Below are 72,089 nucleotides of genomic sequence, written 5' to 3'. Positions count from 1 at the left end.
AACTGGCATGCTCACAGGGGTTAACACAGGAACTTCCCTAGTAAATTCTTTGGATATCCAGGGGTTAAGCGAGAAGGTGGAACAGCTAAAATTGGTCATGAGGATCTCCTAAAACCATCATAGAAAACACAGGAGATGCAAGCAATTGAAGGGGAGGCAGTTATGGATATCCAATTGTATGCAATAACAGTGCTGGAACTCCACGCTCGCACGATTAACCACTGATAGACAGAAAAAGTGAGGATACTGCGTGGCTACGACAGGGGCAACTTTGTCATGCATACAGCTTGTGTACAACAGCAGAGACAATGCCCACAGATACTGGTAACTGGTACCAGCATACGGTCCAAGATCTCAGACGGAAATCAGACAAGATTAGGAAGGGAATACAGCTGGCCTCTATCCCACACCTAGCAGACACTCAGAGCTAGGATTTAAAGTCGATCACTCGGTTAAACTATACCATCAGCTACAGACAAAAATTCAGACTTTGGAAAAGGACATCGAAACAGTATTTATTACAAGGAGAAAGCTGGTAGCAGAGAGTGTGGGATTGGCCTACCAGACAAGGGATATTGTAAACTTAAGACTCCAGATGGGAGAAAAGATAATATTGAGATACTATGAGTCATAACCATGAGGCCATTAGCTGATCATGCACAAGTTCACCTTACGTAATGCCTTTTTCATTGGTTATTTGATGAATGTAAATAATCTATAATCAATATTATTAGATAAGGTCCAGCTGTGATAGGCTGTGTAGATGTTTGGAAAATGTATAAGAATGGAAGTTTTTTCTTTGTTCATCAGAGAATGAGGTACTGGGCTTTATAGGATGGTGCCAAACAAGCTGGTAGAGACTGGTACAATTACAACACTTAAAACACGTTTGGACAGGTAAAGGATGGAAAAGTTTAGCGGGATATAGGCCAAACACAGTAATTCAGTTTAGGAAATTTGGTTAATGTGGGTGAGTTAGGCTGAAGAGCCTGTTTTTCATGCTGTATATCTTTGACTGTCAAGTAAAAGTAAGTGCTATAGAAAGTGAGTCTGGGGCATTCATAATGGAAAACAAAGAGATGGCAGATGAATTGAATAGATATTTTTCACTATGAGAGGCTACAAGTAACATCCCAGAAATAACTGGTAATCAGGAAATAGAAGGGAGAGAGGAGCTCTGGAAAATTACAATCACCAGGGAAATGATACTGAGTAAATTATTGGTGCTGAGTAAATTAAGGTGGTTGACAAGAGCCTGGGTCCTGATAGTTTTCATCCTAGGGCCTTATTAGTATTTGTTTTAATTTTCCAAAACTTCCCTTGATTTGAGAAGGTTCCATTAGATTAGAAAAAGGCGAATGTAGCTCCATTATTCAAAAAAGGAGGGTGTGATGATTCTATGCATTTAAGAAATATATTTTAACCATGTTTCTCTACAGAATGTTATAGCAGTCCATGGACATTGTCGGAGCCAAGCTGACTGCAGCCAGTACCCTTCATTGTTACTGAAGCAGGATAACTGACATGATGGTTTTAATCTAACTAATGCAATGTTCTACTGTTTCAGTGGTTCCCTGGGATGGCAAAGAACTTGATTGGGTTAAGATTGACAAGTCAGGTTATATGCCTAGGGACATGTTTTCAGACAGATGTTCAGTTTTAGTTTCATTTTTCACAAGCTGCTTGGAGCTGAGAGACACAGCAGGAATACCAAGAAATCAGGACACGTTAACCAGGGAATAGGAACTGCATGGTGCAACAGAGATAAGATGAATTAGACAGCGAGGATGAATACATAGTATCACTGACCATTTCACCAAACCAACAGAACTCCAACAATCCATTACATTAAAACAAACAAAGGAGAAAAAAAGAGGAGACAGGGGAGCACAGAACCTACCTGACATACAACCCAGGAGTGCAGCCACAACCTTACACCCCCGAAAAAAGACCCCCAAAAGGGCAAAGGAACAGGCAAGAATGCAACCAAATTATAAGCCAAAGGTGCAGGGACCCACCCGAGAAACAACAAGATATTGATGAAACCCTGAACTCTACAAGGAGAAAGAGGCGAGACACAATAAGAAAGGAAAGTTGCAAACCTCACTGGGGGTGGACTGTTTAAAATTATGGTAAAAAATATCAAGAAACAGATAGATGAAAATACAGGATGAAACAGGGACACCCCCACCAAGATGCACAACACCAGAACTGAACCCAGCCAGACTGAAACCAAATGCCAACACACCAATCCCCTCGGGAGGGAACAGACACACCCAACACCATAAACTGGACCAATAACGCAGCACCCAAAACAACAGAGGAGATAGAAATATAGCACACAGCAGGGTACCCGCTGCTCCTAATTTACAGAGAGGCATTAAAGTCTCTAAACACATGGAAAGGCACAACCTGAAAGGGAAGGTTGCAATTAAACACTCTCCTACAGTGACTCTGAGGAAAGACCGTCGGAGAAACTGTACTAGCCCATCCCAACTAGGGAAGGACAAAGAGAGAACATATAACATGTTAAGAGGGACAACACACAGGACTCCCTCACCCCATGCAAACAACCCAAAGAGGGATCATAAACAAAGTGGAATCAGACAATCCTGGGCACCACTAAAAGAGATCCACACATAGGATGGGACAAGGCTGACAAACACAAATTTACTGCAGAGCCAAGGACACACACGGACAGGAAAAAACAGATAGCAGAAACTAGGCACCATGGACAGAGAGGCACAACAGAGGGGAACGGGATGACCATGTAGAACCACCAACTCAGCAAACAAACTACCTCCAAAGAGACTAAGAGCACAACTGAACAAGAACACTCAGAACACACAACACTGAAGTAACAAGACACCCAAACACCAATCAAAAGAACAAGGACTGGACCCTCACCAACAAAATCCATCATGGGGCAGCTGAGCAGGATCAACTACTGTCCCAATGGGACAACACAAGTAGAGAGCTTCCTGGGAGCAAAACTTAGCCAATCCTAGCCAAACCACAGAAACAAAAATTATAGGGAACATCCTGAACCAACTATTAGCAGACAAATACATCAACAAAAGACAAAGAAAATATCTAGCAGGCCATCACCGACACTCCAGGGTCTTCTATATGCTCCCAAAAATACACAAACAACCAGTCACTTGGACAGCACCTGGGCCAGTGCCCAGGACAGACTCATAGCATCGGAAAGCGGCAGTGAGTCATATAATATAGCCAAGTACATTGACCACTTCCTGAACCCCATATCACGAATACACCCAAGCTTTAAAAATATGTACAATTTTATAGAAATAGTGAACTCCGTTGTCATCCAACCAAACAGCCTCCTTCCTGTTCACTGTGGACATCAAGAGCTTATAAACAAGCACAGAAACATATAAGGGAATTGAAACAGCAGGAAAGGCTTTCAGAAAATTTCTGCAGAAAGCCAGACCAGACTTGAGGAAATAATTCAATTACTACACCCAGGACTGACTGAATTCTATGGCAAGTACTACCTACAGGTCAAGGGACAGCCATGGGTAAAACATTTCCATGATGTGGAGATCTGGGGTAAGCACAGTAAGAAGCCTCACAACACCAGGTTAAAGTCCAACAGGTTTATTTGGTAGCACTAGCCACTTGGGCTACCAAGTAAACCTTTTGGACTTTAACCTGGTGTTGTGAGACTTCTTTATAACATATCCACCAGCATATTCAAACATCTATATGGCAAAATGGGAAACACAGGTTTAAGAAATGACCCAAAATGCCACTGAATTACTACAAATACTTGTGTTGTTCATCCATCATCATCGATGAGAACCTCGACACCATTAGTCATTTTGAGGCTGGTTGCGGTGTGTCGGAAGATGACTGATCGGGCCAATTCGGGCACAGAATGTCCTGGCACATATTGGACAGACTTGTGTAGACACTGTAGTTGTTGCAGTGGTGGCTCTGGGCTTGCACAGCTCACGCTTAAGTTGTGCTTCAGCAATACACCTTGCTTCGTGAGCTTGACAGACTTTGTGGATGAGGCAGTGCCAGGTAGGGCGGTTTTGTGCCAGCATTTCCCAGGTGGTCGTGTCCATGTCAAGCGACTTCAGGGAGGCCTTGAGTGTGTCTTTGTAATGTTTCTTTTGCCCTCCGTGCGAGCATCTTCCAACAGAGAGTTTCCCAAAAAGGAGCTGCTTGGGTATGCGCTTGTCTGACATACGGATGACATGACCTGCCCACCGGGTCTGCGCTCTCATCAGCAGTGTGTGGACTGATGGTAGACTTGCTCTAGACAGAACTTCAGTGTCTGGTGCTTAGTCTTGCCATCTGATGTGTAATATTCTGGGAAGACAAGTCATGTGGAAATGATTGAGCTGCCTTGCATGCCTTCGATACACAGTCCACGTTTCACAGGCATACAGGAGGGTAGTGAGTACCACGGCGCTGTAGACCTTCAGTTTTGTTACTGGGCTGATTCCTTGACGTTCCCATACAGTGGAGCACAGTCTACTGAAAGCAGAACTTGCCTTTGCTATTTTGCAGTTAATTTCTGTATCAATAGTCACTGCTTGGGAGGGGGTGCTGCCAAGTTAAGTGAACTGGTCCACTGCCTGTAGTTACTGCCCTTTAATTGTGATTATGGGTCAGATGTACGGTGCATGAGAAGCAGGCTGGTACATGACTTTGGTCTTTTTAATGTTGATGGTGAGTCCAAAGTTGTCACAAGCTGTGGAAAATTTATCCATACTGACTTGCATCTCTGGCTCTGAGCCAGTAAACAGGGCGCAGTCGTCGGCAAAGAGGAAATCTCTCAGAACAGTCTCCTTCACTTTGGTAATAGCTTGAAGTTTCCTCAGGATGAAGAGCTTCCCATCCACTCTGTACTTGAGGCTGATTCCAGCAACACTGTCCTGGAAGGCATCATTCAGCATGGCAGTAAACATCATGCTGAACAGTGTGGGTGGGAGCACACAGCCCTGTTTGACGCCACTGGTGACTGGGAACGCCTCAGAGGATTCTCCGCCATCCAGTACTCTGGCCATCATTCCATCATGGAACTGGCGCACCATCTGAATGAATTTGGGGGGGCAGCCGAACTTTGACGTGATCCTCCACAGGCCTTGTCGGCTTAGTGTTGAAGGCTTTCGTGAGGTCAAAGGTTGTGTAGAGCTCATGATTCTGCTCCTGACACTTCTCCTGAAGTTGGCGCACAGCAAAAATCATGTCAATAGTCCCACAACCTTTGCGGAAGCCACACTGTGACTCTGGAAACAGGCCCAGCTCCAGATGAGTGACCAGACAATTTAGCAGGACTCTTGTGAGGGTTTTTCCTGTGATGGAGAGCAGCGAGATTCCTCGGTGGTTGTCGCATATTTACTGATTGCCCTTCCTCTTGTAGAGGTGTACGATGGAAACATCTTTAAGTTCCTGAGGAATGGATCCTTGTTTCCAAAGGGACTGGAACAACTCGGTGAGCTTCTTGATAAGTACAGGACCAGCAGCTTTGTAGATCTCTGCGGGTATGGCATCTGCCCCTGGGGCTTTGCCACTGGATAACTGGCTGACAGCTTTTGTGACTTTGGCTACTACCGGTGGGCCATCCATGGCGCTGTTGATATCGACCTGGGGAACCCTGTCTATTGCCTCACCATTAATAGATGACGGTTGGTTGAGGATGGCTTCAAAGCGGTCAGCCCATCTCTGCAGGATCTGAGCCCTCTCTGTAATGAGAGTTGTACCATCTGTACTCAGGAAGGGAGAACTCCCAAGAGATTGAGGTCCATAGAGAGTGTTGAGGGCTTCATAGAACCGTTTCAAGTCGTTTCTGTCAGTGTATCCCTGTATTTCATCTGCCTTGGCACTCAGCCAGGCATCCTGCATTTTACGCAGTTTATTCTGGACTGTCCTGTGAGCACTGGTAAAAGCATTTTTCTTGGCAGCTGAAGATGGGTTGTTCTGACAGACCCGATGAAGATGGTGCTTTTCAACAAGTACAGCCTGTATTTCCTCATCATTCTCATCAAACCAATCATGCTGCTTGCGGGTGGACGGCCCGAGCATCTTCAGTGCAAATGTATAGATACCATCCCTGAAGCATTCCCAGTCATCCTCAGTGAGGTGTAGGTCAGCAAGCTTGATTTCTAAGTCTTCAGCCAATGCTGAAGCTATGTTGGGGTTCTTTAGCTTGGCCACTTTGATTCTTTTCATAACCTTGTTTCCCTGTGCTTGCCTCTTGTGTCTGATATGGAGCCTCATTTTGGAGACAATGAGCCTGTGATCTGTCCAGCAGTCAGCACCACACATGGCCTTGGTTACTCTGACATCCTGCCTGTCTTTTCTCCTGACAATGACATCGTCGATAAGATGCCAATGTTTAGAGCAGGGGGTGCATCCAGGAGGTCTTGTTGTGGGTAGGCAGACGGAAGGTTGTGTTGGTGATGAGGAGGTCGTGTGCTGCACAGGTCTTCATTAAGAGTAGGCCGTTACTGTTATACTTGCCCACTCCATGCCTCCCAATGACTCCCTGCCAGATTCCAGAGTCACACCCTACTCTTGCATTGAAATCACCAAGCAAGATCAGCTTGTCGGTACTGCTCACTGCTGATAGTAGGGCGTCTAGTTCTTCGTAAAACTTGTCTTTCATCTCGTCCGGGTTGTTCATTGTGGGGGCATAGGTGCTGATCAGGGTGGCTTGACTTCTGTTCTGTAGCGGAAGCGGTAATGTTATAAGCCGGTTGTTCACACCCTTGGATAGACTATCAAGTTTCAGAACAAGGTGACTCCTGATGGCGAATCCAACTCCAGCATCACGATGCTCATCGCTGCTGCGACCGCTCCAGAAAAAAGTGTATCCACCTCCAGTTTCAGTCAACTGAGACTGGAAAGATGAGTTTCACTCAGGGCTGCAATGTCAATGTTGTATTTTGCAAGCTCTCTGGCAACTAAAGCTGTTCCTCTCTCTGGTCTGCCTGCTGTAGGGTTGTCCAAAAGCGTGCACACGTTCCAAGTGCCAATGGTGAGTGGTGTCACCTTGTGTTTTATTTTGTTTGTTCAACCTCATGATGGGATCCCCGCCAGCCGTGGTAAACTGGCCAGGGTGTAGTGAAGCAGGCAATGTTTAGGGCGCCTTTTCTAGCCCCTTCCTCATTCCATGGAGGTGAGCAACACGTTCCTGAAGAGGACTGCTCAGTCGCCCAGGTAGACACTGAGTTTCACTGCTGCTTCGGTCAGCGGAAAACGACCATTAGACCTGAGCCGCCTGTGTGCAGGTCCGTGACTACAGCTCCCAGTGTATCCACACCTGCTGCTTCATCGCTCACCCATCGCCACAGGACTTCAAGGGTTGAACAGGACCCTGATGATGATGATGATGTTGAGACTAGCGCTTGATTTGGATTAAAGTGAGGGAGAGTTGCGCAGTGTCAGCCTCACTCTCTCTTCCCAATTCCCATCTAGATCCAGTGGCAAGACAAGAGTCAAGACGGCTGGAGATGGGACTAGGCACAGTGGATGACCAAGACGTCTTCTATGTCTTGTCTTACTCTCCGCGTTCCACGATGCTCGCAGAGACCGCCTTCTTAACCGTTGGACCTTCCATTGGTCTCGTCTGCTGAATCCGCCGGACAAGAAGAAAGAAAAAAAGGACAGCTTGCTGCCACGGTCCTCCAGGCGGAGCTCCCCGGGCTGGGCGAGAGCGGGGCCCCAGTGGTCCCGTTCCACCCGGTGGATTACAGCTCAACCAAGGAATTTTTCCTTGAATTGCTGGGGGTCTGCGGTGGCATCCAGTTGTTTGGGTCCCTGGGCAACGGTGGCGAGGAAGGCCCCCGGTTCTCCGTCCTGACCTCTGATGCTGGGCACCCCTGACCTCAGCCTGGGGCCTCTCTGGACCTGTACGGTGCCCAGGTGTCTGGGGCAGAGCAGGAGACTGAGCCACCGTCAACCACGGACCCACAAACGCAGAGTAAAGAGCCGAGGAAGGGGGGGGAGCCCTCCTGCATCGATCCTGGGGGTGGGATCGGGGAGGAGCCAGGCTCTGTGTTGCTTGCCGTACGCCATGCAGTGCCTGAAAGGTGGGAGGGGGGACTTGATTGAATCTTTGGTCCTTTAGGGCCAAACAGAGTCCCCCACTTACTGCTGCTGCCCCCAACACCAGCATCCCCCCCCCCCTTACTGAGAGGGGTACTGGTCGACCTTAGTGCTCTGTCTCTTGTCCTCCCTCCAGCTCCTCTAACCCCCTCTCCTCACTCTGAAACCAGAGAGAGTGCACTTGGACTTCCACCCCCCCTACTTAAGAACCCCCCCCCGCCAACACAAGGGCTGAGAACTCACACCCGCACCCCCCATCCCACCCCATGCCCACACTCTCTTCCCTCTCTGTGCCTATTCATAAACACCAGAGAGACCCTGCACCCCCCCATGGAACAAAAAAGCAGCAATAGGCCCTGCTGTGCACCAGGAGGGGTGGGGGGGGGGTGACCCTGAGCCGGCAAGAACACCTCCCAGAGAGGGGAAGGGAAAGCCCAAGGGGTGGGGCAGGAAGGAGAGGGGCAGAGTGTGAGGGGAGTCCCCTGCTAGTGGGATGCCCCTCAAGGAAAGGGGAGGGGGAAATCCAGTGCCTTCCCAGAGCATAGATGTGGGAGTCCCACACCCCTCTCCCCTTTTACACCATCCCCTGCCCCCACCTGTTTTCATGCCTTACCCCCAGAGCAGGGGTAAGAAAGAGAAAGAGATAAAAGCCAAACACGTGCTGCTGCAGTCCCCCAAGTGGGACTCCCAGGGCTGGGTGCAAGTGGGACTTCCGCAGTCCTGTTCCACCTGGTACAATTTAGCATCCCAGAGGAGTTGACTTTCAGGATGCAAGAGGACTACAGAATCACCCTGCTGTTTGGGTCCTTGAGTGGCAGTAGTGGGAAAGGCCCCTTCCCCCTCCACTGACCTTTGATGCTGGGCACCCCCACTCTCCTACTGGAGGGTTCTCTGGATTTGTTGGGTGACCAAGTGTCTGGGGCAGAGCGGGGGACTAAGCCTCTGCCATCCTTGGGCCCAGAAGCCAGTGAGAAGCCCAGGGGGAACCCTTCCTCTGCTAATCCTGAGGTTGGGAGACAAGCTAGGGCTAATTGGTGGCTCTGTCATATGCACTGCAGCAGGAGACATAAGAACGAGGAGCAGGAGTGGGCCATCTGGCTCCTCAAGCCTGCTCCACCATTCAATAAGATCATGGCTGATCTCTTTGTGGACTCAGCTCCACCTATCTACCTGCTCACCATAATCCTTAATTCCTTTACTGTTCAAAAATGTATCTATCCTTGCCTTCAAAACATTCAGAGGTAGCCTCAACTGCTTCACTGGGTAGGTAATTCCACAGATTCATAACCTTTAGTGTGAAGAAGTTCCTCCTCAACTCAGTCCTAAATCTGGTTTTCCTTATTTTGAGGCAATGCCCCCTAATTCTAGTTTCACTCACCAGTGGAAACAACTTCCCTGCTTCTTGGAGGATCTTTAAGGAGATCTTTCTTGGTGCTCAGCAGAAATTTATTCTGATGGTCAAAAAGGACCGTAGGAGGAGAGGTAATAAGCCGTGGATAACGAAGGAGATGAAGGAAAGTGTTTAAATTAAAAGCGGAGGAATTTAGAGTAGCTAAGAGTAGTGGGCGAGAAGAGGATTGGGAGAGGTTTAAATGTCAACAAAGATTGACAAAGAAGTTGATAAAGGAGGGTAGGAGAAACTATGAAGCTGGGCTAGCGCTTAATATAAAAAAGATAGCAAGAGTTTTTATAAATATATAAAAAGGAAGAGGCTGGCTAGGGTGAATGTTGGTCCTTTAGAGGATGAGAAAGGGGACCTAGTGGTAGGGGATGGGGATATGGCTAAGATATTGAATTACTTTTTTGTTTCTGTCTTCACGGAGGAGGACGTGAATAATTTGCCGGGTGTTAGCGATGGAAAGGTGGTAGGACTGGAGGGTCTTAATGACATTACTGTTACTAGAGAGGTGGTGCTCGACAGACTGGAGGGGCTGATTGTGGACAAGTCCCCAGGACCGGATGGAATGCATCCGAGGGTTCTGAAAGAAATGGCGGAGGTGATAGTGGATGCCTTGGTGGTTATTTTCCAGACGTCGCTGGATTCCGGGGAAGTGCCGGAAGATTGGAAAACGGCTAATGTTACGCCGTTGTTTAAGAAGGGTGCCAGGCAAAAGGCGGGGAATTATAGGCCGGTTAGTTTAACATCTGTGGTAGGTAAAATGTTAGAATCCGTCATTAAGGAGGAAATTGCGAGGCATCTTGAAGGGAATTGCTTGATAGAGCAGACGCAGCACGGTTTCATTAAAGGGAAGTCGTGTCTGACAAATTTACTGGAGTTCTATGAGGATGTGTCTAGGGCGGTGGATAGAGGAGAGCCGGTGGATGTGGTCTTTCTGGATTTTCAGAAGGCGTTTGACAAAGTACCTCACAAGAGGTTATTGCAGAAGGTCAGGGGACATGGAGTTGGGGGTAGGGTGTTAGCGTGGATAGAGGATTGGTTGTCAAATAGGAGGCAGAGAGTGGGGGTCAACGGGTGCTATTCGGATTGGCGGTTGGTGACTAGTGGAGTGCCCCAGGGGTCGGTGCTGGGACCTCAGCTTTTTACCATTTATATAGATGATCTGGAGGAGGGAACCGAGTGTAGGGTGTCGAAATTTGCTGATGACACCAAGATTGGGGGAACGGCAAATTGTGCGGAGGGTGTGGAGAGTCTGCAGAAGGATCTAGATAGGCTGGGCGAATGGGCCAGGAACTGGCAAATGGAATTTAATGTTGGCAAGTGCGAGGTGGTCCACTTTGGTAGGAATAATGGTAGGAAGGATTATTACTTACGTGGCGAAAAACTGCAGCAGGCGACGGTGCAGAGGGACCTCGGGGTCCTTGTGCATGAGTCGCAAAAACCCAGCTTGCAGGTGCAGCAGGTGGTCAGGAAGGCTAATGGGATGCTGGCCTTCATAGCGAGGGGGATTGAATATAAAAGTAGGGAGGTCTTGCTGCAGCTGTATAGGGCATTAGTGAGGCCGCAGCTGGAGTACTGTGTGCAGTTTTGGGCACCGCACCTGCGCAAGGATATTTTGGCCTTGGAGGGAGTGCAGAGGAGGTTTACTAGGCTGATACCGGAGTTGAGGGAGTTGAGCTATGAGGAGAGGCTGAATAGACTGGGCTTGTACTCGTTAGAGTTTAGAAGAATGAGGGGAGATCTCATTGAGACGTATAAGATGATGAATGGGATGGATAGGATAGAGGTGGAGAGACTCTTCCTGCTCAGAAAGGACAGTAGGACTGGGGGCACAGCCTCAAGATAAAGGGGGGCGGTTTAGAACGGAGTTGAGGAGGAACTTCTTCACTCAAAGGGTGGTGAATCTCTGGAATTCTCTGCCCGTTGAAGTGGTGGAGGCTGCCTCGCTAAATATTTTTAAGACGCGGGTTGATGAGTTTTTGATAAGAGAGGGGATTAAGGGTCATGGGGAGAGGGCGGGAATGTGGAACTGAGCCACGACAGATCAGCCATGATCTTATTGAATGGCGGGGCAGGCTCGAAGGGCCAGATGGCCTACTCCTGCTCCTATTTCTTATGTTCTTATGTTCTATGTTATCTATGCCCTTCCTAATCTTATTTCTATAAGATCTCCCCTCATTCTTCTGAATTCCAATGAGTATAGCCCCAGTCTACTCAGTCTCTCCTCATAAGCCAACCCTCTTAACTCCGGAATCAACCTAGTAAATCTCCTCTGCACCCTCTCCAATGCCAGTACATCCTTTTTCAAGTAAGGAGACCAAAACTGTACACAGTACTCCAGGTGTGGCCTCACCAGCACCTTATACAGCTGCAACATAACTTCACTGTTTTTAATCTCCATCCCTCTAGCAATGAAGGACAAAATTCCATTTGCCTTCTTAATTACCTGCTGCGCCTGCAAACCAACTCCTTGTGATTCCTGCACAAGGACACCCAGGTCCCTCTGCACAGCAGCATGCTGCAATTTTATACCATTTAAATAATAATCTATTTTGTTGTTATTCCTGCCAAAATGGATGACCTCACATTTACCAACATTGTACTCCATCTGTCAGACCCTCGCCCACTCACTTAGACTATCTATACCCCTTTGCAGACTTTCAGCGTCCTCTACACACTTTGCTCTTCCACCCATCTTAGTGTCATCTGTGAATTTTGACACACTACACTTTGTCCCCAACTCCAAATCATCTATGTAAATCGTAAACAATTGTGGTCCCAACACTATCCCTGAGGCACACCACTAGTCACTGATCACCAACCAGAAAAACACATTTACCAAGAGACCCAGAGTCCTGCCTTAATGAGGAGAGCTGCTTGGTGGTGGGCACAGGAATGGTTTTTGGGTCCACCTGGAGCAAGACAGGACACTCCCTCATGCTCCCCACAGAGTCATCCCTTTTTCCCCTGGTGAACTCAGGGCCTACAAAACCATTCTGGTCACCCTGACAGTGTCCGACTGGCCCTTGACTGTTGGTTGGACCTGGCGCTGCTTGTCTGGTCTGCAGGGGCCTGCTCACAGGTGGTGCTGGGCCCAAGCAAAAAACCACAGTGCCAGTTGCAAGAATTCCTCACTGGGCCCATGGGGAGTGGACTGGCACGTCTTGCACTGCCATTCCCACAGACGCTTATATAAGCAGTGACAGGTGACGGGAGCACTAAGCTACTGATATGAAGGTGACCATAGCTAGCCTCAATGGCAGCAGTGAGCCTCTCCGCAGGTTCCAGAACTTCTCAGTCCCCCAGGACTCTTGACGTGGAGTTATTGTGCCAAGTAGTAACTGTCTAGAGGATGGGTTGTATTACAGCTATAGACTAAGGAGTTCTGCTTATCTGGACATTTTGTAGATTCACTTACTTTGGTTTTGAACTCTATGGGTTTTTCATTACAGGAATTTAGAAGGTTAACAACAGAACAACAAGAACACTTACATAATTCATTGTTGCTTTAAAGTGGGTGCTAAGTTTCTCTGCTTTCATGTTTTCTGCATGGTTTTGTAGTTATAGTTTGATTTAAGTCAAGTAGATTAAAAAAGAGCGAGTGTAATTGATGAAGTTACTTTTCATAGGTTATGGACCTGAATTCTTGTTTTAATGGCCAGGAGCATGATTCCAGGATATTTTAAGAAATGTGGGAATTTTAAACCAGATTGCACACGAGATTGACATAATTTTAATCGTAATGATTGATTAAAATTTGGGATGTTTGAAATGATTATTGTTGCCAAGTTGGTGTTTGTAAAATTATAAAAATTCTTAAAATAGTAGGGGGAAAACATTGTACAGCACTGTTGAAAGGTGGTGATTTGTCTGGGCTTAAAGATTTTTTAAAAACTGCAAGTACATAGAGAACTCAAACTGAGACATTCATATTGAAACGCCAAGCAGCAGTGTTACCAAAGCAACAGGCTTTTGAATTTAGCCAATTTTAATCAGGCACTAAGATACCACCAACCCATTAAATTTAAACCTGATGCTTTTGTCAACCTTAGAGCAATTCTGTTGTGGGAAATATTGACTTGTCATCAGGTGTACAAAGGGAGCAGTGAAACAGGAGGGAGAGCTACTGCCACCTTCCAGTGGAATAGCTCAACTCAGAGCTGCTGACTCTCAGCTTCATTTGTCACAAGAAAGCATCATCTCAATACTGAAGGTACCAAAGAACAGAAGTTCCACAGAGGAATCAGAGAAGGCGCCAAACCTGATAATTGAGAGAGTTATTAAATTATATTTTGTTAGAGTGGGAATTATATTTATCTGAACGGCATTTCATAAGAATCTTCTTTATTCGGATTGTTAATAGTTTAGCTAATCTTTTTCACTGTTAGATAAAGCGTGTGTCAGGGATTAATTTTGATTTAAACATTAGAAGTGGCTGAAGAGGCAGTTTACCATTTCCTTTTTTAGAAACAGATTATAGGGCGAGGTATTCCTCTGGATGTTTTGGTCTCAGTTCTCGGGCGGGGGGTGGGGGGCAGCAGAAATTAGTCTCTGCTTTATAACATTATGACAAAACCTGTGTTGGATTGATCTTGTGCTAAAACTTCTTGTTAGGCCAAAGGCTTTACTCCTGACAATTAGAATGAAAAGGATGATTTTGAAATGAGGTATTGGGAACGTCCATTTGAGAACTTTACTCCACCTTTTTTTGCAACTAGCAGAGAATTAATCGTTGTCTGTTAACAACTGAAGATTGTTTTCATGCAGGAACTAGAACTTGTGAAATTTTAGTTTTGAACTGTCAGATGTGCTCTGACTAATTAACACGCTGGCTGGAATTTTAAAGTATCCAGCTAGCATGAAAACAGCAGAGTTTTCAAGTGGATTTTCATATGCACTTAATCTTTGAAAAATAGGGCTAGATTGCCTCTAGTGGCCAGAAACAATGGGTAGGACCTAATTCACCAGACAGCCTGCAGCTCAGATTAGAGCCACAAACTTGCACGCGCAGAAAAACTGGAAAAAACAGCTCTGCTGACAGATCCCACCCCCCACCCTGCCCTGGGGCCAGATATAGCCTCCCCACCCTGACATTATTGACTCCCTTGCACAAGGCCCCTCATCACCACCCCCCAACTTCCCAATTTACATCCCACCCCATGCAGACATGAAGACTATGCTGGATGACATATACACCGTTGCAAATAGCCTTGAGATGAAACATCCCAAAGCTTTGTTCATGTCAACTTCAATCAGGCCAAGGTCAAGAGCATCCTAGCAGATACTACCACCATGTCTCCTGTTCCACTAGAGGCCCAACCATCCTCAGCCACTGCTACATAAATATCAAATATTCCTATCACTCTTATCGCCCATCCACACTTTGGCAAATTAGACCATAAGGCTGTGCTTCTGCTCCTAACTTACAAAAACTGAAACGGGAGAACTGTCAAAGAAAGCTGTGCAATGTTGGTCTGAGGAATCAAACGGTCTCCTACGGGACTGCTTCGTCAATATTTAAAAACTCTGCAACCAGCCTGAACAAGTACACACTTCAGTAACTGATTTCATTTCTAAGAAACAAATCTGTGTGTTTCCTAACCAGAAACCATGGATGAACAGGGATATGCACTGCTGGCTGAAGTCCAGGTCTGAGGCATTCTCCTGATCTGGAGAAGAAAGCTAGATATGATTCGAGATCCAAAGATGCCAAAAGACATGGCTGGATCAACCTAGAGTTCCAGGCTAGCCACACAGACCCCTGCCAACTATGGAGAGGTCTGCAAGACATAACAGACTACAAGATGAAGGCATGAAAAATCATCAGCACCAGTGCATGCCTCCCTTAAAATCTCAATGCATTCTATGCCCCTTTTGAGCAAGAGGTAAGAAAGAGTGCATCCTCCACCCTGGAAGCCTTGGATGAGGCTGTATCCAAGGGCACCATTGCAGATGTCATACAGCCTTTGAAAGTCAACCCACGGAAAGTGATTGGCCTGGATACAGTACCTGGACAGGCACTCTAGTGCTGCACAGACCTGCTGGCTGGGGTATTTGTAAACCTCTTTAACCTCTATTTACAACAATCTGAGGTCCCTATCTGCTTCAAGACAACCATCATCCCAGTACCAAAGAAAAGCCAAGCAGTGTGACCTTCTGACTATTGGATGTCAGAGCCACCAGACATTATGAAGTGTGTTGAAAGATTAGTTATGGCACGAATCAATTCCATTATTTCCACCAAACACATCTCAAATGCGTGGCCTGGGCTAGGTGCCTCCCTCTGTGACTGGTTCCTACACTTCCTAACCCACAAACCACAATCAATGAGGATAGGCAACACCTTCTCCACGACCATCCTCTACACCAGTGCCCTACAAGGGCTGTCCTCAGCCCCCTACTATACTGCTTATACAGTATAACTGTGTGGCCAAATTCCCCTTCAATTCAATTTTCACGTTTGCTGATGACACCACTGTGGGTTAGATCTTAAATGACAAGATGGAGTACAGCAAAGATTCAGAATCTGGTGAACTGGTGTGATGACAATCTCTCCCTCAATGTCAACAAAATAAAGGACTTAGTCAGACTTCAGGAAATGTAGTGGAGGACACATCAACAGGGACAAAGCAGAAATGGTCGAGAGCTTCCGGTTTCTAGGTGTCCAGATTACCAAGAACCTGTCCTGATTTCCGCTCCCTGCCCGCTACCCCCCCCCCCCCCCCCCCCCCCACCCATGCCTACACTATAGTTAAGAAAGCCCACCAATGCCTCTACTTTCTCAGAAGACTAATAAATTTTGGCATGTCCACTACAACTCTCTCCAACTTTTACAAATGCACTATAGAAAGCATTCTTTCTAGTTGTATCACAGCTTGATATGGCTCCTGCTCTGCCCAAGACTGCAAGAAACTACAAAGGATCATGAATGGACCCCAGTTCATTCAAACCAGCCTCCCATCCATTGACACTGTCTATACTTCCTGCTGCCTCAAAAGCGGCTAGCACAATTTAAGGACCCACACAGCTGGGATACACTCTAACATCATTTTGTGTCAGGAAAAAAATACAAGAGTCGGTTGGTACATGTCCTCAGACGAAAGAACAGCTTCTTCCCTGCTACCATCAGACTTCTGAATCGACCTACCTTGCATTAAATTGATCTTTCTCTACTTGCTAGTTATGACTAACACTACATTCTGCACTCTTTCATTCTCTATGTACAGTATGCCTTGTCTTTATAGTATACAAGAACAGTACTCTTCACTGTATAGTAATGTGTGACAATAAATCAAATTAGCCCTGGTGGCTGACTAACCTGACCCTCTCTCTCTTCTGCCCCTGAATCTGCCTACAGGAGAGAAACTCCTGATTTTTTTTTTCAGAACTGATCTGGCCAGGTTACTGGAGGCAGTGGAGATGAGATGGGACACACTTCTCTGCAGAAGGTCACTTCCAGGGGAATGGATGGTAACTCTGCCTGGGAGGCAGTGGCATCTTGCATTAGTGCCAGGACACTAGCCAGGAAAACTGGGAAGCAGTGCTGCAAAAAAAAACTGAATGACCTACTCCAGGCAGTAAAGGTGAGTTTTTAATCTTATCTAGCATCTTCCTCCTAAAATACCCCCAGATGCCCCCACCCCAGTACCCTGCATACTTTCAGCCCCTGACTTCCAACACCTCCCTCCTTCCCCCCCAAGAGCATCATAACCCTTGCTCTGAAACGCTGCAGGACTTGTGCCATCACATTTTACATGGCTGCATCTGTCTCCACAGGATAATCACCAATACAGGGCGAAGACAGGTGGTGTGTCTGAGCTCTGGATCCTCACCCCTTTTGAGTGGGCACTGGAACTTGCAAGTGAGGGGGTTGCAGACCATAAGTTACAGCATGGTTGGGCTGGAGCATAGAAAATGAGCACCTGCCAATCCTCTACTTGTTGGAGATATCTCAAGTTGCATGAAGCCCAGCTTTCTCTCCCTTCCTTGCACTTAACCTTATGACCTGTGTTGCAGGAAGGGAACCTGACGCACCTGGGCCACTTGGCATTGTGGCCCCACTGCTGCTCCCACCCATCTTGCCCAATAGCTCAGAAGACTCCCCGGAGGAAGCCATGAAAGGGCCTCCGAGGTCAGCATCAGTTTTGCATCCACTTCTACCTTGCAATTCACCATCCCAGAGACTCTCCCATTGGTAGGTCAATTTAGTGGCGAGGCATCTGGGTCACTCTGGTGTGCATGACACATCTGCTATACATTGGGTGAAGGACAGTCTGCTAGAGGCAAGGACTCAGCTGGTCTCAGGCTACATGCTGGGCCTCTGTGATCACTTCTGCCTCAGCTGCTGCAGATTCAGCAACAGAGCCAGGGATGGCAGGGGGTTGGGCTGACAACAACACTGGACCAACTGCAAGGCTGTTGGGAGGAGTCCCAAAGCTATTGCTGGTCTTTTTTATGTGGTTGACATTACATGGGTGGCATCTGCCATGGAAAGCCTGGGGCAGGAAATCCTTACATGAGTAGCAGGGTCCAAGCAATGGCAGAGTCACAGCAGGCCACAGTTGAGAGCCTCAAAGATATGAGATTTTGTGGCCTCCACCCCCACCCCCACCCCCTCCCCCTGATAATTCTACAAATCTCAGGTATTTATGGTGGCAAATATATGTCAAAGATATAATTCTTACTCAGAAGGGATTGTCAAATTTTAAAACCTTTGCTTTTCTATTGAAAACATGTTGCAGATTTGTTTGGAAATGCCCTGAGCAAGTGGATCAGTGAATATTAAATAATTCAGTAAAACTGAATTGAAATTGATTAATGTTTTATGATCACTCTCTAGGCACCTCCCATGAGATCAAGAAGTTTTGTTCGAGAATCAGGGTTCTGAAGATTTTTGGCACCAGCACTGAGGAAGATTGCAGTAACATGGACAATGTTCACTGTACAAAAGTACAGCAAGTGTAGAGGCTGCTAGAGCATACAAATATGTCCAGGGTATGTGTTCTTTTGACTTGTTTGATAGCTGAAACAAAACTGTCTAAAGGCTGTGACTTTACATTTTTAAAATTCCTATTTCTCTGCTCTGTATGAACAAGGCTGCCTTTGTGAAGGAGGGAACCAAAAGCGTCAGCCTCAAAGTCATCCTGAATGAGGGCTCCTCACAAAAGGTCATGGGCAATTGAGACTGAGAAGTTGATGCTCCCTCCCAACTACAGGAACTGCCTGAGAGTCCCTCCATTCTACTCAATCACTGTGGCATTGAGGGAGAAGATCTCAAAGCTGTAGTAGACAGAAGAATAAGCAGCCCTTCATCAGAGAGTGGAGGTGCTGAAGACAGATTGTAAAGCTTCAAACCCTAGGGACTTTTACTGTCATATGCCTTCCCTTCTGTGGCTCAAACAGCATGAAGCGGGAGCTGATGTGTAAATTCCCATTGAGTCTCTCAGAACAGCACTAATGATTTCCTACCATTTTTGAGTGGCAGCTTGGGCTGCAGGAGCTCCAAGAACAGCGAGGTTTAGTCACCTCTGGACAGGTACACCTAAATTGGCAGGTCATGAATTCCAAATAATTCTGAGTATCAGCTGAACGCTGCATCATTTGTGACTTTGAAGAACAATTAAATGCAGAAGTAAATCAAAATGACTGCAGTGTTGTAACTAGAGCTAGAAACTGGAACCTCAATGAAGGGTGAATCTCCGAGTTCTATACTTGTGAAACATTGATCTCTCATTGATTTCACTCAGGTTCAATTGCTGGGTGGGATTGAGATCTCAGAACGACTGTCCAATTCTGTCCACAGCCAGAGGACAAGTTCCTTACTTAGTGTCTGGCTTTTGGAATATCGGGCTCTGAGATGCTCCAGGATACCTGTCTGGTCAGTGAAGGTACTGCAAGATCAGCACCGTCATCCATAGAATTGTGAAAGATATCCAGTCGGACCCATATTTTGACATCAATTATTGTACATTTCCTGGGGGTGTTGCTGAATTTACATTTTTAAGTGTTTAAGCAGTTTAATTTGTGCATTTAAGTATTGTGAAGAAAATGTTTTATTTATATAGTTTAATTTATGTATTTCTAATAATTTGAAACTCAGTTGGCATTTCTTTCAGCTTCGGTGATTTTTCACAAAGCCTTACTTAGTGATGGGTCTGCATTTCCCAATTCAATTGGGGGAATTCAAATTCAGTAGTTATAACAGAGGGTTCTGGTTGTAAATCAAAGGTACTCCTACCACACCTTGCACATTTTCATCCATTCAAAATAAAACACCTGGAACATCTTGCAACAAATCTTACATTTTTTCAATGATTATTACATTTTGCCTTTAAAATAAAGAGACAGTGGGCCCTCTGTTTGGTCAGTATCCTGATAATACTCTAATGTCTCTACCAAAATCTTTATTTTTGGCAACTGGAAGAATATCCACCACCATCACAATATCTGACTGAAACTGTCAAGTTTGTTAGGGATGTCTGCTTTTTGTGTGGATGTTGGCACTTGTCCAAGGCTGTTAATTACACTGGATTGGGAGTTTGTAAATCTCCCACCCAAATAAAATTAAACAATGTATCACTTTGGTCCAAAAAGCAAAATACTGCAGGTGCTGGAATCAGAGATTAAAAACAGAAAATGTAAATGTTCAGATCAGGAGCAGAGAATTAACAGCCGTGATTCTCTGGGGAAAATGTGATGCTGCCGGTGCCACCCTCTCTACAGAACTGATGCCCCTGCTGACAAGGGGAACACTCCCAACCCCCTCAGAAAAGGACCATCCTCTGTAAAATAGGATTTTCCCCCCCCATAGCATGCTGCATGAGGGTGAGCCACGACCTCCAGTTCCAAAGCAGTGCCAATGGTGCACTGAGCCTCGTAATGACTCTGGTTCACTGGATTCTTAGGGAGAAGTCAAGGAGGTAAGTGAAGTGCCTGCTGCCATTTCCAGGCTGCAGGTTTCTTGGCTGGACTTCCCCTGTAGCCCTAGGAAACCTAAAGATCATTCCTGATAATGTGATTTCAAATAGCTCATTAATCAAATCTTCATTCCTATCTGTCAACTGTAGAAAACTTTGAAATGGCCTGGTCACTTTAATCTGGACACCTGGCAGGCTTCCATTCTGCAGAAGCCTTTTTTCTCTAAGAAGCTGCAGGTGTGAGAAGATCCCTTTCAAGTTCTCTGACTAACAGAATTCAGTCACTTTCACAAGGGGGGAAATTTTGTGTTTCCATTCTTGGGAGTGAAAAATCTCATTTTTATCATTTTGCAGCCAAAAAATTGTTTTTACATTTTGCAATCAAAGCATGGGGACACGGCAGCATTTCACATCCCTCCACAATCACATACATTGGTCAACACAGTGTCAGGTGAGCTTCCATTTCAATCCATTGGTCATTTTCTCTACAGCTTTTCTGATATTTTGGTTATTTCATTTCTTTTTAAGGCAATTCTATGGCAAATAAAAGCAGTATTTTTTTTTACACCATTAACAGTGTAGCCTAAGAGAGCTAAAAGTATTCTTGAACTGAACTTAAACTTTAAACAGGCACTCTTTAATATGTAATTATGCAAGGCAGGAAATCTGGTCCAGATAATCTGAAAAACCTGCAAAACTTAACAATGGCTCTTTTTACTAAAACATACATTTAGAATAAGAGTATATTACATGTATTAGGTACATATAAAGCACTAGTAGATTTGATACAGAACAGTTCCCACTCAGGCAAAAAGCAGAAAACTGGCTCCTGTTTCACTCCTATTTTCAGTTGTGGCATCAAGTATTTTTCATTTGGACCTGTACACAGTCACAAATGGAGTTCTGAACGCTCAGGTTCTCCCAGCAGGAACAGGACTGTAAGATGAGTCAGGTGTAGGATAGCAGGTTGACATTATAGGAACCATCCACCTGTGGACAGGATAAAGTAAAGATGATCCCTTCAAATTCGGTCTGCATATCAATTCCTTGTCCTTTTTCTAATCTTTCAATAATTTTTTTCCCCTTCCTTGCAGCTCTTTGCCTGACTTCATATCTCACACTCTAACATTCAGGGTAAGTATGAGATAATGTGAATTTACAGAAATTGGTTGAACACATACTATAAATTATTCTAGAAATGGATTTCTCAAGAACCCACTCAGATGTTAGTATTCACTGAATTACACAACCTCTTTAAACACTCCTGAACAAGGGATTCCAATTCTATACTTCCAAAGATTTTATCTTGGAACTTTCTAAAGCCCCTGAGAATCAGGCTGTCTTAATGACTATTCAGGATCTGTTCCTCAGTTGTTTTCCTCAGCCTTGACTGCTTGGAGACTGTGCACCACCATACTTGAGGCTGGAGCCTCTTGCCCCTGCTTCTAAACACCCAGTCACATAGCATTTTGTGAGCCCCAATTCTTGGCTGCACTGAGCTATCAATGGCTCCCAAGGCTCCTTCTGAACACCAGAGTTACCAAATGACACAGTTGGTTTCAGTGAGACCCCAACTCAGCTCCTCAGAGCTAGCAGCAACATATCAGTTTCAAGAAGCCTCTTTCCTTGCTCCTGACTCAGATTGATCCTTGAACTGATCTAGGTGGCCTTTCATCATTGTCCTAACTTTGTTGCTGGGAGGAACTAATGTAACAGCCTTGGAACATCCTCTCCCCTTAAACCTACAAGGTATATAGACTGTGAACTTACACAGCACACACTGACATAACGAATTGAATTCATTATATTGACAAACTGGCAGATTGCAGTGGCCATTGAAACATATTCTCTCTGAGCAACGTTTTTACTTTTAAAAACATCCTAATGTTGAGGCTGCTTTTTAGACTGAATAAATATAACATTTACCTGGAGTGGTCATGTTTCATTTTGCCTCTTTTAAACTTACATTGAGGGAAAGACAAAAATACTCACATCAAACCGTCCAACTCGGTTGGTTGTTGGATTGTTTCGGACCATTTCAGTTAACACCCACATCTGCTGAACATTGGAAGCTACAACCTCTGGATCTGGTAGTCCCTGTGAAAGGACATTTATAGTTGAATAAATGAACAAAGTGTATGACTGCACTTTATACTCCATATCCATGTTTGTAATTTAGTAGACTCACACAATTTCATGCTGTTCTCTACCATGATCCTTCAATTCAAAATGGCTCTCTCCTCTCACTTTTTCAGTGTTGCTATTAACTATTTTTCTCTTCCATAGTTTCCTCCTATGTCTTCCTTCCTGCAAGTCCTCTTGTCATTGCATCAATGACTTCCCCTCTGTACTGCCTGCCTCTTTATACTTACTTTATTTCAAACCATTTAGCTTTTTCATGGTTCTTGCTCATTGTGCATTTTCTTTTTCCAGATCAGCTATGACATAATGGAATGACGAAACAGGCTTGAAGAGCTGAGTGGTCCACATCTTTTCCCATGTCTTCTACTATAGCATGATAAAATAGAGCAATAAGCTTTCTCTCAATAAAACTGACCACTTTCAGCTCATTGCTGGGCAAGTGGTGAAGAACAGGAAGCAGGAGCAGGAATGTGGAAAGTGTGAGATACGATGCATGGAGAACCGTACATGAGACAGGTGGATTATATGATTTATTTCTTAAAACATTAACATAAATCCAAAAATTAACACAATCCTGCAATAGCTGAATACATCTCTTAACCAATTATGGATAACAAAACTTGTATACCTTGCTGACATTTTTAAACTTGCAAAAATACACAATCTGTCATTACAAGGGAGCAGTGTAACCACAGTTGAAGTAAGTGACTAGATTGCACCATTTGGGAAGATATTTGGAAAACCAGACTGAGCAACGGAGTTTCAGAAATGTTCCTGCTGTTGATAGGTTCTGGATGTAAACACAATGAGACTTGTTTGTGAAAGAAAGAATCACTGGTCCTCTTATAATATTGGCAGAATACTTCAGTGTCTATTTTGAAAATATAAACACAGGCAAGGACGATAGGACAAAAACAGAAAAGGCTAGAAAATCTCAGCAGATCTGACAGTATCTGTGGCAAAAGAACAGTGCTGACGTTTCAAGTCAAAGTATGATTTGGGGTTGGGATCTATTTTCAATGTGCAGAACAGAAGCAGGGTTCGTGGGACTGTGCTGCCAGTGCTCACTGAAAATTATGTTTCAGGAAAAACACTTTCCCGGTTTTGGTGATCTGTTGCTGCAATGTGTTAATAAGTGATGAAAAATTGTTACTATCTTTCCGAAATGTCACTTTCTACTAATGTCAGCAACGAAGATGAATAGCAGATCCCACCTGGAAGTGCAGAATGATTTACAAGCATCACTGTCATACATCACACAAGGATAAATAGACTGTTTTGAGAAACAGGCACACTCTTCTCACTGATTTCTGGAAGTATTTATTTTCTTAAACTGTGTTATAGCAATGTTTTTACATGCAGCACTTTCACATTATATGCTGTAACTTGCCCAGTCCTGAAATCCAAAATCCAGTTGGCTGGGAATTTTTTGAACGGGTCCCAAAACACTCAGACTCATCACTGGTGGAATTGCAACAGATCGTGAAATAGGAAAGAGAGACAAGGCAGAGGAAGAAATGTTGGCTAATTAGAAAGGAACTAAGATTAAAAACTAAAGTCTTCCACTGTTAAAATAGCTACGGCAGAGAGGGGAGCTCTAAAGGTTCCATTGTTTTGTGCTAAACATGTCCAACTGTTGTAATAAAGAAAAAAGTTGAAATGCGAAACTGTCAGATTATACAATAGTCAGAATCAGTATACTTTGGTCTCATTCAGGTCATGAAATCAACATTGAGAGGAGCAGGCTATACCCTAATGTCCAGAGTTGAGATCTGGAGCCCGGCAAAACAGGTGACTGAAAGGCAACCATCTCGATGTAGGAAAGATAGTATCATGGAACCTTGCCGTTCAGGTGCACGGTTCTCTAAAGGTGGAGTCACTGTGTAGTAAAGAAGGGCTTTAGCATGCTAGCCTTCATTAATCAGGGCACTGAGTATAGAAGTTGGGAAGGTGAGGCCGCACCTGGAGTATTGTTCTGTTTTGGTCATCTTGCTATAGGAAATATGTTATTAAACTCAAGAGAGTGCAAAAGAGACTTAAAAGAATGTTGCCAGGATTCGAGGGACTGAGTTATAGGGAGAGATTGGACAGGCTAGGACTTTCTTCTTTGGAGTATAGGAGACTGAGGGGCAATCTTATAAAGGTGTATAAGATCATGAGAGGCATGGATAGGGTGAATGCACTTTTTTTTTCCCCAGGAGTTGAGAACTGAAGGGCATAGGTTTAAGTTAAAAGAGGAATGAATTAATGGGAACCTGAAAAGCAACTTTTTTTAAGAGGGTGGTACATCTGTGGAATGAGCTGCTGGAGAAAGTGGTTGAGACAGGGACATTGACAACATTTAAAAGGTATTTGGACGACAAATAAATGTTGGACACGGTGGGTTTGAGGAGGAGTTCTTGGAATGCTGCCAGGATAGTTTCCTTGAACAGTGTGTGTTGGAGCCGACGAGGGAGCGAGCTATCTTGGATCTGGTGTTATGTAATGAGGCAGGTAGAATTAGGGACCTTGTGGTGAAGGATCCTCTTGGGAAGAGTGATCATTGTATGGTGGAGTTTCTGATGCAGATGGAGGAGGAGAAAGTGGGTTCCCGGACATGTGTCCTTTGTTTGAACAGAGGGGAGTATGGTAGGATGAGAGAGGAATTGGCGAATGTTGATTGGGGGAGCACGTTGGAAGGTAGGTCTGCTGAGGAACAGTGGAGGATCTTTAAGGAGATCTTTCTTGGTGCTCAGCAGAAATTTATTCCGATGGTTAAAAAGGATCGTAGGAGGAGAGATAATCAGCCGTGGATAACGAAGGAGGTAAAGGAAAGTGTTAAATTAAAAGCGGATGCGTTTAGAGTAGCGAAGAGTAGTGGGCGAGAAGAGGATTGGGAGAGGTTTAAATGTCAACAGAGAATGACAAAAGTTGATAAAGAAGGGTAGGATAAACTATGAAGCTGGGCTAGCGCTTAATATAAAAAAGGATAGCAAGAGTTTTTATAAATACATAAAAAGGAAGAGGCTGGCTAGGGTGAACGTTGGACCCTTAGAGGATGAGAGGGGGGACTTAGTGGTAGGGGATGGGGAAATGGCGGAGGCCTTGAATAACTTTTTTGTTTTGGTCTTCACGGAGGAGGACATGAATAATTTGCCGGGTGTTAGCGATGGAAAGATGGGAGGAGTGGAGGGCCTGAATGACATTATTGTTACTAGAGAGGCGGTGCTCGACAGACTGGAGGGACTGATTGTGGACAAGTCCCCAGGACCGGATGGAATGCATCCAAGGGTTCTGAAAGAAATGGCGGAGGTGATAGTGGATGTCTTGGTGATTATTTTCCAAACGTCGCTGGATTCCGGGGAAGTGCTGGAAGATTGGAAAACGGCTAATATTACGCCGTTGTTTAAGAAGGGTGGCAGGCAAAAGGCGGGGAATTATAGGCCGGTTAGTTTAACGTCTGTTGTAGGAAAAATGTTAGAATCCGTGATCAAGGAGAAAATAGCGAGGCATCTTGAGGGGAATTGTTTGGTAGAGCAGACGCAGCACGGTTTCGTTAAGGGGAAGTCGTGTCTGACGAATTTATTGCAGTTCTATGAGGATGTGTCTAGGGCGGTGGATAGATGAGAGCCGGTGGATGTGGTCTTTCTGGATTTTCAGAAGGCGTTTGACAAGGTGCCTCACAAGAGGTTATTACAGAAGGTCGGGGGCATGGAGTTGGGGGTAAGGTGTTAGCGTGGATAGGGGATTGGCTGTCAAATAGGAGGCAGAGATGGGGGTCAATGGGTGCTATTCGGATTGGCGGTTGGTGACTAGTGGAGTGCCCCAGGGGTCGGTGCTGGGGCCTCAGCTATTTACCATTTATATAGATGATCTGGAGGAGGGAACCGAGTGTATGGTGTCGAAATTTGCTGATGACACCAAGATTGGTGGAACGGCAAATTGCGCGGAGGGTGTGGAGAGTCTGCAGAAGGATCTAGATAGGCTGGGCGAATGGGCCAGGAAATGGCAAATGGAATTTAATGTTGGCAAGTGTGAGGTTGTCCACTTTGGTAGGAATAATGGTAGGAAGGACTATTACTTACGTGGCGAAAAACTGCAGAATGTGACGGTGCAGAGGGACCTCGGAGTCCTTGTGCATGAGTCGCAAAAACCCAGCCTGCAGGTGCAACAGGTGGTCAGGAAGGCAAATGGGATGCTGGCCTTCATAGCGAGGGGGATTGAATATAAAAGTAGGGAGGTCTTGCTGCAGCTGTATAGGGTACTGGTGAGGCCGCAGCTGGAGTACTGTGTGCAGTTTTGGTCGCCACACTTACGCAAGGATAGTTTGGCCTTGGAGGGAGTGCAGAGGAGGTTTACTAGGCTGATTCCAGAGTTGAGGGGGTTGAACTATGAGGAGAGGCTGAATAAACTAGGCTTGTACTCATTAGAGTTTAGAAGAATGAGGGGAGATCTCATTGAGACGTATAAGATGTTGAATGGAATGGATAGGATAGAGGTGGACAGGCCCTTCCCGCTCAAAGGACAGTAGGACTAGAGGGCACAGCTTCAAGATAAAGGGGGGGCGGTTTAGAACGGAGTTGAGGAGGAACTTCTTCACTCAAAGGGTGGTGAATCTCTGGAATTCTCTGCCTGTTGAAGTGGTGGAGGCTGCCTCGCTCAATACTTTTAAGACGCGGGTTGATAGGTTTTTGATAGGCAAGGGGATTAAGGGTTATGGGGAGAGGGCGGGAATGTGGAACTGAGCCACGACAGATCAGCCATGATCTTATTGAATGGCGGGGCAGGCTCGAGGGGCTAGATGGCCTACTCCTGCTCCTATTTCTTATGTTCAGTGGTACAGTAGCACATTTCTGGGAAAATAAATTGTTCAGTTGTTTTTACATTGCATGTTTTCCCAGCCTAGACTTTTTGATAGTGTTAATTCTGATTCCTGTGTTCAACTGTGACCAGGTGCTGTGTTTTCCTGTCTACTGTCATTATGCCCCACCATCACCTGCCATTTTCTGTCTTCATTCCACTTGCAGCTTGTTATATACAGTGCAGTAGTTTGGAAACATGGAAGATACCAGCTGGAATTCTCTGGCCGTTCACGCCAGTGGGATTGTCCGGTCCCACCAGCAGTGCGCCCTGCCCATGGGTTTTGCAGTGGCATGGGGTGACATCAATAGGCAATCCCATTGACAACGGTGGGATCAGAGGATCCTGCCAATAGTGAACAGTAACTTCCATCACCAGGAAACACGCGATTGGGAGACTGGAGAATCTTACCCACTGTGTCTGGATAAATAAATTATTTTTATTAGCATTTTATAATGTTTTGTCACCGTTTTATGTCTCAGGTACACATTTATATCCAGTTCAGACATTTGTGGTTAGGTATTCTAGTGTTATTCTATAACCAAGGAACCTCCAAAATCCAGAAATTCCTCGGTCCCAAGCATTCCGGATTGGAGAGGTTGCGTTGGATTAGAGATTACAGAAGAACTGGATAAATACATTTGGGGAATCACTGAAGTCAAAAACAGAAGTGAAAGAAATAAACTGATGAGATTCAACGACATTCGAAAGAGGAGAAACAGATTAGTGTTTCAGGTACAGACCTTTACTCTTCCTGAAGTTATTTGGTGCCGTTATATTTCAAATTACAAAAATCTACATCATACTCACTTCACGCAAATTTAAAGGTCGCTCCAGAGGAGAAAGCTGAGAAAGCCATGGTCCCTGCACCTTCTGTAAGACAGAAATAATCATATGCAAACCATTAAAAGATATCTAAATCTATTAGGTTTTACAAATACAATCATTAAATTCTGGCAGATCCCAAAGGACTCCCAGGGTCATTGTTCCTTTGGTTGAAATAGTGGAAACTGTATTTACTTAAACTGGGAGTGGTGGAGGGGGGTGGGGTTGGTGGTGGGGGCGGGGGAGTGGGGATGGAGGGGGGAGTGATGCAGTTGATTCTGAGACCAGGGTCCTGAATCTCAATAAAAGTAACTATGATGATATGAGGCATGAGTTGGCCATGATGACTGGGAAACATTACTGAAAAGGAAAGATAGTGGGTAGGCAATGGCAGGCATTTAAACAACAAATAGGCGAACTCCAGAAGTTGTTTATTCCTGTTTGGCGCAAGATTGGTAAGGGAATTGTGGCCAAACCAGGTCTTATAAGGAAAATTAGATATAGTATCAGACTCAAGGAAGAAGCATATCAATTGGCAAGGAAAAGCAATAGACCTGAGGGTTGGGAGTAGTTTTAAATTCATGATGTGGAGATGCTGGCATTGGATTGGGGTGTGCGTAGTAAGAAGTTTTGCAATACCAGGTTAGAATCCAATAGGTTTCTTTGGATCACAAGCTTTTGGAGTACTGCTCCTTCCTCATCGAAGGAAGGAGCAGCACTCCGAAAGCTCGTGATTCCAATTAAATCTGGTGTCAACCCCCTGTGTTGTGAGACTTCTTACAGTTTTAAATTCAGCAAAGGAAAACCAAAGGATTGATTAAGAAAGGAAAAATAATAAGATAGCAGGGAAAGTAAGATAGCAGGGAACATAAAAACTGACTGTAAAAGTTTCTGTAGATACATAAAGAGAAAAAGATTGACAAAAACAAATGTAGGCCCCTTACAGTCAGAAAAGGGAGAATGCATGATGGGGAATAAAGAAATGACCAAGGAATTACATTCATACTTTGCTTCAGTCTTCACAAAGGAAGACATGAATAACGTACCATAAGTTCTGAGAGAAATGAGTTTTAGTGAGGATCTGAAGGAAATCAGCATGAGCAGAGAAATGGTTTTGAGGAAATTGATGGGGTTGAAGGTAGATAAATCTCCAGGTCCTGATAATCTTCATCCCAGAATACTTAAAGAAGTAACCCTGGAAACAGTAGATCCATTGGTGATTATTTTCCAAAATTCTTTGGACTCTGGAGGGTAGCTAATGTAAACTCACTATTGAAAATGGGAGGCAGAGAGAAAACAGGGAACTACAGACCAGTAAGCCTTACGTTGGTACTGGAAGTTGGGGAAGTTGCTAGACTCCATTATCAAGGATTTCATGACCTAGCATTTGGAAGGCAGTGGTATAATCAGATAAAGTCAGCATGGATTTAAAAAGGGGAAATCATGCTTAACGGATCTATGGAATTCTTTCCGATTGTAACTAGTAGAGTTGACGGAGGAGTACCAGTGGATGTGGTTTACTTACTTTCAGAAGACTTCTGACAAGGTCTCACACAACACAATACTATGGGCCTGATTTTACCACTGCGTCGCATCTGTTTTTGGGCGCGAAAACGTGGTAAATTTGGGTGTGAGGCCATTAATGCGATCTGCGTCCGTGCAGATGGCCACTTTATTGAGACTGGGAATGGCTGCGATCTGATTCACACCCAAAACGGGCGCAATGGCGATTTAAATGGATTTGCATGCATTTCAGTTGAATTAATGAACTGCCCGCCCAACTTTATCAGCATTTCTCCCTTTACCATTGCGTTCACCAATATGGAATCGCGCTGAAATGGACATACTGAATAAAAGTAGTTTCGGGTGCTCCAGCTGCTGAAGAGATGAGTTTGGCGCGTCCAACAGCTCTCTGACTCAGATCGGTGGTGGGGTGGGTCAGATCATTCTCTGGTGGAGGGGGAGGGAGGCCTGATCATTGTCTGGTTGTGAGGGGTGGGGGGTACAGATTGTTGTCTGGTTGAGGGGGAGAGAGGGAGTGAGGCCAGATTGTTCTCTGGGGTGTGGTGGGGGCAGGTGTCTTTTAGGTCAAACCAAATAGACAAACTCAAACTAAATTAGAACAAAGTAAAAGGGGCAGCTCCCCAAAAGGTTAAATATGTATCCCTGGGAGGGAGGGGGCAGCACTTGCTCACTGTTTGGAGGGGTGGGGGGGGGAGGGGTGGGAAAGAGGGCTCTGCTGCCACTGTGTGGGTGATCGGTGGCGTAAGGGGGCAGGGGGTCACGATTGATCGGGGTAGCAGGGGAGTGGATAAAGGGGGACAGTGATATCTGTGGGGACCATCACTCCCGCTTTCCACTCCCAGTCCGTTTTCCCTGCTTTCTGCAGCCCAGGTGCAATTTGATATGGGCGCACTTTTTCAAATTTTTTTCTAATTGCGCATGTGCAGTTCAGAGGTCTGATCATACTGGGTGCGCTAAGCCCTGCCCACAGCATGATTCAGACTTGCAAGTTTTTTTTCAAGCTAAGTGCATTTGGGGGTACCTGAAAACAGATTTCCAAGTGGATCTGAATTACGCCCAGATTCAGCACTGGTAAAATCAGGTCCTATGTGAAGTTAAAGCACATGGGATTGCAGGAAATGTCTTGAGACGGATAGAAAGCTGGTTGTCAGATAGGAAGCAAGGAGTTAGCATAAATGGGTCTTTTTCAGGTTGGCTATTGGGATTCCACAAGGATCTGTGCTAGGACCCCAACTGTTCACATATATTTATGATTTGGAAGAAGGAACTGAATGTATTATCTTCAAATTTGCAGATGATACAAAATTGGGTGGGGAGCTGAGCTGAGCCGTGAGGAGGATACAGAGATGCTTCAGCATGATTTGGACAGGCTAAGTGGATGGGCATAAGCATGGCAGATGCAGTATAATGTGGATAAATGTGAGGTTATCCACTTTGGTAGCAATAATAAGAAGGCAAATTATCACTTGAATTGAGAGAGGTGGATACTCTGAGACCTTGGTATCCACGTGCATAAGTTGCTGTAAGTGTGCAGGTACAACAAGTAGTACAGAAGGCAAATGGTATGTTGGCCTTCACAGTGAGAGGATTTGAATAAAAAGATAGGGATGTTTTGCTGCAATTGTATAGGGCATTGGTGGGGCCACATTTGGAGTGTTGTGTGCACTTTTAGTGCCCTTATCTGAAGAAAGATATCCTTGCTATAGAGGGATAGTTTATCCTGGAATGGCAGGTCTGTCATATGAGCAGAGACTAAGTCAGTTAGGATTATACTCACCGAAGTTTGGATGAGTAAGAGAGGATCTCATAGAAAATCATAAAATTCTAACAGAGTTAGAGAGAGTAGATTCAGAAAGAATGTTCCCAATGGTGGGGGAATCCAGAACTAAGCGTCATAGTTTGAGGATAAGAGGTAAACCTTTTAGAACTGATGAGGCGAAATTTCTTCACCCAGAGGATGGCAAATGTGTAGAATTCACTACCATAGAATGTAGTTGAGGCCAAAACCTCTGATTTCAAGAACAAATTTGATATAGCTCTAAGAGCTAAAGGAACCAAGGGATATGAGGGGAAAAGGGCATCAAGATATTGAATTGATGATCAACCATGATCAAAATGAATGGCGGAGCAGGCTGGAAGGGCAAATGGCCTACTCCTGCTTCTAGTTTCTATGATTGAGGAAGGAATGATCTGGGGATAAGAGGGTTGTTGGGCTTTGAGCTGCTGGACAATGATCCACCTAAGTGAATGTGTGGGAGTGTGTGTGAAAGACAGAGTGAGTGTGTGGGGGAGTGTAAGTCATTGAGTGAATGTGTTGGGGTGAGTGGGAGGTACTGAGCGAGTGTGTGGGGGTGTGTGCGCGAGGACTGTGAGTGGGAGACACTGAGTGAATGTTTGTGGGTTAGTGAGAGGAACTGAGTGAGTGTGTGGGGGTGTGCGCGGGGGACTGTGAGTGAGAGTCTGCCTTATGCCTCATCTCAGTTTTCTCACTCATTCACCATACACATGTATTCACACTGACCCACCCACATATACTGATCCTCTCACACCCTGTTGATTTTTATTACTCTTTTAATTTAACTATTTATCGCTAAGACTGTGCTGTACATTTGTTCAGCAAATATTTATTTTCTTAAAACGCACACTTTTTTTATAGTCAGTTTTTTGTTGTGCCAAATCTTATCTTCCAAAATTTGAATGAGAAAAATATGGAAATATACCCCCCCACCCCCGAGCAAAAGCTGGACAAGGTTCAAGTAAATATTACTGGGATCAAACTGCAGAAATTCTATTTATCTTTTGCCATTTAAATTGTCATAATTCTCTACCTTGGCTACAATTTCTGTATCAACATGTTCCATGTTATTTCATGTTTTGTGTTGTCCCAAATACAAGTTTTAATATTTTCCAGGTGGCTATCTTAAAAAGCTCAGTACTGATACTTACATCCTTGTCATGGTCACACTCATACATTTTGATGTCTTCTATTGTAAAGCTCAGCCAGACTGGAGATGGTTGCCGCAGGATCAGGCGCACTGTCATTACATCATCTGGTTCAAACAGCATCTATGGTTAAAGCCCAATATATATAGACAGTCAACTTAACAATGTGTTACAAATGATTGACAAAATCCCACTGTCTCACAGCACAGTAATAATTCTGGTGACCTGCTGGAAACATAGCAGAGCATTACATTGCCCATTTATTGCTAACAGCATCTCCAAAGTTAGTAGCAAACTCCAAGAGTTAGAGGTAAGCAGCACTTTGATTCCATGCCTCTGACACCAACTAAAACACCATGCAGCCCGTCACTAGCTAAGTCATACCTTTCAACCACTGATGGGCTAAGCAACCTGGATGCACACTCTTTCTCCCTTTCACTTCAGGGGACTGAATGCATGTTTAAGTTACACCGTGCTGGGACTGGATAGTCAAAATGAAGCAATTTGTCATTGCTTCCAATTTGAATCGAAAGATGCGTCAAACAGACTAGAAGCATTAACTTCATTTCTCTCTTCATAGATGCTACCAGACGTGCTGAATTTTTCCAGGGTTTTCTATTTTTATTTCAGATTTCTATCATCCTCAGTATTTTGCTTTTATTACTGTCATTTTATGTCCTTTTTTGTGCAAGTTGCCTATGTTGGTTTTCTTAGCTGTTGGGCAAATTATCAAACCGAACAAGATAGTGACTTCAGGAAAGAATTGAGCATGTACAAATTCACACACACACGGTTGTTTGAAAAAGTATGCACGGAGTATACTAACCATATCTAATAAGTCTGTGGTGATTTACTGGACATTGCATTTAATATTTATTTAGGTTTATAATGAGCTGAATTTTTGAGCAACATTTCACTTCAGGATTGAATGTTTGTTTATGGATCCCTGCTGCAATACAAATTTTCAGAGGTTAATCCAGTGTTTCAAATCAAAAATATTGGTCTGATGAAAGGTGTAACATGAAATGCTTCACGCAGTGATCTGACCAAGGACGTTGTTCATTTAGTTCTTGTGACAGAATGAAAAACAGGAAGTGGTTGTGACTGTCTGACCACCGAACTGCTGGAATTGGGGCATGGGCCATTCAGCATAGAGTGATTCCTGTGGGAGGAGAGGGAGCTCATTTAAATGAGCTGAATAGGATCTGGTAAACACTGCCAGCACCAGCAGGAATCTCTGTGACTTTCCCACTAATGGCAGCACTTAAGAATGCAATTGGGAGAATCGCAGCCCATATCTTCAAGAACCATATTTTTCTCTTAAAATTTGGAAGGGCATTGCATTATTTATACACAGGTAAGTTCATCTTTGGACTGGGAGCAAGCATGTCTTTTCAAAGAAATCACCTGGCCAAGTACTTTATGGGAAAAAGCTGTTTGCTTGCTAGCAGTGTAATTATTTTACTTGATGGAAAAACTGGTTTAAAGGCAAAGGCAAAGAGATTTACTGATAATCACATTAAAAAAATCTTAAGTTTTGAACTTGTTGTGAATTCAGTTGGAACTGAAATAAGAAAATGAAAATCTCCATACCTTCCCTGAAGTAGAGTGGTTATCTGGCACCAGCTAGGAATTGCATCTCAGTAGAACTTGCCTACCTATGGAAACCTGAGAGGCTGAGACTAGAAGGACGAAGTTCTGTTAGAGAGAACCTTCAGCATTCTACTGGGGTTAGCAATCTGTCTTCATACAATCATTCAATGCAGAAGAGGTCCTTTGGCCCATTGAGTCTGCATCGACATGCGAAAAACAATTGACCTCTCTGTAGCCTGATTTACCAGCACTTGGCCAATAGCCTTGAATGTTACGACATGCCAAGTGCTCATCCAGGTACTTTTTAAAGGATGTGAGGCAAACTGCCTTTACCACTCTCCCAGCAGCATTCCAGACCATCACCACCCTCTGGGTAAAAAAACTTTCCCTCACATCAACCCCTAAATTTCCTGCCCCTCATCTTGAACCTATGTCCCTTCATGACTGACCCTCCAACGAAGGGGAATAGCTGCTCCCTATCCACTCTATCCTTGCCCTCATAATCCTGTACATCTCAATCAGGTCACCTCTCAGTCTTCTCTGCTCCAACAAAAACAACCCAAACCTATCCAACTTTTCTTCATAACTTAAATGTTCCATCCCAGGCAACATCCTGGTGAATCTCCTCCGCATCCCCTCCAGTGCAATCACATCCTTCCGATAACGTGACCACCAGAACTGCACACAGTACTCTAGCTGTGGCCTCACCAAAGTTCTATACAACTCCAACATAACTTCCCTGCTTTTGTAATCCACACCTTGACTGATAAAGGCAAGTATGCCATATGCCTTTTTCACCACTCTACTAACATGCCCTTCCATCTTCAGAGGCAAACATGCCAAGGTGTCTTTGTATCATGCCATTCATTGAATACTTCCTTGTCAAATTAGTCCTTCCAAAGTGTATCACCTCAAACTTTACAGGGTTAAATTCCATCTGCCACTTATCTGCCCATTTGACAATTCTGTCTACATCTTCTTGTTGCCCAAGACACTCCGCCTCACTGTTAACCACCTGACCAATCTTTGTGTCATCCACAAACTTACTAATCCTACCCCCCCATATAGTCATCTATGTTGTTTATATAAATGACGAATAATAGAGGGCCCAGCACAGATCCCTGTGGTGTGCCACTTAACATTGGTTTCCGGTCACTACAGCAGCCTTCTGTATCGTCTTCTGTTTCCTACAACTAAGGCAATTTTGAATCTACTTTATCAAATTACCCTGTACCCATTTGCATTTTCCTTCTTTACAAGTCTCCCATGTGGGATCTTGTCAAAGACTTTGCTGAAATCCACATAAACTACACCAACTGCACTACCCTCATCTACACACTTGGTCACCTCCTCAAAAAATTCAATCAAATTTGTTAGGCTTGACCTCCCTGGGGAAGCCCTATGACTATCCCTGATCAATCCTTGCCTCTCCTAGATGCTCTCCTTCAGAGGTTTCCCCAATAGTTTCCCTACCAATAATGTGAGACTCACTGATCTGTAGTTCCTTGGTTTATCTCTACAACCCTTCTTAAGTACCGAAACTCCATTAGCTGTTCTCCAGTCCTCTCCCCTTGGCCAGAGTGGAATTTAAAATTTGGGTCAGAACCCCAGCAACTTCCTCTCTCACCTTCCACAGCAGCCTGGGGCATAATTCATCTGGACCTGAAATTTTATCTACTCTTAAGCCTGGGGGGCATGGTGACACAGTGATTAGCACTGTTGCCTCACAACGCTTGGGACCGGGATTCGATTCCCAGCTTGGGTCGCTGTATGTATGTTCTCCCCGTGTCTGTGTGGGTTTCCTCCAGGTGCTCTGGTTTTCTCCCACAGTCTGAAAGATGTGCTGGTTAGGTGCATTGGCCATGCTAAATTCTCTGTCAGTGTACCCAAACAGGTGCCGGATGTGGTGACTAGGGGATTTTCACAGTAACTTCAGTGCAGTATTAATGTAAGCCTACTTGTAGACTAATAAATAAACTTGTGCTAACAACTCAGTCACCAGTGGAGTGCCCCAGGGATCTGTTCTAGGACCCTTGCCGTTTGTCATTTTCATAAATGACCTAGATGAGGAAGTGGAGGGATGGGTAAGTAAGTTCGCTGATGACACGAAGGTCGGTGGTGTTGTGGATGGTCTGGAAGGACGTCAAAAGTTGCAGCAGGACATAAATAGGATGCAGGACTGGGCGGAGAAGTGGCAGATGGACTTCAACGCAGATAAATGTGTAGTCGTCCATTTTGGCAGAACCAACGGGATGAACGAGTACACTATCAAGGGCAGGAGTCTTAGTAGCGTTGAAGAGCAGAAGGATCTTGGGGTCCGGGTCCACATGACTCTTAAATCGGCCTCGCAGGTGGAGGATGTGGTCAAGAAGGCGTATGGTGTACTGGCCTTCATTAATCGAGGGATTGAGTTTAGGAATCGGGAGGTAATGTTGCAACTTTATAAGACCCTTGTCAGGCCTCATTTGGAGTACTGTGCGCAGTTCTGGTCGCCTCACTATAGGAAAGACGTAGAAGCTATTGAAAGGGAACAAAGGAGATTTACAAGGATGTTGCCTGGACTGGGAGGCATGCCTTATGAAGTTAGGTTGAGGGAGCTGGGACTCTTTTCCCTGGAGAGACGAAGGTTGAGAGGCGACCTGACAGAAGTTTATAAAATGTTGAGAGAAATAGATAGGGTGGATTCTCAGAGGCTATTTCCCCGGGTTGAAATGGTCGCTACGAGAGGACACAGATTTAAGGTGCGGGGAGAAAAGTACAGAAGTGATGTTAGGGGTAAGTTTTTCACTCAGAGGGTGGTGAGCGAATGGAATCGGCTGCCGTCAGTGGTGGTGGAGGCGAACTCGCTGGGGTCTTTTAAAAGACTTCTAGATGAGTATATGGGGTTTAATGGGATTGGGGGTTATAGATAGGTTTATAGATTGGTAGGTGTTGATGTGATCGGTGCAACTCGTGGGCCGAAGGGCCTGTTTGTGCTGTAGTGTTCTATGTTCTATAACTCCAATACCTTGTCCTTCCTTATGTCAATTCGCTCAACAACCTCACAGTCTCTCTCCCTGAATGCCATACATTCATCCTCATTGTCTTGGATGAAGACAGATATGAAGTATTCATTGAACATTTTACCAACATCCTCTGGCGCCACCTACAGATTGCCCCCTCAGTCCCTAATTGGCCCTACTGTTTCCCTGGTTATCCTCCTCCCATTGATATACGTATAGAATATCTTGGGATTTTCTCATATCCCGTTTGCTTTCCTAGTTGTTTTAAGCTCCACCTGCACTTTCTATACTTCACTGATGCCTCTGCTGATTTACCCACTTTGTACTTATTAAAGCTTTTCTTTTCTTTTTCATTGTATCGTGAATATCTCTGGTCATCCATGGTTCTCTGGGGTTGTTATTCTTCCTATTAACCTTCCCATTTCCCATGAGGGAACTCCAGTTCAACAGCCTCAAAACCCTATGAAATTAATATAATTTATTTATTTTAATATAAAGTCTACTCTCCAACAGCCTAAATTTGCAGAGTCTCCTATCTGTTTGTCCCTTGTTTGTGCGTGTGCAGGCATTTGAAAAGAGATAGCTAGTTTAACATTCACAGTACAATTGTTTGTTAATCGATTCTTGCACCTTGTTTGAAAGAAGATTTGTTGGTTTACAATAAATCAATCATTCTAAGTTTTTTGAAAGAATCCTGGTTAAGGTCTCTTTCGTTCTGTGTCTAACAGTAATAAAATTGGATAATTGCCATTTTGGATGAGTGAATTAAATATGAGGCCAGTGTTGGGTGAGGTCAGGAGGTGCAGTGGGGATCGGATGAGGTAGAGTCAGAGGAGGGGATCATGTTGAGTCAAGGTGATTGCCTTGGGGAAGGGAGGGGGGTCCACGCCTGCTCCTTGCTCATATATTGACATATGAACGCCATGAACAGACAAAATACTCTTGGACATCCAGCCAGCTTAAGCTATATTGTGTATAAATGTACTTCACAATAACTGCTTTTTGAGATGTTTTGATTCACTGAAGCATGCTTGTAACAAAATTTCCTCATTTCAATTTACTCCAGACTCTGAGTATTTTTTAATCCAGAACACAAATGTTGAAGGGCCAGCTTGCAAACTTATCCAAATCCACCAGAAGCAGGGAAAGTTAGGATTACTGGGCTTTAACTTCTGAATTATTCTGTGCATCTCCTTAGGGTCTGTTCCTAAGCAACTTAAGTTGTCATAAAATGTGTTAAGTTATTCTCCCATCTAATGCCTAATGGATGCAGAGTCACTGACCATAGTTTGGCAAATCATTCAAACTTGTTATAAAGAAGGCTTGTCTGAGAAATTGAAAAATATTACATTGGTGTGATACCTGGTGTAATAACAGGAAATATAGGTGAAACTGCACCACCAACCAATTGTGGATTTGTTCAATCAGCTGATTTGCAGTAGCCTAAGTATCATAAAGATTTAAAATGAAATAATAAGAAAATTCAGGCTGTAACATCAAAGGAATTTACAGTTGAACCTTACCTGATCTCTTGCAATGGAGAAGTAATCCTGTGATCCATTCTCCGTGTGGGGATTGGGCATCAGACACATGTTCCGGATGCAGGTCTTCCACTTCAACAGCTTCCTGTCAGACTCTGCAGTCAGCCGTCGTTGAAGACGTACAGTTAAGAAAGCAGTGTAATAATTCTTAAATGTGATTGTCCGAAGCTGGTCAGTGAAGAGTAATATAATGCAGTGATAAGAGAGAGTTGAACAGATGAAATTACAAGTTCTTCCACAAAGGAATAAATGTTCAAAAAAAGATGACTTAGACAAGTGACTGGAAGATTTCAATCAAAGTAAAACATGATAAATCTGGAATGGTTTAAGATTATTCTTTTTTTACAAGAGAAAAAAGCATAACTGGGTGAATAATGGATTTACTCTGCCTTACAACAGATTAGACGTGACTCGGGTTTATTAACCAACACCTTCAGTTTATAATTCAATCACATTATAAAGAACTGCTGCAGAATAAAAGATAGCATTATCCCAGCAAAGGGAATATCAATCCTGATGGTAAAGGCTTCTGGGGTAAAGGTCAGCTTTTGTTTCAATTTCTCACATTTCTTGTCCACTCTTTAAAAACTTATTCCTTGCCCTCAATTCTCAGTTAGAAAGGCTGACAGTTTAAAAAGCTTACAAGCTTTCACTAATAAATTTCACCATTGGCAATTAGTGTAGAACACTAGTTTAGAGTTAGCCTCATTAAAGTCATGAGGAAGTTCTCTGTGACTGTAGCATATTATCTCTGCTACTCAACCACTCTGCAGCCTTTGATACGGTCAACCACACCATTCTCCTCAACATCTCTTGACAGAAGGGAATAGGGAGGTCATTATTTCTTGGGAGGTGCAGGTCCACCTGGGGTATATGAACGAGGGCATCAGAGTATGACTATTTCAATCACTAAATGTTGCACCACAGATTAATAAGGCCATTAAAAAGACACACAAAACACTAGACTAATGGTGTGTTCTCTGATCTTGTCAGTTCCCATCCTGTTGTCAGCGAGGACAGAGAATTTGACGTTCGGCCAAAACTCCATTCACAGCAGCAGTACCAGAGAATGCCAGCCACGGACAAGGGTGAAGGTTTCTGGCGTTTTCCAGACAAAAGACAGTTACAAAGTTATTTTGAACATGTGCCAAATCTTCGTTTACGTCAACCTTAGAGACCTGAGTGTAGTTCTGGTTGCCATGTTATAAACAGGAGATAGACACTGGAGATGGTTCAAAGAAAATTTACAAAGATGATACCAGAAGCGTATGTGTATACATATCAGGATCGTATTGTGTAGAATTCTGGGTGTCACATTATAGGACGTGAATGCATTGGAGACAGTGCAGAAGAGGTTTACAAGAATGGTTCCAGGGATGGAAAACTTCAGTTATCAGGATACAGTGGAGAAGTTGGAACTGTTCTCCTTGGAGAAGAAGGCTATGACTGATTTGGTAGAGATATTCAAAATCATAAGGGGGCTGAACAGGATAGAAAGTGAAAATTCATTCCTGCTTGTGATTTTATCAGCTACAGAGATCTCAACTTAGACATTTGAACACAACATATTGATTATGTACTTTAAGATTTAAAGTGGTTTGCAAAAGAAGAAAATGTGATGCGAGAAAAAAAAATTTCACACAGTGAGCAGTTGGTGTCTGCAATGCGCTGCCTGGAAATGTGGTGGAGGCAGATTCAATTCAGACATTCAAGAGAGCATTAGATGATTGTTTGAATAGAAACAATGTGCAGGGATATGGGGAAAAGGCAGGGGACTGGCACTAAACAATAATGTTGAATTGAAGACCCAGTGAAGACTAGGTTTTCTTCCTCCTGAAAAATGGTTGAAGCATGACTTAATAGTTATTCAAAATTTTGAAATTTTTTGATAGAAAACATTTCCTCTTGTTAAGAATATTCAATGTAGGATAAAAGTTCACTAGGTAATTCAGAAGAAACTACTTTACCCACTGTGGAGGGAATGTGGAACACACTAATAAGGGTTTGACAGAAAACTAGACAAGTACACAAGGGAGAAGAGAGTAGAAAGTTAGAACACCCGATTGAACCATAAACACTGGCATGGTTGGGCTGAATGACCTGTTTCTGTGCAGTATGTCTGATGTAATTCTATTTTTGGAATTTAAAAAAATTTTTCTACACACTGATTTGCACTAAGCATTAAACATTAGACAAAAATATTAAAAATAGTTACAGACTGAAGTTTACATCAACCATCAATCCATTCACAGCTTTATAACCTCTTCCAACTCTGACCATACTACTTTTCTGAACTCTTTATTCCTCTGCCTTTGAAATTTTACGCTTTGCCTCTATTTTTGTCCTATCAGCCGCTGTTGAATTTTCTCCCTAAACTGCTCAATATCTCCCTTATCTCGTGAAGACACCCTTTAAAATTTACTTCTACCAATGTCTGTCACTTTCATTTGGTTAGCTATCAACCTAACCATTGAGACCCCACTTAGGCATTTGAGTACAACACTTGATTATATACTTCAATATGGAGTTAAAAAAAGCAGTGACATTTTCCAACTGAGTTTTGCATTTAATAATGAATATATTTGAGAGGCACAAGACTCACGTACATTAATGATTCTTTCCCGTGGAAAAGTCACCTCAATTACAAACACTCCAGGTTTTGCCAAGTCTGTTTTCACATCGCCAGCCTGCAGTGCAATCGGACTTTTGATTATACAAGCAATGCTCTCGTCTGCCATTTTAGCTGTGTATAAAACAGGAGATTGGTGTCAAATACATCCAAATGGTCAGTGAAATAATGGGAGAAACATTATAATTGGATAGTGCCTCAAAATATTAAACCACTCAAGTTTAAGATGTTCACAATTGGAATTCTAAACCTCTAGTTTTCCTTAGGAGATCCTACCTACCAGATCTACAAAGATCTATTGTATCTACAAAGCATGTAGAGAAAATTGCGTACGAACTAAATATTACATAAAACTTATTTCAATTATAACATTCAACTGAATTTTGATAAGGAAGTTCAGATTCTGCAGTCAATATATTAAATTTATTAGGGTATTCTATCAATGCAGCGTAGGGTGATGAAATTTGCTGATGACACGAAGATGAGTGGAAAAGCAAATTGCATGGAGAGTGTGGGGAGTCTGCAGAGGGATCTGGATAGGCTAAGCGAGTGGGCAAGGTCCTGGCAGATGGAGTATAATGTTGGCAAGTGTGAGGTTATCCACTTTGGCAGAAATAATGGTAGGAGGGATTACTATTTAAAAGGCGAAAAGCTGCAGCATGCTACGGTGCAGAGGGACCTCGGGGTCCTTGTGCACGAGTCGCAAAAACCCAGTCTGCAGGTGCAGCAGGTGATCAAGAAGGCTAATGGAATGTTGGCCTTTATAGCGAAGGGGATAGAATATAAAAGTAGGGAGGTCTTGCTGCAACTGTACAGGGTACTGGTGAGGCCGCAGCTGGAGTACTGTGTGCAGTTTTGGTCGCCGCACTTGAGGAAGGATATATTGGCCTTGGAGGGAGTGCAGAGGAGGTTCACTAGGCTGATACCAGAGATGAGGGGGTTGGACTATGAAGAGAGACTAAATAGACTGGGTCTGTACTTGTTGGAGTTTAGAAGGATGAGGGGGGATCTTATAGAGACATATAAGACAATGAAGGGGATGGATAGCGTAGAGGCAGAGAGATTCTTCCCGCTTAGAAAGTATAGCAGGACTAGAGCGCACAGCATCAAGATAACGGGTGGGGACAGTTTAGATCGGAGTTGAGGAGGAACTTCTTCACTCAAAGGGCGGTGAATCTCTGGAATTCTCTGCCCTTTGAAGTGGTGGAGGCTACCTCGCTAAATATATTTAAGTCACAGGTAGATAGGTTTTTGACAGACAAGGGAATTAAGGGTTATGGGGAGAGAGCAGGAAAGTGGAACTGATCCACGGTTAGTTTAACGTCTGTTGTAGGTAAAATGTTAGAATCCGTCATCAAGGAGGAAATAGCGAGGCATCTTGAGGGGAATTGCTTGATAGAGCAGACGCAGCACGGTTTCGTTAAGGGGAAGTCATGTCTGACAAATTTATTGGAGTTCTATGAGGATGTGTCTAGGGCGGTGGATAGAGGAGAGCTGGTGGATGTGGTCTTTCTTGATTTTCAGAAGGCGTTTGACAAGGTACCTCACAAGAGGTTATTCCAGAAGGTAAGGGGGCATGGAGTTGGGGGTAGGGTGTTAGCGTGGATAGAGGATTGGTTGTCAAATAGGAGGCAGAGAGTGGGGGTGAATGGGTGCTATTCGGATCGGCGGTCGGTGACTAGTGGAGTGCCCCAGGGGTCGGTGCTGGGGCCTCAGCTATTTACCATTTATACAGATGATCTGGAGAAGGGAACCGAGTGTATGGTGTCGAAATTTGCTGATGACACCAAGATTGGTGGAACGGCAAATTGCACGGAGGGTGTGGAGAGTCTGCAGAAGGATCTAGATAGGCTGGGCGAATGGGCCAGGAAATGGCAAATGGAATTTAATGTTGGCAAGTGTGAGGTGGTCCACTTTGGTAGGAATAATGGTAGGAAGGGCTATTACTTACGTGGCGAAAAACTGCAGCATGTGACAGTGCAGAGGGACCTCGGGGTCCTTGTGCACGAGTCGCAAAAACCCAGCCTGCAGGTGCAGCAGGTGGTCAGGAAGGCGAATGGGATGCTGGCCTTCATAGCGAGGGGGATTGAATATAAAAGTAGGGAGGTCTTGCTGCAGCTGTATAGGGCATTGGTGAGGCCGCAGCTGGAGTACTGTGTGCAGTTTTGGTCGCCACACTTACGCAAGGATATTTTAGCCTTGGAGGGAGTGCAGAGGAGGTTTACTAGGCTGATACCGGAGTTGAGGGGGTTGAGCTATGAGGACAGGCTGAATAAACTAGGCTTGTACTCGTTAGAGTTTAGAAGAATGAGGGGAGATCTCATTGAGACATATAAGATGATGAATGGGATGGATAGGATAGAGGTGGAGAGACTCTTCCCGCTCAGAAAGGACAGTAGGACTAGGGGGCACAGCCTCAAGATAAAGGGGGGGGCGGTTTAGAACGGAGTTGAGGAGGAACTTCTTCACTCAAAGGGTGGTGAATCTCTGGAATTCTCTGCCCGTTGAAGTGGTGGAGGCTGCCTCGCTAAATATTTTAAGACGCGGGTTGATGGGTTTTTGATAAGCGAGGGGATTAAGGGTTATGGGGAGAGGGCGGGAATGTGGAACTGAGCCATGACAGATCAGCCATGATCTTATTGAATGGCGGGGCAGGCTCAAAGTGCTAGATGGCCTACTCCTGCTCCTATTTCTTATGTTCTTATGTAATGCTCAACATTAAACATCAAAAATCTTTGCACCGTAATGAACGGTCAACAAAAAACACACTTCTGCCGCAGTGATGTTTTATTATTCTAATAAATTATCGAATAACAGTCAGAATAAATGTTTTTATTTCTGGATGGCAAGAAGTAACTGGTGGGGTGCCACAGGGTTTGGTTCTTTGGCCCCAGCTTTTACAATCTATATTAACGACTTGGATACAGGGATGGAAGGCTCAATAGCCAAAATTTGCAGATGACAGAAAAATGGGCAGGACAGTAAGTTGCAATAAGGAAATAAGAACCTTACAAATGGATATTGTGGAGTACTGTGTGCAGTTTTGGTCACCGCACTTGTGCAAGGATATTTCGGCCTTGGAGGGAGTGCAGAAGAGGTTCACTAGGCTGATACCGGAGTTGAGGGGGTTGAGCTATGAAGACAGGCTGAATAGACTGGGCTTGTACTCGTTGGAGTTTAGAAGGATGAGGGGGGAACTTATTGACACATATAAGATGATGAAGGGGATGGACAGGGTAGAGGTGGAGAGGTTCTTCCCGCTCAGAAAGGACAGCAGGACTAGAGGGCATAGCCTCAAGATAAAGGGGGGGGGGGGGGGGGGGGCAGTTTAGAACAGAGTTGAGGAGGAACTTCTTCACTCAAAGGGTGGTGAATCTCTGGAATTCTCTGCCCGTTGAAGTGGTGGAGGCTAAATATATTTAAAACACGGGTAGATAGGTTTTTGGTAGGCAAGGGAATTAAGGGTTATGGGGAGAAAGCGGGAAAGTGGAACTGAGCCACTTTGGATCAGCCATGATCTTACTGAATGGCGGGGCAGGCTTGAGGGGCTAGATGGCCTACTCCTGCTCCTATTTTTTATGTTCTTATATAGATAGGTTAGGAGAGTGGGCCAAAATGTGGCAGATGGAGTTTAATGTGGATAAGTGTGAAGTCACGTATTTTGGTTGGGAAAATGGGAAGGTCACTTATTATCTAAATGGGGAGAGATTTTAGGGTGTTCTGCTGCAGAGGGATCTGGTTGTCCTCCTTCATGAGTCACAGAAAATTAACATGCAGATACAGCAGATAATAAAGAAAGTGAATGGAATGTTGGCATTTATAGCTAAAAGAATAGAAGATGAAAGGAAGGAAATATTGTTGCAACTATACAAAACATTGGTAAGGCTACACCTGGAGTACTGTGTACAGTTTTGGTTCCCCTATTTGAGGAAAGATGTAGTGGCATTGGAAGCAGTTCAAAAGAGGTTCAAAGTTGATTCCAGAGATAAGGGGTTTGTTGTATGAAGAGAGATTAAACAGCTCAGGCCCAGACTCTCTGGAATTTAGAAAAATAAGGAGGTCAAATTGAAGTATACAGGATGATAAAAGATATGGATAAAATCGATGTGGAGTGGATGCTTCCTCTTGTGGGGCATTCTAGGATAAGGCATGGCTTCCAATGTTGGAGTAACTAAAATTGGGTATTCTCAAGAGGTCAGAATTAGAGGAGCACAGATATCTTGTCAGGATCATGGGGCTGGAGGAGATTACAGGGATACGGTATGTAGGGGACATTTAGGTAATTGAAGACATGGATAAGAATTTTAAAATGAAGGTGTTGTGTGACTGGCAGCTGTTGGAATAGTCAAGCTAAAAATAATAAAACAAAACGTAACAAACTGAGTGAAGATTTCAGCAGCAAATGAGCTCACACAGGGCTGACATAAGAATATAAGAAACAGGAGCAGAAGACTCGATGGCCTGTTGAACATGCACTGCCTTTCATCATGGCTGATCTTAGGTTTCAAGTTCACGTTCCTGCCTGTTCCCCATATCATGCGATTCCCTGAGAGACCATAAATCTGTCATCCCACCTTAAGTATATGCAGTGATGGCACATCCACAAGCCTCTGGTGTAGGAAATTTTGAAGATTCACAATCCTTTGAATGAAGAAATTTCTCTTCGTCTCAGCCCTAAACTATCACAGTAAGAAGTCTTATAACGCCAGATTAAAGTCCAACAGGTTTATTTGGTATCATGAGCTTTCGGAACGCTGCTCCTTCATCAGATGTGTGAGCCCATTCATCTGAGGAAGAAGCAATGCTCTGAAAGCTCGTGATACCAAATAAACCTGTTGGACTTTAACTGGTGTTGTGAGACTTCATACTGTGCCCATATCAGTCCAATATTGGTACCTCCACAGCTAAACCTTCACTTCCTTATTCTAAATCTGTGTCCCCTTGTTCTAGATTTCCCAGCCAGAGGAAGCAATATTTAAGTGTCTACCCTGTAAAGCACCTTCAGAATTTTCAATGTTTCTTCTAAACTCCAGAAAATAAATAAATTTATAAATAAGTAATAAAAATTAACTAAATAATATAAATAAATAAACTCAGCCTTTCCTGATAAGACTATCTTTTTATCCAAGAGACTAATTTAGTGAACCTTTGTTGTACTGCCTCCAATGATGTCAGTGAGTTATGATGGTGGAAAGAGGGAATCATACTGAAAGCACAAATACGATACTGGAAGCCCATCATGGATTAAATACGTCCCCAAGATTGAGAACAAACTGATTTTAGTGTAGCATCAAGAAGCCCTACAAAACTGGAGCCAATGGGAATCATGGGAAAAAACTTTCCACCAGTTAGAGTCATATCTAGTATAAAGGAAGATGGTTGTAGTGGTTGGAAGTAAATCATTTCAGTCCCTGGACATTGCTGCAGGAATTCCTCAGGGTGGTATTCAAGGCCCAACAATCTTAAGCAATTTCACAAAAGACTTTCCCTCCATCATAAAGTCAGAGTGGGGAAGTTATTGATAATTGCAGTATACGTAATTCCTCAGATACTGAAGCAGTCCATGTCCAAATGCAACAAAACAAGGACAATATCCAAGCTTAGGCCGATAAATGCAAGTAACACCTGTGCCTCGCAAGTGCCAAGCAATGACTATCTTCAACAAGAGAGAATTTAACCATCATTCCATGACATTCAATGGCATCACCATCACAGATTCAGCCATAATCAACATTTGGGGAGCATTAGAATTAACCAAAAACTGAAGTAGATCAGCTATATAAATATTGTGGACACAAGAGCAGATCAGAGGCTGGGAATTCTGCAGTAAGTAACTTCTCCTGACTCCCAAGAGCCTGTCCACCATCTACAAGGCACAAATCAATAGTCTGATTAGATACTGTCCATTGGCCTGGATCAACGTAGCTCCAACAACACTAAAGAAACTTGACACCATCCAGGAAAAAGCAGCCTGCTTGACTAGTACCCCTTCTCCAAACATACAATCCCTCCACCACTGATGAACAATGGCAGCCATATGTACTGTCTATAACATGTACTGCAGGAATTCACCAAGGCTCCTTAGGCAGCATCTTCGAAACCCGTGACATGTACCATCTAGAAATTTAGCAGATGCATGTGAATACCACCACCTGTAAGTTTCCTCCAAGGCATTCAGCATCCTGACTCGGAAACATATTTTCATTTCTTCACTGTCGCTGGATAGATGAGAATTAGTAATAAAGTTGACAAAAAATGCCGAAAATATTGAACATATCTGGCAGCGTTTGTGGAGATGCAGAGTTAGGGGTGGGATATGGGTACAAAACCCACTACGACAGTCTGCAGAATTTAAATACAATTAATTAAATCTGGAATATAAAAGTCAGTTTCAGTAATAGTAACTATGAAACTACCATCTGGCTCACTAATGCTGTTCTTACCTTGTTTTGAAAGTCACTCTTATCTTATTGGACAACAAAAGATCAGAAACTCCAGCCCAGCGTTTTAAGTTTTTCAGGCCCAGTACAGACCCATACAAAATAAACTAAAAAGGGAAAATGTTGCAAAAACCCACGTTAAATGCCTTGGAGCAGAATGCCTTTGAAAAGAGTCCAAGACGGGGGTAGGGACAGGAAAAGGTCCCAGTTGTTAAAAAGAGAGTAAGGAGGTTTGAAACAAGAAATGGACTGCGGTTAGCAGGCTTTAAGTGAAGAGGACTGAGATTGAAGATGGTAGCAGAAGGTTGGTGACTCCACTCTTCAGGCTGTTCTGGAGAAGTGTTCTGCTCGGCACAGCAAGAGACCTGAAATTATTCTTGGAAGCAAAGAACCTTGAGAGATTGAAACCTGGCAAGGTGAACCATTGCTGGTGCCATCTGAGTTGAATCAATTTCTGAGAGACTTTCAAAGCCAGATGCTCAAAGGTGAAGACGAGAATCCCTTGTGAGAGAGACATTAGGTGGGATTTTCCGCAGCAGCGAAGGGTGTGAACAATGGGACTGGAAGATTCCACCACTAGCCAAAGGTAAGCCGCCTCTGCCACGGCAAAACATGCTGGGGGTGGGAGGAGGCAGAAAATCTCTCAGTTTCCATAAGATTGGTTGTCTCAAAGTGTTTACTGATGGCTGGTCGCATTTCCATTTAGTGTGCAATGTCGTGTGTTCAACCACAATTTGCCTGTTAATTCACATGTATCTCATATTAATCCTGAATGGTAGAGTATAAGATTGATACTGTAAATAGTTTTATATTTCTGATATTGTATAATAAAGTTTATTTTGTTCGTTCAAAACGTAAGCCATCTTTCTCTTTATTCTGTTAGCATGCATAATTAAGGACTCCACACAACCCAGACATTCTCTCTTCCACCTTCTATCGTCAAGAAAAAGATACAAAAGTCTCAGGTCACATACCAACCGACACAAGAACAGCTTGTTCCCTGCTGCCATCAGACTTTTGAATGGACCTACCTTGTATTAAGTTGATCTTTTCCTATACTTTAGCTATAACTGTAACACTACATTCTGCACTCTCTCATTTCCTTCTTTATGAACAGTGTGTTTTGATTGTATAGCATACAAGAAACAATACTTTTCACTGTACGTTAATACCTGTGACAATAATAAATAAAATCAAATTAAAGCATGTGTATTGAATTTCAAACTGAGAGTCTGGTCAAGCATCATAATAAGCTGGTCTATCCTATATGACTCTAGACCACAGCACTGTGGTGAACTCTTAACTGTCCCTTGAAATGGTCTAGTTAGCCATGCAGTTCAAAGACAATTAGGAATGGATAACAAACACTAGCTTTGTCTGCAACGCTCACATCCCAAAGAATAAAAGAACCCTTGCTTATCATAGTCACAGCTTTCCCAGTTATGACGAGAGGTCATCAACCTGCAACATTAACTCTGTTTTTCTCTCCACAGAAGTTGTAGACCTGCGGAGTATTTCCAGCATTTACTACCTTTATTTCAAATTTCCAGCATATGCAGTATTTTGCCCTTGTAGAAATAAATGTAACATGAAGTCAAGGGATGTAAATAGCAGCCTTGGGAGACAGTTCCATTATTTGTCTCATGCTTCAAAAGAGATAATTTTCCTTTCTTGTTAGGTCAATCCGTGGTCATTTTCAATTTGCCAGACGCCCATACACTTTAGACAGATTTTAGGGCAGCATTGGGTGATTTTATGTAATTCATTTTAATGTAACTGTATAAAGAAAATTGGGGTAATCAGGGGATGTGCAGGAATTGCAGGGATCATCTTGTGCATGGACATCAGTGCAGAGAATATTATGCTGAGTTATGATGTCTCATATTTGAAGCATGGCCGCACCTCAGTCTTTATCTAGATTATGAACTGCTTGATGAAGTTTGGCTTATAATCAACACAATGCAGAAGGAGGCTGTTCAGCCTATTGAGCCTACACTGACAACAATTCCACCCAGGCCCAATCCCTGTAGCCCGATGGGCGGTATTTTACGGCGTCGCTCATCCCAAAACTGTAAAATCCCGCCCTTGGTAACCAACTTTTCCATACTCCGCCTCTCGCCTGCTCTGATTCCCATGACGAGCAGGATAGTAAAATTCCAGCCGATGCATTTAGTCTGCTACCCCCCCTGACACTAAGGGGCAATTTAGCATGGCTAATCAACCAAACTTGCACGTCTTTGGACTTGAACCCCAAACCTTCTCCAATGAGCCAAACTGATAGCTGCAGTTATTCACACTGAAAGTTTAAATGTGTCAATACATATGGAGAGAGGGAAATGAGACAGGGAAAAGGGGGATTTATTTTACTGGGAAGTGGAATTATTTGTGAACTTTAAGCTTTATTACCCCATGTAATAAAACTTCTTGATATAATAAATGAGGGAGAATGTTATAAACATTTAATATCTCGGGTATTATCAGAATGTATCCAGAATGATGAAACCTTTGGATGATAAACAATCCAATGGTCTGAGAATCCCCATTGGTATCAGAGAAGATTGGGTTTAAAACTCACAAAATTCCACCAGTGTTGACATAATTAGAAAATTGCAAAGCATTATAAAAATATACCTTACCGTCAGTTTACTAATTTTGGAATAAATGATGCTGACTATTTCCCGATTTTAACCCAAACAAATGGGATTCATTGATTAAAGTAATCGGCAGGTTAAAGGCGGAGTGCGACCATAGCGACAGACCACATGACTCAGATGGGCGTGACCAAACGCTGACATCATCGGCGGGCGTTGGGTGGTCACGTGGTATACACGTGCGGTGACGCGCGTGACGTCAATGGCGCGACACATTGACCATAAAAAGGGCGCAGGCGGCATCCCGCGCGCAGAAACAATAGGTTTCCGCGGGAAAGCGGAGCTGTAGGGGAAAGCTTGGGTTATAGAAACCCACAACACAACAGTATTGCTCACTGACTAATCTTTCACTGCAGAGCAAATCGCCCGTTTTCTTTAAAAGTGCGCAGTTATTTTGTTTTTAAATAATAATGAGTAACAAGTCATCCTGGTTTAACCAGTCTTTTCGGACTCTTACCAAATATGTTTCTATTTTCAGATGGGAAATGAAATGTGATCAATACCATCAATATTCTGATATTTAGCTTTTTCCATCACGTGGAAATTCTTGGGAAAATAAGGCAATTGATCCTGAAAACTACCAAAAGCACTTTATCTGATATTGTAAAACAGTCATTTACTGGGCTGTAGCTCAGGTAGTTAATTCTTGTTGCCTTGGTGTTTTTGTCTGTGTGGACTGATCTTGATCTGAGTTCAGGAGTTGATTTTTTTTTAATTCTCCTTGTCCAATGTTAGTTTTGGCCAGAAGTACTGGCCAGTTCTTTTACTATATTTAAATATAATTTTATAACTGCACGCAATACTACAAATGTGGCCTAACCAAGGTTTTCTGTAGCTGCTACATGATTTTCCATCTCTGGCTGATGAAGGCAAGCGTACCATGTGCCTTCTTAAGTACGTTGGCCATCTGTATTAAAACTTATAGGGAATTGTGGACTTGAATGCCCAGATCCTTCTGCATGTTAATGTTCCTAAGAGTTATGCCATTTGCAGTATAATACCTAAATTTGATCTACCAAAATGCAGCAGCTTGCATTTGTCTGGATTAAACTCCCATCTGCCATTTCTGTGCCTAAGTCTATCTATACCCTGTTGTATCCTCTGACAATCCTCAACACAGTAGATCAGCTTTTTTAGCCATTGTTTTGCAAAGAAGAAATTGGCAATGGTTTAAATGCAACTCTTGAGATGGATGGTTAAAGTATTAGCACTGAATCGAGCTATCTTTCAAATTCCAATGATCAATTATGCTCTTATGCATAGAGAAAATACTGTGGATGCTGGAATCTGAAGCAAAAGCAGAAAATGCTGGAAAACCTCAGCAGCTCTGATAGCATCCGTGGAGAGAGAATAGAGCCAGTGTTTTGAATCAGGTTGACCTTTTATCAGAGCTAAAAACAGAAAATAGGATAAATTTACACTGAAGGTTCAGGGTACTGTAATTGGACAAAAGGAATGTAAATGATGATGCTAAAGGTTGAGAAAGGCACTAAGTATCGATTAAGTGATTGGAATGTGTGAACGGCAGAACAAAGGTACAGGTGATAGGACAATCTCGTGAATGTGGCAGTTGGCTCTGGGGGGCAGGGATTAGGAAGACCAGATGGAGCGTGAGATTTCAGAAGTGGAGAAATACAAATATGAAGTAATAAGATGAACAAGAAAAGAAATAACATAAATGGAAATGGGGTGAATGTGGGAGAGTTCATGTTCTGAAGTTGTTGAACTTGATGTTCGGTCCAGAAGGCTGTAAAGTGCTCAATCAGAAGATGAGGCACTGTTCCTTCAGTTTTCATTGGGGTTCACCGGAAGATTGAAAAAAGCCAAGGATGGACGTGTGGACAGGAGTGTGGGTGGTGTGTTGAAGTGGCAAGCGGCAGGAAGGCCTGGGTCTTGCTTGTGGATGGGCCAAGGGTGTTGCAAAATAGCTCCCAGTCTGTGTTTAGTCTTTCTTCGGTAGACTGCATTCGGAGCAGTGAATGCAAAAGACCAGATTAGAAGAGATGCACGTGAAGGTCCAGCATGGGAGGTTAGTTAGGAAGTTCAGTCACTAGGTATACATGGAGAGGTAGTAAATTGGATTAGACATTGGCTCAATGGGAGAAGCCAGAGTGGTAGTGGAGAATTGCTTCTCTGAGTGGAGTGACTAGTGGTGTGCCATTGTTATGTCATCTATATTAATGATTTGGATGATAATGTGGTAAATTGGATCAGCAAATTTGCTGATGATACAAAGATTGGAGGTGTAGTGGACAAGTGAGGAAGGTTTTCAAAGCTTGCAGAGGGATTTGGACCGGCTAAAAAAAGGGCTGAAAAATGGCAGATGGAGTTTAATGCAGACAAGTGTGAGGTGTTGCACTTTGCAAGGACAAACCAAGGTAGAACATATATGGTAAATGGTAGGACACTTAAGATATAGTACAACAGAGGGATCTGGGAATACATAATTCCCTAAAAGTGGTGTCATAGGCAGATAGGGTCGTATAGAGTGCTTTTGGTACATTGGCCTTTATAATTCAAAGTATTGAGTATAAGAGTTGGACTGTGATGGTGAGGTTGTATAAGACATTAGTGAGGCCGAATTTAGAGTATTGTGTGCAGTTTTTGTCACCTAATTACAAGAAGGATATTAACATGGTTGAAAAAGTGCAGAGAAGGTTTACAAGGATGTTGCCAGGACTTGAGAAACTGAGTTACAGAGAAAGGTTGAATAGGTGAGGAATTTATTCACTGGACCATAGAAGAATGAGGGGACATTTAATAGAGGTGTATAAAATTATGATGGGTATTGATAGAGTGAATGCAAGCAGGCTTTTTCCACTGAGGCTAGGGGAGAAAAAGAACTGAGGGCATGGGTTAAGGGTGAAAGACGAAAAATTTAAAGGGAATATTGGAGGGGCTTTGTTAGCGCAAATGGGCGAATATGACCACTACAGACTCAGTCAGGTTCAACAGCGGTACAGCTTTATTTAACATCGACGGAGGTGCAGTCAGGACATACAAACAGCACTGTCCCGAAAGCACGCTGCACTGGGCCACAGTTATACTCGAACTTTGACACGTTGTATGATTCAAATGTTAATGTTTTGTTTACAGTGTTTGTCTCTGACCATTCTGTTTTGATGTTTTCAAGTACGGTCTCGATGTTTTAAGTGTGGTAATTGTTTCAGTCTGATGGGTTTATCAGTCTCCGGGGTTTCTTGAACAGTGGGTGTTTGACTGATCTCAGGAAGTCTTTTGAGGCCAAGAAGGTTTCCTTAGTTATGTTAATCCTCTCCTTAGGTGTTTCTATAGAGGCTTTCTGATATCACTTGATTAGGTCAGTGGTGCTGATTTGATTCGATGAGGGTGTACTTTTAGTTTCCGTTGGTGCCACCCTGTCTGGTTCCCTTTGTGTGTTAGACCTTGTTTGTATTTTAAAAGTATGCCTTTTGCCAGCTTGTCTGGATCTGTTCCCTTGTGATCTTTAGTGGCGGGGTTCTGAGTGCAGTTTAGGCTGTTTCATATTATATATTATAGAAATTTGTTGTCTGCTAACAGTTTCTTCACACAAAGAACAAAAACAGGCCCTTCGGCCCAACGAGCCCGCGCTGCCATTTTGACATTACCAGTCCCTCCTCCACCCATGACCCTTATCTGTGCTTATGGCATTCCACATTGAGGGAAACTAATTTAGGGACAATTTATTACTTCCAATCAGCTTAATAGCACATCCTTGGGGTGTGGGAGGAAACCGGAGCACCCGGAGAAAACCCACGCAAGCATGGGGAGAATGCGCAAACTCCCATAGACACCGGCCCAAATCCATGTGTCTGCACAGCAAACAGTGATAGTCACTGAGCTGTCGTGTTGCCCAGCATCTGGTCCAGTTTAAGCACACACTAATGACATGAAGCACTAGGCTACTCTCGAACATCCAAAAGCAGCCCTAGTACGACCCACTGCGTGTATGCCCCTCGTTGGACTACAAGGCGGACCGACTTAAAACCTGTGAATTAAAAGAGAAAACATCATTCCACATTCTTATACATTACCAGAGACATCCCAATGCTAATGAACCTTATTTAAAACAATCTCCTATATCTTCCCATCTCCAACCTACTCATGTGTCTGTCTAAGTTACTCTTAAACAACTCCAGCGTGCCTGCCTTTACCACCTTGCTTGGCAGAGCATTCCATACCCCTACTACCCTCTGAGTGAAAATCCTCCCTCTAATATCCGTGTTATACCTCTCCCCCCTCACCCTAAGCCCGTGGCCCCTCGTACTGTGTGTTTCTAACATAGGAACTAGCTTACCACTGTTTACTCTGTCTATACCCTTCATAATCTTATATACCTCTATTAGATCCCCCCTCAATCACCGTCTTTCAAGGGAAAACAGCCCCAATTTGCTCAATCTTTCCTCATAACCCAGTCCTTCCATACCAGGCAACATCCTGGTAAACCTCCTCTTCACTCTCTCCAGAGTCTCCACGTCCTTCCAGTAGTAAGGCGACCAGAACTGGATGCAGTACTCCAAATGCGGCCTAACCAACGTTCTATACAACTGCAACATTAGACTCCAGCTCTTATACTCTATACTCCTTCCTATAAAGGCTAACATACCATAAGCTTTCTTCACAACCTTCTCCACTTGTACTGCCACCTTCAAAGACTTGTGCACTTGCACCCCCAGGTCCCGCTGCATTTCTATACTTTTTGTAGGTTTACCCTTTATCATATAACTCTTCTCTACATTATTCCGGCCAAAATGTATCACCTCCCATTTATCCGGATTAAACTCCATTTGCCATATATCTGCCCAATATACCAGCCTATCTATACCCAGTTGTATTGCCAGACACTGTTCCTCACTGCCCGCCAATCCAGCCATCTTGGTGTCATCAGCAAATTTGCCGATCACACCACTTACTCCCTCTTCCAAGTCATTTATATATACTACAAAGAGAAGAGGTCCCAGTACTGAGCCCTGCGGCACACCACTAGTGACAGACCTCCAGCTAGAAAAGGACCCTTCCACTACTACTCTCTGTCTCCTCTTAGCAAGCCAGTTCTCAACCCATCTAGATACCCGGCCTTGTGTCCCATGAGCCTTAATGTTTGCAACCAACCTACCATGAGGGACTTTGTCAAACGCCTTACTGAAATCCATATAGACGACATCAACGGCTTGTCCTTCGTGGACCGTTTTTGTCACCACCTCAAAAAATTCTACCAGATTCGTAAGGCAAGACTTCCCCTTTACAAAGCTATGTTGTGTATCCCTAATCAGATCACAACGCTCTAGGTGCTCATACATTCTATCCCTAAGAATTCTCTCCATCGACTTGCCTACCTCTGACATCAAACTCACTGGCCTATAGTTACTAGGGTTATCCCTCCTACTCTTTTTAAACAACGGTACCACATTTGCTATCCTCCAGTCCTCTGGGACCTCACCTGTGTCCAAAGAAGAGACAAAGATTTGCGTCAGAGGCCCAGCAATTTCATCTCTCGCCTCCCTAAGCAGCCTGGGATAAATGCCATCGGACCCCAGAGATTGATCAGTGTTAATGCTACCTAGAAGCCCTAATACTTCTTCCCTCGTAATGGATAGTTCCTTCAATTGGTCTACAGCTCATTACACTCATCACACTACAGAGTGGTGGGAGTGTGGAATGAACTGCCAGATGAAGCAATGAATGCGGGCTCACACCTAACATTTAAGAAAAACTTGGACAGGTATATGGATGAGAGGGGTGTGGAGAGATGGTCCAGGTGCAGGTCAGTAGGACTAGGCAGAAAAATGGTTTGGCACAGACAAGGAGGGCCAAAAGGTCTGTTTCTGTGCTGTAATATTTTATGGTTCTATGATTCTAAGTGCTGCTTCACCAGAAAAGAGTTTGGGACTTAGGATAGTGAGCAAGGAGGTGAAGGGGCAGATATTGCACCTTCTGTGATTGCATGGGAGATCCATTGACAGTGGGTGAGGTGTTGAGTGTAATGGAGGAGTGGACCAGTGTGTCCTGGAGAGAATAGTCACTGCAGAATGCTGATGGGGAGTGTGGGGGAAAATGTGTAGAGTGGTGAGTGTTGATGTCACCACTTGGTGGGAATTTCGACTCCCGCCAAGTCCAAATTCCTGGACGTGGCGGGAATGCGGATGCTCATGGGGTGAAAAGTGAGAACAAGGGAGGGGTCCTTACCCTGGTTCTGGGATGGAGGGAAGGGGGTGGCAGGGTTGGACATGGTGAAAAACCATGATTTAGGAAGAGGTCTTATCAGTAGTGCTACTTTCGAAAATGGCATCAGAACAGATGTGGAGACAAAGGAACTGAGAGAATGAGCTGGAGTCCTTATAGGATGTGGGGTGTGAAGAGCTGTAGTCAAGGTAGTAGCTGTGACAGTTGATGGAGTTATAATGGATATTGGTGGACAGTCAATCAGCAGAAATGGAGACAGTCAAGGAAAGGAAGTGTCAGAGGTAGACCATATGAAGGTGATGAGGGGTAGAAATTGAAAGAGAAATTGATAAAATTTTCCAGGTCCAAACTAGAGCATGAAGGAACACCAAACTTTTTTTTTGTTCATTTGTGGGACATGGGTGCCACTGGCTGGCCAGCATTTATTGCCCATCCCTAGTTGCCATTGAGAAGGTAGTGGTGAGCTACCTTCCTGAATCGCTGCAATCCATGTTCTGTGGGTTAACCCACAATAGCGTTAGAGAGGGAATTCCAGGATTTTGACCCAGCAACTGTGAAGGAACATTAATATATTTCCAAGTCAGGATGGTGAGTGGTTTGGAGGGGAACTTGCAGGTGGTGGTGTTGCCATTTATCTGTTGCTCTTGTTTTTCTGGATGCAAGTGGTCATGCGTTTGGAAGGTGCTGTTATTAGGACCTTTGGTGAATTACTGCAGTGCATTTTGTAGATCGTACACACTGCTGCAGGGATTGAATGTTTGTAGACATGGTGCAAATCAAGCGGGCTGTTTTGTCCTGGATGGTGTCAAGTTTCGAGTGTTGTTGGAGCTGCACCCATTCAGGCAAGTGGGGAGTATTCCATTACACTCCTGACTTGAGCCTTGTAGATAGTAGATAGGCACTGGGGAGTCGAAGTGAGTTACTCGCAGTATTCCTAACTCCTGACCCACTGTTGCAGCCACTGTGTTTTATGTGATGAGTTGAGTTTTTGGTCAATGGTAACCCCAAGGATGTTGACAGTGGGGGATTCAGTCTTGGTTACACCATTGAATATCAAGGGATGATGGTTAGAGTGTCTCTTATTGGTGTTAATCATTGGCTGTCATTTGTGTGGCGTGAATGTTACTTCCACTTGTTATCCCAAGCCTGAATATTGTCCAGATCTTGTTGCATTTGAACATGGACTGCTTGAGTATCTGAGGAGTCGTGAATGGTGCTGAACATTGTTCAATCATTGGTGAACATCCCCACTTCTGACCTTATGATGGAAGAAAGGTAACTGATAAAACAGCAGAAGATTGTTTGGCCTAGGACACTACCCTGAGGGACTCCTGAAGAGATACCCTGGAGCTTAGATGACCATCCCCCCACCACCATCTTCCTGTGTACTAGGTATGACTCCAATCTGGAGAGTTTGCCTCCTAATGCCCATTGATTCTAGTTTCGCTGGGCTCCGTGATGCCACACTTAGTCAAATGCGGCCTTGATAAAAAGGGCTGTCACTCTTTGCAATTCAGCTCTCTTGTCCATGTTTGAACCAAGGCTGTAATGAGGCCAGGAGCTGAGTGACTCTGGCGAAACCCAAACTGGAGGTCACTAAGCATGCGCTGCTTGATACCACTGATCATCCTTTCCGTCGTTTTACTGATGATTGAGAGTAGACTGGGCAGTAATTGGCCAGGTTGGATTTGTCCTGCTTTTGCCCAGGAAATACCTGGGCAATTTTCCACATTGTTGGATAGATGCCAGTTTTGTAACTGCCTTGGAAGAGCTTGGGTAGGAGAGCAGCAAGTTCTGGAGCACAGATCTTCAGTACTATTGCCAGAATGTTATCAGGGCCCACTGCCTCTGTAGTATCCAGTGCCTCCAACTGTTTCTTGATATTACTTGGAGTGAATTGAATTGGCTGGAGACTGGCATCTGAGACGCTGGGGACCACTGGAGGAGGCCAAGATGGATCATGCACTGGGCACCTTCTGGCTGAAGATTGCTGCGAATACTCCAGACTTACCTTTTGTACTGATGTGTTGGGTTCCTCCATCATTGAGGATGGGGATATTTGTGGAACCCCCTCCAGTGAGTTGGTTAATTCTTAACTGGATGTGGAATGACTGGAGAACTTAGATCTGATCCGTTGATTGTGGGATCACTTAGCTCTCTCTATCAGTTGCTGTTTTTGCCATTTGGCATGCAAGTAGTCCTGTTTAGTAGATTCACCACATAAGATATTGGAGCAGGAGTAGGCCATCTAGCCCCTCGAGCCTGCCCTGCCATTCAACAAGATCATGGCTGATCTGAAGTGGATCAGTTCCACTTTCCTGCTTTCTCCCGTAACCCTTAATTCCCTTGTCTATCAAAAATTTATCTACCCGTGACTTAAATATATTTAGCGAGGTAGCCTCCACCTCTTCAACGGGCAGAGAATTCCAGAGATTCACCACCCTTTGAGTGAAGAAGTTCCTCCTCAACTCCAATCTAAATTGCCCCCCCCTTATCTTGAGGCTGTGCCCTCTCGTTCTGCTATTCTTTCTAAGTGGGAAGAATCTCTCTACCTCTACCATATCTAGCCCCTTCATTATCTTATGTCTCTATAAGATCCCCCCCCTCAGCCTTCTAAACTCCAACGAGTACAGTCTATTCAATCTGTCCTCATAGGCTAGTCCCCTCATTTCCGGTATCAGCCTAGTGAACCTCCTCTGCACTTGCTCCGAGGCCAATATATCCTTTCGCAAATAAGGGGACCAAAACTGCACACACTACTCCAGCTGCGGCCTCACCAGTGCCCTGTACAGTTGCAGCAAGACTTCCCTGCTTTTATATTCTATCCCCCTCGCTATAAAGGCCAGCATTCCCTTCGCCTTCTTGATCACCTGCTGCACCTGCAGACTGAGTTTTTGCGATTCGTGCATAAGGACCCCCAGGTCCCTCTGCACCGAAGCATGCTGCAGCTTTATGCCCTTTAAATAATAATCCCTCCTACTATTATTTCTACCAAAGTGGATAACCTCTCGTTTGCTAACATTATACTCCATCTGCCAGGTCCTCACCCACTCACTCAGCCTATCCAGATCTCTGCAGACTTTCCGCGCCTTCCATGGAATTTGCTTTTCCAATCATCTTCATGTCATCAGCAAATTTTGTTACCCTATACTCAGCCCCCTCCTCCAGATCGTCTATGTGGTACAGTTAAGGCCCCAGCACCGATCCCTGCAGCACTCCACTAGTCACCAACTGCCAACCAGAATCGCACCCATTGATTCCAACTCTGCTTCCTATTAGACAACCAAACTTCTATCCACGCTAATACCTTACCCCCAACTCCGTGCACCCTAACCTTTTGCAGCAACCTTTTGTGAGGCACCTTATCAAACGCCTTCTGGAAATCTAAAAACACTACATCCACCGGTTCTCCTCTGTCTACTGCACTAGTCACATCCTCATAGAAATCTAATAAATTCATTAAACACGACTTCCCCTTCACGAATCCGTGCTGCATCTGCTTGATCAAACCGTTCTTTTCTAGGTGCCTCGTTATTTCTTCTTTGATGACAGATTCTAGCATTTTTCCACCTACGGATGTTAAACTAACCGGCCTATAATTTCCTGCTTTTTGTCTGCTACCTTTTTTAAACAGCAGCGTAACATTAGCCGTTTTCCAATCTTCCAGCACTTCCCCAGAGTCCAGCGAATTTTGATAAATAATTAACGCATCCACTATCATCTCTGCCATTTCTTTCAGAACCCTGGGGTGCATTCCATCCGGTCCCAGGGACTTGTCTACCTTCAGTTCCGTTAGTCTACCAAGCACTACCTCGCTAGTGACAGTAGTTTTATTAAGGACCTCAGCTCCTATCATTCTTTTATCTTTAATATTCGGTAAGCAATTTGTGTCCTTCTTCGTGAAGACCGACACAAAAAACTTATTTAAAGCCTCAGCCATTTCCTCGTCACCCACCGCTAAATTCCCCTTCTTGTCCTCCAAGGGCCCAACATTCACTCCAGCCAGTCTCTACACCTTTATGTATTTGTAAAAACTTTTACTATCATTCTTTATATTTAGAGCTAGTTCAGCTTCCTATTCTATCTTTATTGCTTTCTTCGTCATTCTTTGTTTTTTTTAAACTCTTTCCCAATCTTCTAATTGCCCACTATTTTTAGCCGCTCTGAACGCATCAGCTTTTAATTTAATACTCCCCTTTATTTCCTGCGATAACTACGGCTGGTTATCTCTTCTCTTACATTCCTTCTTTACATTCGGAATATATTTCTGCTGAGTACCGAAAAAGATTTTAAAAATCCTCACTCTTCCTTAGCCAATCTACATTCGCCAATTCCGCCCTCATCTTATCATACTCCCCTCTGTTCAAACAGAGGACACAGGTCCGGGACCCTACTTTCTCATCCTCCATCTGCATCAGAAATTCAACCATACTATGATCACTTGTCCCAAGAGGATCCCTCACAAGAAGATTCCTAATTCTACCTGCCTCGTTACACAGTACCAGATCTAAGATAGCTTGCTCCCTGGATAGAGGATTGGTTGTCAAATAGGAGGCAGAGTGTGGGGGTTAATGGGTGCTATTCGGATTGGTGGTTGGTGACTAGTGGAGTGCCCCAGGGGTCGGTGCTGGGGCCTCAGCTATTTAGCATTTATATAGATGATCTGGAGGAGGGAACCGAGTGTATGGTGTCGAAATTTGCTGATGACACCAAGATTGGTGGAACGGCAAATTGCGCGGAGGGTGTGGAGAGTCTGCAGAAGGATCTAGATAGGCTGGGCGAATGGGCCAGGTACTGGCAAATGGAATTTAATGTTGGCAAGTGCGAGGTGGTCCACTTTGGTAGGAATAATGGTAGGAAGGACTATTACTTATGTGGCGAAAAACTGCAGCAGGCGACGGTGCAGAGGGACCTCGGGGTCCTTGTGCATGAGTCGCAAAAACCCAGCCTGCAGGTGCAGCAGGTGGTCAGGAAGGTTAATGGGATGCTGGCCTTCATAGCGAGGGGGATTGAATATAAAAGTAGGGAGGTCTTGCTGCAGCTGTATAGGGCATTGGTGAGGCCGCAGCTGGAGTACTGTGTGCAGTTTTGGTTGCCGCACTTACGCAAGGATATTTTGGCCTTGGAGGGAGTGCAAGGAGGTTTACTAGGCTGATACCAGAGTTGAGGGGGTTGAGCTATGAGGAGAGGCTGAACAAACTAGGCTTGTACTTGTTAGAGTTTAGAAGAATGAGGGGAGATCTCATTGAGACGTATAAGATGATGAATGGGGTGGATAGGATAGAGGTGGAGAGACTCTTCCTGCTCAGAAAGGACAGTAGGACTAGGGGGCACAGCCTCAAGATAAGGGGGGGGGGCGGTTTAGAACGGAGTTGAGGAGGAACTTCTTCACTCAAAGGGTGGTGAATCTCTGGAATTCTCTGCCCATTGAAGTGGTAGAGGCTGCCTCGCTAAATATTTTTAAGATGCGGGTTGATGGGTTTTTGATAAGCGAGGGGATTAAGGGTTATGGGGAGAGGGCGGGAATGTGGAACTGAGCCACGACAGATCAGCCATGATCTTATTGAATGGCGGGGCAGGCTCGAAGGGCTGGATGGCCTACTCCTGCTCCTATTTCTTATGTTCTCGTAGTTTCCATCACACTGTTCAAGGAAACTATCCCGACAACATTCCACGAACTCTTCCTCAAGCCCACCGCATCCGACTTGAGTCATCCAACCAATATGCAGATTAAAATCCCCCACAATTACCACCATTCCGTTTTTGCACACATCAATTATTTGTTTGTTTATAGCCCGCCCCACCTCAAAGTTATTGTTTGGGCGCCTATAGACCATTCCCACCAGTGTCTTCCTCCCCTTACTACTTCTTGTCTCCACCCACAACGATTCCACGTTCTGCTCTTTTGAGCCTATATCTTCTCTTACTTACCGCCCTGATATTATCCTTCATTAACAGAGCTACTCCACCCCCTTTTTCCTCCCGTCTATCCTTCCTAAACACCTGATACCCCTAGATATTCAGTTCCCAGTCCAGGTCACCCTGCAACCATGTTTCCGTAATGGCGACTAGATCATACCCATTTGTGCTGATTTGCACCATCAGCTCATTCACTTTGTTCCGAATGCTTCGTGAATTCAGGTAAAGTGCCTTTACACCAGCCTTTATCTGGACCTTATTTGTAGAAACGCTACTAACCTCCCTTGTGCTCCCTACTCCTTTAATTAGTGGAACATCCTCAACATTAACCTGCGCACGTACCTTCTTTACTTTAGGTTGTGTAATTCCCCCTACCCCTGCACACACCCTCCCCCACCACTAATTAGTTTAAAGCCCTATCTACAGCCCTAGTTATACGATTCGCCAGGATTCTGGCCCCAGCACGATTCAGACAAAGAACAGATCCCATCTGCCCCAACACTGGTGCCAGTGCCCCATAAATTTGTACCCATTTCTCCCACACCAATCCTTGAGCCACACACGCACCTCCTTAATCCTATTTACCCTGTGCCAATTTGCATGTGGTTCAGGTAGTAATCCAGAGATAACCACCTTGTTGGTTCTGCTTTTTAATTTGGTTCCCAGATTATCATACTCCCTCTGCAGATCCTTAGTTCCTATTTTGCCTATGTCATTGGCACCCACATGTACCATGACGACCAGATTCTCACCCTCCCACTCCAGGTTCCTCTGCAGCCCAGATGAGACATCCTGAATCCGAGCACCAGGCAGACAACACACCCTTCGGTATTCTTTATCCTTGTCACAAAGGACAGTGTCTATGCCCCTAACTACACTATCCCCAATTACCACTACGTTTCTCTTCCACTTTGACCTCTCCCTGCACCACTGTACCGTGGGCAGATTGCTCGTCCACTTTGCAGTCCTCGTTCTTGTCCACACTGGGAGCAAGAATCTCAAACCTGTTGTGCAGATTCAGGGGCTGAGGCTTTTGCGTCTCCCCCTCCTTCCTTCCTCCCACCCCCCCTCCTTCCTTCCTCTCCACACCCTCCTCCTTCCTCCCACCCTTCCTCCCCCCACTCCCCTCCTTCCCCTCAGTTACCCCAACTTGTTCCTGACCCTCAGAGTTTGTCAGTTTAGGGGGTTTGACTTTCTCTTCTAACACATTATCCAGGTTACATTCCCTTTCCCTGATTTGTCTCAGTGCCTGAAGCTCAGAGTTCAGCTCGTCTACTTTGAGCTGGAGCTCTTCAAGCAACCAGCACTTACTGCAGACATGCTTACTGGAAATGACCTTGGGGTCCACCAGCTCCCACATCGTGCAGAATCAGCACATCACATGTCCCTCTATCTCAGTCACCTAGTGTGTTCTACACCCAGTAAAGAATTAAACTTACCTTGTCCTTTTTGCTGAAGCCCTGAGAGCCAAAGCCCTTACAGCTCACTCTCTGCTCACTCCACTGCCCACTCCCGACGCTGCCCACTGTCTACTGCAACCCTCCTTTTATATTTTGCGCGCTAAAAAACCCTTCCCGGAAGACCCTGCAGCCCACTTCCTGTTTAACGTTTAAAGCTGGATTTCTGTTAAAAAGACCACGAAAAGCTTTACAAAGTCAATTGCTTACCTTTACTCTCTGTAACGTTCTCTCTGCTCGCTCTAACGAACAATGAGAGTGCTTACCTGTTGAGTTCTCTTTATGTCTTGAAATCCCTTCCCAGAAGACTCCACAGCCCACTTCCTGTTTAACTTTTAAAGCTGGATTTCCGTTAAAAAGCCCGCAAAAAACTTTACAAAGTCAATCACTTACCTTTACTTTCTTTAACCTTCTCTCCGCTGGCTCCAAAGAACATGACACCTCATTTTTAGATATGTCTGGTGCTGCTCCTGGAATGTCCTCCTGCAGTCTCCATGGAACCAGGATCAATCCTCTGGCTTGATGGTAATGGTTGAATGGGGGATATGCCAGGCCATGAGGTTGCAGATTGTGCTAGAGTGCAGTTCTGTTGTCATTGATGGCCCACAGAGCCTCGGATGCCCAGTCTTGAGTTGCTAGATTAGTTCGAAGTCTGTCCCATTTAGCACACTGATAAGGCCACATAACACGATGGAGGTTATTCTTGATGTGAAGGCGGGACTTTGTCTCCATAGGAATGTAATGGTCGCTTTTCCTAATACTGTCATGGACAGATGCATCTGTAGCCGGCGGATTGCTAAGGGTGAGGTCAAGTATGTTATTTCATCTTGTTGGTTCCTTCACCACTTGTGGCAGACTCAGTCTCAGTTATATCCTTTAGGACCCAATCAGCTCGATCAGTAGTGCTGCTGCCGAGCCACTCTTGGTGGTGGACATTGAAATCCCCCAAGGGTATATTTTGTACCCTTGCCGCCCTCAGTGCTGCCTCCAAGTGTTGTTCAACATGGAGGAATACTGATTCATCAGCCGAAGGAGGACGGTACATGGTAACCAGTAAGATGTTTTCTTGCTCGTGTTTATATGGGGTCTGGAATCAATGTTAAGGACTTCCAGGGCAATTACCTCCTGAATGTATATCACTGTGCCCTCTGCTGGATGTGTTTTGCCAGTGGGACAGGAGATATCCACAGATGGCAATGATGGTGTCTGGGGTGTTATCTATAGTGTTGTGTCTGCTGCATAGTCTGTTTTAACCTTTACATGGTGGATAAAGAATTGCGAGTAGACTCCTTGTTAGTACGACAATATTTATTTCAACACAATCAATTATCACTCATCCAACCAACAGTAAGTTATCCTACATAAATACTGAAGTTCAAATCCAGTAGAAGACCTTGACTCACTGCGTGACTGGCAAGTACCAAGGCAGATATTGATTGATTGGCTTTTATCTGTGCCCTGGTCTCTGTAATCCTCTGCGTACTCTGGTCCTTTTGTAGTCTGATACTCTGGCTCTTGTCTTCCTTCTTGGGTGTGGTGGTTCCTCTCGTGCTGGTCGTTGCTGGTGATGGTCACCATTGTTGTGGCTCGTTCATAAGAGTCAGAGAGAGGTACTTCAGTTGCACCGTACCCTTTATATCCTGTTGGTTTTCATGTCCCTTTTGGCCATTGCCAATCAATCAATCAAGATTTGATCACCCTGATTGATAAAGTCAAATCAGGTGCTGCCACACCAATCTGTGGGTGTAAACCCAATGACCGTGCCTGGGGGCACGCAGGACACACACCTCCCTCCCAAGTAAGGGGTTAGAGCGCCCCTATATTTGGTAAACAATCCAGTTTGACCAGAAAGTTCTCTTTATTGTGGAAATGACCCATATCCTGTGTATTCAGTCCTATTTATCTCTGTCTTCTAGGCTGCTGCCTGCGTTCTCAGTTCTTGCCCAATTATCCCAGAGTGCTCTGTAAATCGCTCTTTTAGGTGGCCTGTTTGGCCACAGTCCCTCTTGTTGACCCTGAACATGAAGCGTGATGGTTCACAAACTCAGGAGCAATATCTGTCCAGAATTCCCCAGTCACTCAACTGCCAAGCAAGGCCCAGCCATTGGCATGCAAAGTAATAATACATCCGTACCATATATTTATATTCCAGTAGCTACAGACAGCAACATTCTACAAATATAACAACCACATACTCTAAACACCATCGTTACAATAAGCCAATTACAAACAAAAACATTTAGCAAACGTTACAATAAACCATTCGTGAATTCGAGGTACATTTTGACATTAGGATTTTCAACAGTTCATTTGTGCAAATTGCAAACCAGCAGGTTTTCTGTAAACATTGCTGTTCTAAATAAGAAGGGACTGTGCATCTCTGGGTGCTCTTTTTCCATTGGCTGAATTGGACTGTGAGGATGATTAGGTATATCAGCGTGAACAAAATTAGTAATATCGCCAGGTGTGACATTATGCGGACGAATAGGTGGATTTGAATGTTTGAGCTCCAGTTCCAAAGATCATCCCACCATGAAGTGACTTCAATTTCTTTAATTTCCCTTTTTACCTCTTGGGTCTGCTGTATTACTTTGGCTACAGCCCACAGAACCTTCACCAATTAGGTTCTTGCTTCTAGTGTGGACAAGAATGAGGGCTGTGAGGTTGATGAGCAAACTGCACACAGTACAGTGATGCAGACACAGGACTGTTAGTTTTGTAACCGGCCAGATACCCGCTAGCGTGGCAGCCACCAGACAACTCCCGGTTTCGTTGACACCATTAGGTCTCCACCGGTCGAGTTCGGAGCGCCAGGGGCAAATTCCCCAGCCGGTAGCCCTCCCGATATATTCCCCTTTTCTCCCGATTATAGACTTAGACGACCACGGGCTGTCTCGTTCGATCACAGTTTATTATACAATCTTGCAAGATCGGGTGAGCTGGTGCGCACACCTTACACGCGTGGACAACACATTTTATACTGTTTTTCAAACATTGTGATGGCTTGTATTGTGTTATTCCCCCTTATTTGGCTGTTAACCTTGTTAACTTTAAACACTGTAATGGCTTGTATTGTGTCATTCCCCCTTATTTGGCTGTTAACCTTGTTAACTTTAAACACTGTAAATGGTTTGTATTGTGTCATTCCTTCAATTAACACTCTCTCAACTCCCATTTTACGCTTAATCTCATCACTGCGGTTATCTGTTTCGTGTAACCTAGTTAACTGTCTGTCATGTGCCTCCCCCTTTCTGTATGCTGCTGAACTCGTCCATCACTGTTGATTGTACTGTTAGCTCTTGCAGCCTTAAAAATTACACTACTTCTCACAGGACATAGACAAAGACAAGGTGAAAAGGAATGTAGTGGTGATTGGGGATAGCGTGGTTAGGGGTATAGACACTGTCTTTTGTCACAGTGATAAAGAGCACAGAAGGGTGTGTTGTCTGCCTGGTGCTTGGGTCCAGGATGTCGCATCTGGGCTACAGAGGAACCTGGAGTGGGAGGGTGAGAATCCGGTCGTCGTGGTACATGTGGGTGCCAACGACGTAGGCAAAATGGGAACTGAGGATCTGGGGAGGGAGTATGAAAAGCTGGGAATGGAATTAAAAAGCAGAACCGACAAGGTGGTTATCTCTGGATTACTACCTGAACCGCGTGCAGATGGGCGTAGGGTAGATAGGATTAAAGAGGTGAATGGGTGGCTCAGGGATTGGTGTGGGAGGAATGGTTTTGAATTTATGGGGCATTGGCAGCAGTATTGGGGCAGGTGGGACCTGTTCAGGTGGGATGGGGTTGGTCTGAACCGTGCTGGGACCAGAGTCCTGGCAAATCATATAAATAGGACTGTGGATAGGGCTTTAAACTAATTGCGGGGGGAGGGTGTGAGGGTGCAAGGGTAGGTGAAATTACAGAGTCTAAAATAAAGGGGAGGGTACAGGTGCGGGATGAGGCCAAGGATATCCCAGTAATAAAGGGAGTAGGGGGCATGAGTAAGGTTGGTAGCGTTCCTTCAAATAGGGTCCAGGTGAAGGCTGGGATAACGACACTTTACCTGAATGCACGAAGCATTCGGAACAAAGTGAATGAGCTGGTGGCGCAGATCGGCACAAATGGATATGATCTGCTGGCCATTAGAGACGTGGTTGCAAGGTGACAGGGACTGGGAGCTGAATGTCCAGGGGTATCAAGTGTTTAGGAAGGATAGATGGGAGGAAAAAGGGGGGGGGGGGGTAGCTCTGCTGATTAAGGATAGTATCAGGGTGGTAGTGAGGGAGGATATAGGAGCCAAAGAGCAGAATGTGGAATCGTTGTGGGTGGAGATTAGGAACAGCAAAGGGAGGAAGATGCTGGTGGGTGTCGTCTACAGGCCCCCAAATAATGACCTGGAGGTGGGGTGGGCTATAAACGCGCAAATAAGTGCGGCGTGCAGGAATGGAACGGCGATAATTATGGGGGATTTCAATCTACATATTGATTGGTCGACCCATGTTGGACGCGGTGGGCTTGAGGAAGAGTTCTTGGAATGCTGCCGGGATAGTTTCCTTGAACAGTGTGTGTTGGAGCCGACGAGGGAGCGAGCTATCTTAGATCTGGTGTTATGTAATGAGGCGGGTAGAATTAGGGAACTTGTGGTGAAGGATCCTCTTGGGAAGAGTGATCATTGTATGGTGGAGTTTCTGATGGAGGAGGAGAAAGTAGGATCCCGGACCTGTGTCCTTTGTTTGAAGAGGGGCGTACGACAGGATGAGAGAGGAATTGGCAAATGTAGATTGGGGGCTTGGATTGGTCGGTAGGTCTGCTGAGGAATAGTGGAGGATCTTTAAGGAGATCTTTCTTGGTGCTCAGCAGATTTATTCCGATGGTAAAGAAGGATCGTAGGAGAAGAGATAATCAGTTGTGGATAACGAAGGAGATAAAGGAGAGTATTAAATTAAAAGCTGATGTGTTTAGAGTGGCTAAAAGTAGTAGGCGGGAAGAGGATTGGGAGAGGTTTAAATATCAACAAAGAATAAGGAAGAAGTTGATAAAGAAAGAAAGGATAGACTATGAATCTAGGCTAGCGCTAAATATAAAAAAGGATAGTAAGAGTTTTTATAAATATATAAAAAGAAGGCTGGCTAGGGTGAATGTTGGACCCTTAGAGGATGAGAGGGGGGATTTAGTGGTGGGGGATGAGGAAATGGCTGAGGCCTTGAATAACTTTTTTGCTTCAGTCTTCACGGAGGAGGATGTGAATAGTTTGCCGGGTGTTAATGATGGAAAGATGGTAGGAGTGGAGGGCCTGAATGAGATCATTGTTACTAGAGAGGCAGTGCTCGACAGACTAGAGGGACTGATGGTGGACAAATCCCCAGGACCGGATGGAATACATCCAAGGGTTCTGAAAGAAATGGCAGAGGTGATAGTGGATGCCTTCGTGATTATTTTCCAAACCTCGCTGGATTCCAGGGAAGTGCTGGAAGATTGGAAAACGGCTAATGTTACGCCACTGTTTAAAAAGGGTAGCCAGCAAAAGGTAGGGAATTATAGGCTGGTTAGTTTAACGTCTGTGTAGGAAAAATGCTTGAATCCGTAATTAAGGAGAAAATAGCGAGGCATCTTGAGAACAATTGTTTGATAGAGCAGACGCAGCACGGTTTCGTTAAGTAGAAGTCGTGACGAACTTATTGGAATTCTATGAGGATGTGTCTAGTGCGGTGGATAGAGGGGAACCGGTGGATGTGGTGTTTCTTGATTTTCAGGAGGCGTTTGCCACACAAAGCGTTGTTACAGAAGGTAAGGGGGCATGGAGTTGGGGGTAGGGTGTTAGTGTGGATAGAGGATTGGCTGTCAAATAGGAGGCAGAGAGTGGGTGTCAATGGGTGCTATTCGGATTGGCGGTTGGTGACTAGTGGAGTGCCCCAGGGATCAGTGCTGGGGCCTCAGCTATTTACCATTTATATAGATGATCTGGAGGAGGGAGCTGAGTATGGTGTCGAAATTTGCTGATGAGACAAAGATAAGTGCAACAGCAAATTGTGCAGAGGGTGTGGAAAGTCTGCAGAGGGATCTAGATAGGCTGAGCGAGTGGGTGAGGACCTGGCAGATGGAATACAATGTTGGCAAGTGTAAGATTATCCACTTTGGCAGGAATAATAGTAGGAAGGACTACTACTTACAAGGCGAAAAGCTGCAGCATGCGACGGTGCAGAGGGACCTGGGGGTCCTTGTGCATAAGTCGCAAAAACCTAGCCTACAGGTGCAGCAGGGGGTCAGGAAGGCAGATGGGATGTTGGCCTTCATAGCGAGGGGGATTGAATATAAAAGTAGGGAGGTCTTGCTGCAACTGTACAGGGCACTGGTGAGGCCGCAGCTGGAGTACTGTGTGCAATTTTGGTCGCCGCACTTGCGCAAGGATATTTTGGCCTTGGAGGGAGTGCAGAGGAGGTTTACTAGGCTGATACCGGAGTTGAGGGGATTGAGCTATGAGGAGAGGCTGAATAGACTGGGCTTGTACTCGTTAGAGTTTAGAAGGAAGAGGGGAGATCTTATTGAGACGTATAAGATGATGAAAGGGATGGATAGGGTAGAGGTGGAGAGGTTCTTCCCGCTCAGAGAGGACAGCAGTACTAGAGGGCACAGCCTCAAGATAAGGGGGGGGGCAGTTTAGAACAGAGTTGAGGAGGAACTTCTTCACTCAAAGGGTGGTGAATCTCTGGAATTCTCTGCCCGTTGAAGTGGTGGAGGCTGCCTTGCTAAATATATTTAAGACGCGGGTAGATAGGTTTTTGGTAGGCAAGGGGATTAAGGGTTACGGGGAGAAAGCGGGAAAGTGGAACTGAGCCACGACAGATCAGCCATGATCTTATTGAATGGCGGGGCAGGCTCGGGGCTAGATGGCCTACTCCTGCTTCTATTCCTTAATGTTCTTATCAATTTGCTAACTGTCCAGAGTAGTGCCTATGAGCTTCGCTTCTTTCTCACTGTACAGTAAAATGCCGTCATGCCCTATCCAGATATCCTCATGGATAGTCCCTATATTCTCCACGTTAAAGGCCCTCACTCTGACCTGGTCGTCAGTGATTATCGGGAGCCCTAATATCATTCCCAGGGCTTTCCCTGGAGTCCCTTTGCGATCGTCATTGAATCAGACTTTGGTTAACAGTCACATCTGGCAGCCAGAAAAATTGGGATGTTCCTTACCTGTAAATAGGTGTTCCATCTGTTCATCACTAATCCAAGACGGAACCTCCCCACTGTGTACCTGCTCTAGGTTTTCCCTTAGCTGTTCTATCATCCACTGTCCATATTCACGGCATAAAGTCTGGTTCTGTTGTCAGTCATCATCCTCTAATTTTTCCCTGATAATTTGATTGATTGTCTTGGTGTGTCCTAACACAGCTACCATGTGTTTGCTGGCTGTGTTCCCAGTCAGTTCCCCTTCAGCATCTTGCTGATTGTCTTCATTGATGGAACTTAGTGTCTGTTTAACCTGTTGGGTCAGAACCCTTATGTTTATTGTCCAGGTCAGCTAAAGCAAGGGATGGTTGTTACCCCTCCCTGTATGCTGTGGCCATGTCATTGACTAACTCCCTCCTGGATCTTTCCTGCCTTCCACCCATTCCTACCTTCCGTCTTAACAGCCTGCGAGTCAAGTGGAGGTATAATCCTTTAAGTTGGGGAGAGCACCACTCTGGCAGTTGGGTCCCAGTTATACCCACCACCACAGGTACCAATTTGTGGTGAATGTTGTCATACAAGGTTTTCCCTGTGTTTTAGTATCAATCCATTCTGTGATCTGGAGGTGGCTTCAGGACAGATTGAGAGGGATGGGTCTGGGGTTGGCTTCGGCGCAATTCTTACTTCTTACAATGCAAAGTTCCCCTCTGAGTGTCCCGGGGCACCGCTGCCTGAATTCTAATCCCTTTTTCTGGGCTGTTGACTAAACATCCAATTTTAAGGCACCCATTATTTGAAAATCCCCACCAATCCCCTGTTACGGTGACACTCAGATAACAT

At 44.5% G+C, this 72,089-nt stretch overlaps 1 protein-coding gene across 1 annotated transcript; it reads right to left on the bottom strand.

Moving 5' to 3' along the window:
* Nucleotides 1–19,765: 19,765 nt before the first annotated feature.
* Nucleotides 19,766–50,634, bottom strand: nicn1 (nicolin 1). Its single transcript, XM_080184302.1, has 7 exons — nucleotides 50,515–50,634; nucleotides 41,416–41,552; nucleotides 38,792–38,977; nucleotides 32,677–32,796; nucleotides 28,192–28,254; nucleotides 22,393–22,497; nucleotides 19,766–21,390 (listed from the first exon to the last, which is right to left on the bottom strand). Exons 2-7 carry the CDS (start codon nucleotides 41,545–41,547, stop codon nucleotides 21,349–21,351), a joined length of 648 nt encoding a protein of 215 aa, XP_080040428.1. The 5' UTR covers nucleotides 41,548–41,552; nucleotides 50,515–50,634; the 3' UTR covers nucleotides 19,766–21,348.
* Nucleotides 50,635–72,089: the final 21,455 nt, after the last annotated feature.

The sequence above is a fragment of the Carcharhinus amblyrhynchos genome, chromosome 3, assembly GCF_965287045.1.
Source record: "Carcharhinus amblyrhynchos chromosome 3, sCarAmb.v2.hapA, whole genome shotgun sequence".
Taxonomy (NCBI): domain Eukaryota; kingdom Metazoa; phylum Chordata; class Chondrichthyes; order Carcharhiniformes; family Carcharhinidae; genus Carcharhinus; species Carcharhinus amblyrhynchos.
The sequence above is the reverse complement of the archived record's forward strand: the minus strand, read 5'-3'. Positions and strand labels throughout refer to the sequence as shown.

What these genes read in the sequence shown, in the direction of transcription:
- nicn1 (XM_080184302.1), bottom strand. Translation starts at nt 41,547, where the DNA reads ATGGCAGACGAGAGCATTGCTTGTATAATCAAAAGTCCGATTGCACTG. An exon ending in CACGGGAAAGAATCATTAAT is followed by an intron (nt 38,978 to 41,415) that starts GTACGTGAGTCT and finishes TTCACTGACCAG; the next exon opens with CTTCGGACAATCACATTTAA. An exon ending in GACCTTTAAATTTGCGTGAA is followed by an intron (nt 22,498 to 28,191) that starts GTGAGTATGATG and finishes GTCCTTTCACAG; the next exon opens with GGACTACCAGATCCAGAGGT.